At 43.0% G+C, this 72089-nt stretch overlaps 1 long non-coding RNA gene across 1 annotated transcript; it reads left to right on the forward strand.

Annotated features, from left to right (window-relative positions):
- Nucleotides 1-9397: 9397 nt before the first annotated feature.
- On the forward strand, nt 9398-45326 carry LOC120518180. Its single transcript, XR_005631192.1, has 3 exons — nt 9398-9473; nt 43025-43106; nt 45204-45326. It is a non-coding gene; the product is annotated as an uncharacterized LOC120518180 (long non-coding RNA).
- The last annotated feature ends 26763 nt before the right edge of the window (nt 45327-72089 follow it).

Below are 72089 nucleotides of genomic sequence, written 5' to 3' on the forward strand. Positions count from 1 at the left end.
ACTTCCTTTTCACTCTTGCAGGTGCTCTTCTATCACAAATCACTCCTGACACTTTTCTCTACCCAGTCCACCCTGCCAGCACTCTCTTCTCCACTCTCCTTTGCTTTGGACTGTTGAACCCAAGTATTTAAATTTGTATACCTTCACCACCTCATTTACTTGCAGTCATACCCTTCCACCACTTTCCCTCTCCTTCACACACACGGACTCCATCTTACTCCTACTGACTCTCACTCCTCTTCTCTCCAGTGCATACCTCTACCTCTTCAGGTTTGCCTCAACCTGCTTTCTAGATAGATAGATAGATAGATAGATAGATAGATAGATAGATAGATAGATAGATAGATAGATAGATAGATAGATAGATAGATAGATAGATAGATAGATAGATAGATAGATAGATAGATAGATAGATACTTTATTAATCCCCACGGGGAAATTCACATACTCTAGCAGCAGCATACTGATAAAAATAGTATTTATTAAAGAGCAATAAAAAAAAGCAGTGCAAGTTAAAAAATGCAAGGTGGAGAGTGCGAGGCAGGTATAACAGACAATAACTTTGTATAATGTTAATGTTAATGTAGGAGCCTGCTCAGCGCCCGTCGCTCTGCCACAGATGTCAAACTGTCAGGAGCCAGCTCAGTGCCTACAATAGAGCCTGCCTTCCTCACCAGTTTGTCCTCACCAGTTTGTCCAGGCGTGAGGCGTCCTTCTTCTTTATGCTGCCTACCCAGCACACCACCGCGTAGAAGAGGGCGCTCGCTGCAACCATCTGATAGAACATCTGCAGCATCTTATTGCAGATATTGAAGGACACCAACCTTCTAAGGAAGTATAGTCGGCTCTGTCCTCTCTTGCACAGAGCATCAGTATTGGCAGTTCAGTCCAATTTATCATCCAGCTGCACTCCCAGGTATTTATAGGTCTGCACCCTCTGCACACAGTCACCTCTGATGATCACGGAGTCCATGAGGGGCCTGGGCCTTCTAAAATCCACCACCCGCTCCTTGGTTTTGCTGGTATTCAGTTGTAGGTGGTTTGGCAAAGTCCTTGATTAGGTTCCTATACTCCAGCAGTATAGCAGTGTCGTCAGGGAACTTTTGCATGTGGCAGGACTCCGAGTTGTATTGGAAGTCTGATGTATATAGGCTGAACAGGACCGAAGAAAGTACAGTCCCCTGCAGCGCTCCTGTGTTGCTGACAACAATGTCAGACCTGCAGTTCCCGAGACACACATACTGAGGTCTCTCTGTAAGATAGTCCATGATCCATGCCACCAGGTATGAATCTACTCCCATCTCTGTCAGCTTGTCCCTAAGGAGCAGAGGTTGGATGGTGTTGAAGGCGCTAGAGAAGTCCAAAAACATAATTCTTACAGCACCACTGCCTCTGTCCAAGTGGGAAAGGGATCGGTGTAAAATATAGATGATGGCATCCTGCGCTCCCACCTTCTCCTGGTAAGCGAACTGCAGAGGGTTGAGGGCATGGCGGACCTGTGGCCTCAGGTGGTGAAGTAGCAGCCGTTCCAAGTTCTTCATCACATGTGATGTCAGTGCAACAGGCCTGAAGTCATTCAGCTCACCAGGACGTGATATTTTTGGGACTGGGGTGATACAAGATGTTTTCCAAAGCCTCGGGACTCTCCTCTGTTCCAGGCTCAGGTTGAAAATGCACTGTAGAGGACTCCCCAGTTCCAACACACAGGCTTTCAACAGTCGTGACAACACTCCATCTGGACCTACTGCTTTGCTGGCACGAAGTCTCCTAAGCTCTCTGCTTACCTGGGCTGCTGTAATTGTCGGTGGGGATGTCTCTCCTATGCTGGTATCAGCAGAAGGATGGGTGGAGGATGCATTACTCCGAGATGAGAATGGGTTAGGGTAGTCAAACCTGTTAAAGAAGTTATTCATCAGGTTTGCTCTCTCCACGCCTCTCTCAATGGTGGCACCCCGCTTCAAGCTGCAGCCAGTGATGATCTTCATCCCATCCCACACTTTCTTCATGCTGTTATTCTGTAACTTTTGCTTCAGCTTTCTCCTGTATTGCTCCTTCGCTGCCCTGAGCTGGACTCAGAGTTCCTTCTGCACGTGCTTGAGCTCATGCTGATCACCACCTTTAAAAGCCTTTTTCTTCTGGTTCAATAGCCCCTTGATGTCACTTGTAATCCATGACTTGTTGTTAGCATAACAGCGTACTGTTCTTACTGGAAGTACAATGTCCATACAGAAGTTGATGTAGTCAGTAGTGCAGTCAGTGACCTCCTCAATGTTCTCACTATGTCACTCCTGCAGGATATCCCAGTTCGTAGTTTCAAAGCAGTCTCTCACAGCCTGCTCTGCCTTAGGGGACCTCTTCCTGAATGAGCGTGTGATTGTAGGTAGCTCCCTCACTCTTGGTTTGTAGTGAGGCTAAAGCAGAACCAGGTTATGATCTGCTTTCCCAAGCGCAGGCAGCGGGGTGGCTCTGTATGCGCCTTTAATGTTTGCATACAGTAGGTCGATAGTCCTGTTTCCCCGAGTGTTACAATCCACATACTGGGAGAAGGCAGGTAATGTTTTGTCCAGTGTCACATGGTTAAAGTCTCCATAGATTAGTACAAGCACCTTGGGGTGCTGTGTTTGTAATTTAGCAACAGTGAAATGAATGATGTCATCCGCTATCTCCATGTCCGCCCGAGGAGGGATGTAAACAATAACAACAATGACGTGTCCAAACTCTCTGGGCAAGTAATAGGGGCGCAGACTTACGGCCAACAGTTCAATGTCCCTGCAGCAAGTGGAGATTTTAACGTTTACATGTCCAGGGTTGCACCACCTTGTGTTTACATAGACAGCGAGTCCTCCTCTTTTCCGCTCCTTTTGTCTATTCTCACTACAGATCACAATGTCATCCGCAAACATCACAGTCCATGGGGACTCCAGTCTGACCTCATCTGTCAACCTCTCCATCACCATGGTCATTCCACTATAATGACCACTGTCATTCCTATAGAACACCTCACCACATTCACACTGTCCTCATACATTTCCTTTACCACCATCACATACTTTTCTGCTACTCCCGACTTCCTCATACAGCACCATAACTCCCCTCTAGTCACCCTGTCAGACGCTTTCTTGAAGTCCACAATGCAATTCCTTCTGACCTTCTCTGTACTTCTCCATTAACACCCTGAAACCTAACATGCATGACACCATATTGCTGCTCACAGATGCTGCTTTAAAGCTTCTCAAGAACAAACTGCATGAATAAGTGATCTCTGCCAACAACGTCCATTCTTATGTAGCCCTGCTCCACTTGAACTCAAACCGAGGTTGAAGACTACAGCAGCCTCTTCTGGATATTCGGGCTGATCTGAGGTTAAGCTAGTTGAGCTGACCTGCTGAGAAGGGGGCTGTTTTGGTATGTAGATGACTAGGCCTCTATACTCTTTATTGTGTAGACCTAAGCAAAATTACAACTTCTTTATGTATAGCGTTCTTTAGTGAGCACTGTGAATAACTCGTCATTACAATGCAAGTATAGCTTGAACTAATTACTAAATACAGAACGAGTAAAATACACAATTGTTAAAACACATGGAGGCCAAAGTAGAAACTGTGTTAGAAAGTAAATTACACTACCTTTCATACCAAAGAGAACAAGGCAGAGCAATAGAACAAAGAGGAGACAGAGTTACACTTTTAAGAATGTATTATTATAGGTAATGTGCCCATATTATTAACAAGTAAACAGTAAAATGAGTATGACGAAAAATACAATTATAGCTATAATGCGTCTTACAGCCATAGGAGGCTTATCTAGCTTGGTCTTTACTACTGCATGACCTCTGAATGGCCTCATGCCAGTCTCCATATGGCTGCCAAGGCAGAGCTGTCTTCATTATGGAGAAACTGGCAAGAGAGAGTGGAGATCTTCTCCTTATGACAAGATGGCAAGAGAGAAAAAAAACGGAAAGGTGGTGTGATTACCTTATACCATTTGTGGAACCTAGGGGGCGCCCCCGAGTCACAAACACCAGACGCAACTCAGCTGAATGCAGATTTAAGATTCAATAAAGAGTTATTTATTTTACTAAATAGCCTTCAAAGGGTTAAAGCCAGTCCAGCATTGTATCCATCCATCCATTATCCAACCTGCTATATCCTAACTACAGGGTCACGGGGGTCTCCTAGAGCCAATCCCAGCCAACACAGGGCACAAGGCAGGAAACAAACCCCGGACAGGGCACCAGCCCACTCTCACTGCAGGGCACACACACACATCAAGCACATACTAGGAACAATTTAGAATCACCAATGCGCCTCATCTGCATGTCTTTGGGCGGAAACCTGAGCACCTGGACAAAACCCATGCAGACACGGGGCGAACATGCAAACTCCATGCAGGGAGGACCCAGGAAACGAACCTAGGACTCCTAACTGCAAAGCAGCAGCACTACCCACTGCGCCACCGTGCTGCCCCCCAGCATTGTATAATTTTCCAAATAGCCCCTCCATCTCCTTCAACTCCTCCTCTTGTCCAGTACCTCCCGACTCTTATGACGCAGGCAGCTTCTTTTATTCCAGACCTGGAAGTACTCCCGATATCCCAGCACTTGCATGTTGGAAGCACTTCCAGGCCAGATGGAAGCCCCCCAAAGTAGTGGTAGTGTTCCCCTGCAGCTCTCCCTGGTGGTACAGTGAGAACAAATGGAAGAAAAGATGTAGAGAAAAAGTATACACAAAACTAAGGGTCTGAACCAGGAGAACAAAAACTGTGAGACAAGAACGAGGACTAAAAGGATTGCAGAGATCAAAATCAGTAGAAGAACAAACCTGAATTAACGAATACACACACAAGAAGGGTTTTGGAATCTGGGTAGTCGGATAAGGAAATGAACCGAGAATGACTGATAGGATCACGATATCTGAAGCCACGCCCCTTACTGGACAAAAGCTGGCAGTTTAGTGCAGCTGAACCGAAAAACAAAATGGCGTCAGAAATGGGCCCAAATCAAAAATGAACTTTAAAAGAAAGCATTGAATTAAAACATTTGGATTTCTTAGTATTCAAAACCCTACCAATGATATGCAGTTCAATACTAGAGCAAGAAAACAACCTGTCAATAACTTTTTAAAAGTTCCAGGATCCTGATACCCCAACAGGTCTGCCCATCAGGACTACAACTCCCAATATCCCTGGTGGGAGTACAAATGGGAGTCCTACCAGAGGGATGCTGCCACCCTGTTTATATGGTTCCAGTCTCTCCCTCTGTCCTTCCATTATGGCCTTCCAGCTGGGAGGCATTTGCATCCAAATTCTTCCATTATGATATCCCATCCAGACAAGGAATCGTCATCTCTCCATCTATCAGAATGCCTGTCCCTCCATTATGGCATTCGCACATTCCTTGCACAACTCCTAGACCAATGGTTGCAGGCAGCTCCCTTGGTTCATCCAATCCTGTTTTGACACGACTGGACCAATGGGGTACAGAATGGCCAATCATAAATAGCTATATTTAAGTCCTCCAGACTTGCTTCATATCCAAGAGGCAGTTTATGGCCTTCCTGCATGGCTTATATGTCTGAACACAATCATCATTGCCAAACCGTGAATGCTCCTAGTCCCTTGCCATAAATTATTCTCCCTAAATTGTGAAGGGGGAGCCTACATATACTCATTCTTCTAAACTCATCCTGTCCCCCTTTCAGGCCATGTCAAAAATGGCAGCTTTGCACCCCCTGCCCCAACCCCACCACAAATGTCACAGTCCTTAACACAATCTGCTAAACACTTGGAGGGGTTGGTTAGGTAAGCATCAAAGCACAGCTCTTCTCATCAGTGAAGTAAAAGCTGCCTCCTGAAACATTGACAAATAGAAACTTAAACTTATTCTTAAACAGACACCTGCCTTATTAAAGGTGTCTTCCTGTGCACCCTTTTCTGAGTTATTCCAAAACATTATGCATCACAGACATTTTAAGTAATACAATGACTTGCGTTTGTCATTCCAACAGATGGTGCATCACAAACATTTTAAGTAGTAAAATGACTTCTGATTGTCAATCCAACAGATGGCACATCACCAAAATATTAAGTAATAAAGTGCATTGCATTTGTCATTCCAACAGATGGTGCATCACAAACATTATTCCTGCTTTTCTGAATCACTTACCAAATGGCAAATAAAATGGTGCACTGCAGATATTAGCTCTGAGGTCTACATTGATTTCTTAGGTTTGAAGCCATCTTACACAGGTGCCACAGTTAATACAATTATCCATCCATCCATTATCCAAATCGCTATATCCAAACTACAGGGTCACGGGGGTCTGCTGGAGCCAATCCCAGCCAACACAGGGCACAAGGTAGGAAACAAACCCCGGGCAGGGTGCCAGGTCAAGTCAGTAATGCAATTATAACAGTGCTAAATATCACAAATACACAAGAGTGAAAGAATATTAAAACAAGTGCACTTTGCACTGTCCTTAAATCAGTTCATTCTCCTTTATACATTTTAATTTCTGAGTGTGCCACTAATCCCTATTACAGGCACTATATCAATAATTATGTTTTGTTTTAGTGATGCCACTCTCTTTGGGTCTTCACAGGGTATGACAGATCATGTTAATGCAAGTTTCATCACAAGCTTGGCCAACGAAAAGCACAATAAGTCACCAGCTAAAAAAAAAATTAAGTATTTTGAAGCAAGAATTGTCGAGAAGGAGAAGTTTTAAAACCAACCGGTGCAGGACTGGTGGAAGTGATCCTGCTGATATAAGTGCTGAACAACATACAAAATTACAATATAAAATGGAATCGGAAAAGTCAAACACATCAAATCCATGAAGATGAACACAGATGCCTTGGGCTGTAGGGCACTAAAAGACCGCAGGGGCAACACTGAATGAATTTAAGAGCAGGCAGGACTGGACATCCCAGTCTCAATTCAGACAAGGAAAATACCTGGGAAAGGTGGAAAAATGGCACAAAACCCAAAGAGTAATACAAGATAATGAGGTGGAAGCTTAATGGTGAAATGACCAGGTAGATTACAAGCCCTACGTGCTCAACCAACCTAAACCAGTGATGCCCACCTTTCTGGTATTATGAAGCATCCTACACAAATCTTAGATGCCTATCTAACACGGGTAGTGATGCCCCACCATGGAACACTGATGTCCTTGTACCAGGTCTAAGATGATGTCCCATAATATTTATTTGGGCTCTGCTATCAAGGTGGAGTGGTGGCTCTGAGGCTAGGGATCTGCACTGGCAATCCCATAAATGGCAGAAGTGTAAATGCCAGACATGATTCCACTGTGTTGGGCCCTTGAGCAAGGCCCTTAACCTGCAATTGCTCCGTCCTGGGTATGACATTGATCTGAATCCAGCCCTGCAGGGAAAAATTCAGGGTTGGCGGCAGGATTGGCACACAAGCCACAGTAAAAAAAAAACTCACACTGTTCCACTCCATCCAAATTCAGGTTCATGAAGCACCCCACGTAGACCAGTGATGCCCTCCGAGTAGGCATTGTGAAGTGCCTCACAATAATCATTATGCCAATATAGAATATAATGTGATATTTCTGTACAGACCACTTATCATTCAGGTAACATGAAACATCATGAACCAATGACCAGGTTCAATGCCACGACAGCCACATGTGCACTTTGAGCCCTTGATATGAGACCACCACCACATCTCGTCATAATTTTTTCATGCAGCACAGATCAGTTTCACCCATTTCTAACTCATCAAGAAAGCCCCTCACAATCCAATGATGCCCATGTGCCTTGAGGAGCTAAAACAAACAATGCATTACTATCTGCGTAAACCAGGTGTGCCCATCAATAACTGAAACAATGGCCCACACAGGCTGGTCCTACCTATTTGACAGTTGTGATCAAACCCGTGCCACTAATCATCTGTGCCCATCTCTCAGGCATAATGATGCCCTGACAAACATCACTGACGTCAATCTTCTACATCTCACATACCTAGTGGTGTGCATGAAAGGGCACTAAGAGACCAGTAATGCCCATCACTCAAAAGTGACAAATGTCCTCCAACTAACCTATTGTGTCTCACCTGCTCAACATATTCAGACTTTAGACTCCAGTCTTCTGTGTAACAGACCCTTTTAAACAAAGCAGTAATGTCTACCACTCCCAAAGGTCCAGTAATGCCCATTGTTTGACCCCAAACTCAAAGACCATTAATAATCCAACCCAATACACAAGCCAGTCGTGCCCATTGAGTGTCCCTAGACAAGCCCATCAGGTACCATCACACCAGATATCCCTATCAGTTGACCAACAGCACACCTATGAAGTGCCCCGTTACACCAGTTATGCCCATTATCTTACCCAACACACAGATCCCTAACAGCCATGACCAGCACCAACAGAGGAGCAATGGCTATCAGCTAACGTCCCGAAACCCACAGATCAGTATCATCCATTAAATGTCTCCTCCCAGCAGACCCCATCCCAAACACCCAAGCCAGCAGTTCCCCTTGACCAACCCCTTCTCCAATCAAATGCAAGTCCTGGCCAAGAGATACATTCAAATAAGTACCCCAGGCATAAACATGATGCCCGCTGACGAAGTCCCCCATAATTATCATAGCATGCAGCTACCTGACTTCTGCCACCGTGTAGCTCCGGCTTTTCCATGATTCTTTCTTGCAGGAGTTGCTTCTTCGCCTTGGCCGGTGGAGAAAGAACTCCATAAGTTTTTCCAACCCAAACATTTTCTTTTTTTTGGTAAAGTAGATTTTATTATTGCAACGGCAAGGAGAGCGGAGAAGAAGCCTCGGTCTTCAGTGAGCCGAGAGGTGCATGCCTCGGGTCGGCAAAGGGCACTCGCATGCCATTGTGCAGTTTTTTGCTCAAGTATCGCATCTAGAGTGTGGCACTCTGAGGCTGTCTCTATGGGAAGAACCCGGTTGCCCTCCGTAAAACAAGTCGTGCGGCTTGAAGCTGATTCACTGCCTTCTAAATAATACCTACTTGGTAATTGTAACTTTTAAAATGCCAAATCTGTAACATAATCACAGGTGAGGCCGAACACTGATACAATAACTCATGACAATTTTCCTTTCAGCGTCCTGACTGATCATGAATATTTAATTTCCCTCCAAATAACAGTCATTAATTGTGTTTCGTGGCTCAACGCAGCGCACAAAAGAGCTCGAAATTTCCCTGCAAGAGAGATCACAGGAAATCAAGGCGAACGAACGTCCAAACAGCAGATGGGGGAGGCTGATTGGCCTTTTATTATCCGCTACTTTTACCGGAGGAAAACAACAAGAAAAAAAGTCTTGCGTTGCACTGGCATTCCCTCAATGTTTTTTTTTTTTCTTTTCTTCTATGAATACAGAATGCTATCGTGCAGCGGAAACAATTGTGGAAATAAATACTCATCCAAAGACGTTTAAATTCATGGAACTGGAGTCGATTCTAATAACGCTGGATGCGAGGTAAGAACCAGTCCAGGACTGCGACACACGCTCATGTGTGGCGCTACACTAGACGCCACTTCAAGGAACTGTAATGTGCAGCATGACGATGTGAGTCTTTAATAATTAACTAATTACATTTTTATGTAATGTCCTTGAGTACCGCAGGTTTGACTTTGTGTTGCTCATGGAGTCCTGAATGAGGCACATTACCTGCATTGTGAAGGGGGCATCAGTTATGGCACTACAGCCATGTGGCCCGAGAGTGATCAGATTCCCAGGATCCTCATTGCTGGGGACCCGAGTGGCTGAACCAGGCCAAGGGGTCGCCCACGTAACACCTGGCTGCGGCAGATAGAGGGTCATTTCCAAAGGGTTGGACTGGACCACGTGTCTGCCTGAGGGGTTGCCAAACGGGATCCCGAGTTGTTTTGTTGTGTACCAGTGCATGCTCCCCAACTTGACTTGACTTGACATTTATATAGCGCTTCTCAAAGTGGGTTTCATAAGCAAAGGGGAACCACTTCTTCCACTGCCAATGTGAAGCAACCACCTGGACGATGGCAGCCATTATTGTACCAGTAATTCACAGTTAGCCAATAAGAAATGGGACAATTAGAGTTAGGCTTAGGGTTAGGGTCAATCAGAATACACCATACTCTTTTCGAAAAGAAGCCCAAGGAACTTTAATGACCACAGAGAGTTAGGACCTCGGTTTTACGTCTCATCCGAAGGATGGCCCCATTTTTAACAGCCAAGTGACCCCTTATTACACAGCTCCCAGGTTAAGCGCCCCTGCTGGCCTCACCAACAGCAACCCAAGCTGTTCCTAGACAGTCTCCCGTCCAAGCTTTGGCCCCATTTTTAACAGCCAAGTGACCCCTTATTACACAGCTCCCAGGTTAAGCGCCCCTGCTGGCCTCACCAACAGCAACCCAAGCTGTTCCTAGACAGTCTCCCGTCCAAGCTTTGGTTGGGCCCAAGCACACTTAGCTTCAGGGGGATTGACCTGTCCTGATGGGCAGGTGACACATTTAGGGTCATATATGAAGTCAATAATGTGTGACATCTCAGCCACTGTGTGCTTGTTGCTTGCCTAGTAACCTTGTTTTTTATAGGATCTTTATAAAGTGGATGCCATTCTAAAGGTACTGAATGCTTCCACAGGTCTAGTTTACAGTAACAACAGAATGCTGTCTAGTTATGTGACTGTTGATTCATAGTTGGCACCTCAGTCTACAATGGCTACAGTGTCTGGTCGGCAAACTTTACTTCCACTGTGTTTTGTCTTGGCAGAGTAATATATTACTCTACTTTACCCTTATGTATTATTAATATGTAGCCTTTGTAAGAATGTCTCAAATCTAACAGACTTACCACTGTTTTGAAGGTGTTGTACCATATAACGTCTCCCCACCTTCCCTTCTACATTTATAACCTCAGGCAATTAGATGTAGGAAAAGACAAGCAGGAGTTAAGTTACAATTTAAATAATGTATTATTGATAAAATTCATAAATAATAAAAATATGCAAAGTTCATTTGAATATTGGCAACCATACATCCTGATAAATGCTGATGTGTAGTTTCAGGCGGCACACAGACGTGTTAGTTACTTAAGATGTCTCTAGTTAAGTCTTCATTTTTGGTCAACTTTCTTCAGAACAGGCCACATGTCTGTCTCAATATGGCTGCCGAGCTGTGCTCTTCATTGTGTTGTCCTTTTCAGTTAATGGTGTGTGAGATGTTCTTTCATTAGATGTTTGTAAGAGAGAACGGTGAAGCAAGAAAATTTATAGATCCTCTGTCCAAACCCTACAGCCAATAGGATGTCATGGTACTTAAAGGCTTCTGATACAAGTCAATTCCAGACAGCCATACTTCAGACTAATGGGGCATATAATACCTTCACACCTGCCCCAAAACCATTTGTTAAGGTGAAGCTTGCCAGCTAGGCAGTTTGGCTTTCCTGTGGGGGTTAATTGAGAGTCCTGCAGAGAAACATTTCCCCCAATCCTGTCGTAAAATTACAAAGACTCATTCCTAAAAGGGGGCAAGGGTACTTAACCATACAAATAAAAACATCCAAAATATTTATCAATTTATATGCAAAATTTCACACCACAACACACTGTAAACATTATCTCAAAATGTTATAAATGTATTCTACTACTAGTCTTGTTTGTCCCGACTGGGAAATACACCTGAGATTACATGTTTCCATCTGATGCCATCTTTGGCAACATGCTGAGCCTCACCCCAGGTGAGGTTTCACCTCCTTCAGTTCAGATGATATTCTTAGCCACCAAGTTGTTTTTGGCCGTCCTCACTTCCTTATTCCAGATAGAGTCAATCTGAGAGCCGGTTTTGGAATACGCTCTTGAACCATTTTTAACACATGCCCAATTTATCTCATTTGATCAAGTGCTCCACTCAAGCCTTTGGCCTTCTTATAGAACTCACCATCATGAGGACAGAATATCCCGCAGATCTTTTTCAGACAGCCATTTTTGGAAGACATCAAGACATCTCATGTCACTTTGAGTTACATTCCAGCATTCTGCACCATACGATCTTCACGTTCCTGTTAAGCAGTCGAGTCTTACCCTGCAGTCTGTAGGCTTTGATCTTCAGATGGACTGGAGTCTGGCAAAAGCGCTGTGAACTTTCCTTAATCCTGTCCTCATATCTTCACTGGTTGTGATACAAACATTGCATCTCAAGTGAGCAAATTCTACATTCTCATGAAGTTTACCATCTACTGTGACTGGCACCTCAGCTGCAGGTTGATGTAAACCGGCAAGATGCCAAGAGATCACAATCATTCGTATGTCTGTTAAAACGCTGTTTAACGCATTCGGATTACTGTTCCTGTCTGGATGGATGGTCTGTCTCGTGCCCGCCTGCTCATGTGTTTGTATAGATTGGATATGTCTTCATTGGGGGGAGTGTTTCCAGTCCAGTCACCTCATCCCACACCACATCAGGAAACTGGTAGGACAAACTTTACATTGCTTACAGTGAACCGTTCACAGGATTTTCCACTCTCCATCCATCGTCAACTGCCTCTGCTACATTGAACTTTGTCGTTAGTGTTTATTGTTGTTGAGCTGTGTTATAATCACCGTTGGAAATTTGGGGCGGTCCTTTTACAGACGTGTTTTTGTTATATTGCATGCTCTTTTTTTTCTTCATTTGATTAATATATTTCATTATTAATTGTCAATTTATTTGTCCAATAACTATGTCTCTGTGACTGAGTGTCTTTGCGAGCCAGGTGAAGGATAAATGCATTCCTAGTGTCATCACCATAAAATAAATAAATCACCGTCCTTCCGACAGTTTGAATCTTAGCATCACCACAACTGCTACACCGCCTGCATTTTCATTTTGATGTTTGGATTTTAAAAATTTCAACTCTAGTGTTGTGATGCTTGGTCTTTACCAATTTTTTGTGACTTGCTATTTTTTTGTTCTGAGATTTTGAAGCCTTTACACCTCAGGCAGCATGTCTCACCCAGGGCTTCTCCTTTGGCTGGGGTTCAAATTCGTGATTTATGCAGAAAAAGACAATCCAGTTAGCTACATCTTCTCTTGTCCCAGACTGATATTGCTTACCTTGGAAGAGCACAGAAGGTGACCCTCAGACATCGCATGTGTGACACAATGAATGTTCTTAGGAAAGCTTTCTAGTCTGGTAGTGCTGCCAACACCGACCCTTACTGGTAAAACACTGAATAGAATTCTCACTGTAAAGCATTTGGAGACTGCATTGGGTAAGTTTAGGGTAAAGTTGTCTAATCAGGTAGTGTTGTCCCCTATTGGTAAAACGCAGAATTATATTCTAACTGTAAAGCATTTTGAGACTACATTAGCCTTGTAAGGTTATAGTGAAGTTTTCTAGTTAGATACTGCTGCCTCCTACTGGTAAAACACTGGATTATATTCTAACTGCATAGCATTTGGAGATATCAGTAACTATGAAAGCTTATACTAAAGTTTTCTTGTCAGGTAGTGTTGCCCCCTACTGGTAAAACACTGAATTATATCCAAACTTTAAAGTATTCTTAGATAGCATTAACCCATGTAAGGTTATAGTAAACTTTTCTAATCGGGTTGTGTTGCCCCCTACTAATAAAACAGTGAATTATATCCAAACTAGCCACTCTGCGGCGTAGCATACGCCTCATAATGATTTATTGATGGGTGAACACATCCTGAAAGACACAGTTGTCCAAATGGGGTGGGTTTGAGGATACGACTGTGAGTGAATGAAAAGATGGAACTCTGGAGAGAGCAACATACAATTGTCCATGACTGAAAACTGGTTTTGGTAGATACACGCATATCTTTTTGAAAGTTTGGCCCTGTGCCTTATTAATTGTCATTGCAAAGGCTAATCTAACAGGAAATTGCGTGTAAAAGTAAAAGGCAAATTTGAATCTGATGGGGTCAGGAAATTGTCTGCGTGTAAAAATAAAAGGCAAATTTTAATCTTATGGGGTCAGGGAAATCCAGGGAATTAGGACAGTTTGTGAGGTAGCAGCTGAGATAGTTTTACACTCCAGTACATTGCGGTGAATGCTGGTAACAGTCAGGCGGACAGGCAGGCGGGCAAGCCAACTAAAACACTATGCTCTTAGTATGGTATGAATCAGGTTTTTGTAGACAAAAGTTTTCCCTGTTCCGGCAGGACCATCTAAGAAGAAGCATGTTTGTCGCGGATGGGAATCGTTGTATGCAGCGTGTTAGACTTGGCGGGTGGGCCTCTGTCGTGCATATTCCTATGCCATGGTCTCTGTCTTGTGTGCCATGGTCGACTTAGTATACAGAAAAGCAGCCAGAACCGAAAAGAACAATGAAAAGTCAATGTGGCTCAGAGGTGCATGTGGACTGTACCAGAGACGAAAGCGACTGAGGTGGTGAGGTGTTGCGTGAGGGAACATGGGCAGGCAGTGTGCATGCCTCGAGAGCGAGGGTGGACGTGGGAGGAGGGTTAGACTTGGTGGGCGGGGCTCTGTCGTGCATATCCCATGACGCGAGAGGAGGGTTAGAGTTGGCGGGCGGGGCTCTGTCTTGCATATCCCATGGTCTGTCTTGCGTGCCATGGTCGGCTGCTTAGTGAATTATATATATAGATAGTAAAGTATTTTGAGACTGCATTAACTATGAAAGATTACAGTAAAGTTTTCTAGTCAGGTACTGTTGCCCCCTGCTGGTGAAACACTAAATTGTATTCTAACTGTAAAGTATTTTGAGACTACATTGGCCATGTGAGGTTATATTAAAGTTTTCTAGTCAGGTAGTGTTGCCCCCTACTGGTACAGCACTGGACTATAAATCATAATACTGGCAGTTCAGCCTTCTCCAATGGGTTTGCTGTTACTACTCACATTGTAAAAGAAGTGATATGAACTGAGCAGTAACTAAAATCCTATGAAAGGTGCTCAGTAGGTTCAACAGCCTTGACTGGCCCAGGGAACACCTCGTAGAGACATTGAAAAATAAACTGGAAATGACTGGTAAAGTTCAATTGAAAGAAATGTGGATTATTGACACTCTGATGTATTTCCTGAACTGATTTATATTTCTTCCCGACCTGGAAAATTAAGAGCTTCAACGGAGATAAAGAAAGTCTGTAAACTTTCCCTGCCACAGAGATGTAGACAAAACAGTGGCAGGAGTGCAGCGATGCCGGCGTCTCATCTCTTTTTTTTTTTTTCAACAAGTCGGCTCCAGCAAAAGTGTGGATGTCGTAACACGAACTCCATGAAACAGAAAAGGAGGGCCATTGTTGTGTTTTCCAAGGCAGAGGTGAGCCACACTGGTATCTGTAAGCCATTAATAAATGTCTGTCTGAAATTACAAGCCGCTCGGAGACAGCAGTTATCGGTTCACATATTGGCCCCTTCATGGAGGGCTGAGGCACGGCGCTCTTCATGTTGCGACTCCCAGGGGGTTAGCCGTCACACACTGAAACCTTTTCCCGAGGTTGCCGGAATGGCGCGCAAGGAGGAGCCGAGGAAACGCTTGAAGGGCTTTTCTTTGTTAAGGACTTGATATGCCGAGCCAGGAGCAGTAAGGGAAACCCGAGAACCTCACCACTTAAACTCGGTTAAAGGCAATTAGGCACTGATTATTTCTAAATGCCATGGACTGCTTAGGAAAAAGACACTGTAGCTCATCTGTCGTAGGAAAAAAAAAATTAAATTAGTGAGTTTCATGGCAGTTTAGGGAACTCAAGGAAAAATCTGTATGTGTCATGCCAGTCAAGCTTCTTATTCTTTCACTTGATTTAACTCCCACCCCTGAACCTGGGGGTCACCGAGGCAGTCTGTCTTGGTCAGCGTCTGAAAGCTGATTGAATTACAGACTGGACTGAAAACACTGAGACCACACAAACACTCAGGGGGTACTCACAAATATTAATTCTATAGTATGTGCCACAAACAAAACCTGAAAAGTAAGAGACACCTGTCTAGCGTGAGCGGTATGAAGAGAAATACAAGGCGAACCTTCCTAGTGTCCAGTCATCCATGAGCTGACCTGGGTCCATCCAAATGAATTAAGGTGTTACTCGGGAGACAACTCTGGGTGGGATGCCACTACACTGCAAGGCAACCCTGCTCACAAAAAAAATAAAAACCCCAGCAAGCATAAGTTGGATGTATTTGAGAGGTTAGTGGAAGCCAAAGAGGACAAAAGTGGAAGGTGCCAACTCCACTCACAGTTACCTTAGCAAGATTTGGACAGAGGACCATGCAGCTAGCAGCTGTTTTAACCACTGCATCAGTCTGCCAGACTGAAACTACAGTGAGTGAATGAAAGGAAGACGGCGACATAGACTTGTGTCCCTGTAGGCCTCAGTAAGAAAATTAGCCCATTCTTCACTGGGTAATGAAGAGGGCCACATTTACTGTCCAGTCAGCCTCCACTGAAGATGAGAAAGAGATGTGCTAAACAGGAGTTGAGATAGATAGATAGATAGATAGATAGATAGATAGATAGATAGATAGATAGATAGATAGATAGATAGATAGATAGATAGATAGATAGATAGATAGATAGATAGATAGTGTGAGAAGTTCAGCCTGGACACAAACAGACTGACACCGGCAGTTCTTAAATCACACACGTTTAATAAAGACCAAGTCCCCCAAGACACAAATCCCACACACACACAGTGCTTCCCGCACCAAACACCCTTACTCAGGCCTTTCAATGTCCGTGGGCCACCTCTCTTCCATCCACTGGAGCTTCATCCTACTCCAGCACTTGACTCCAGCTCCTGACTGGAGGGAGGCAGCCCCTTTTATGTCCACCTGGATGTGTTCCAGGTGCCCTCTGACGAGTTTCCTGCGGCACTTTCTGGTGTGGTGGAAGTGCCGCACAAGCACCCAGAAGCACTCCGGGTGTCCCCAGTAATCCTTCCGCCAGCACCTCCGGGTGTGGCGGAAGTCCTGACGTCCAGGGCTGCAAAGTCTTCAGGGCACCCCCAGGCGGTGGCCATGGGCACCTATAAGGTTGAGCTTCCATGCTCAATTCCCGTGGCCCCCAGACAAACAAGGGTGGCTGCCCTCTCGTGGTCCAGGGGAGGTATAGTCCCTGTCCTGGTCCTTCTCGGTGTCCTGGCTGAGTACAGCCCCCAGTTGCCTGCCACAATAGATAGATAGATAGATAGATAGATAGATAGATAGATAGATAGATAGATAGATAGATAGATAGATAGATAGATAGATAGATAGATACTGTAGATAGATAGATAGATAGATAGAAGGGGAAATTCAGCTTTTTTATAGAAGCTGAAAAAATATTATATAAAACTCAAAATATCTGTAAGTATATCCCTCATCCTGTTGGAAGGTGAAGTGCTAGAAGAGGTGGAAAGCATCGTTGACAGACAGTATGCTATGGATGCCAATGTTAGAGCCAGTACCGGCAAAGGAAGGGCAGTTTTCCTCCCACCGAAGAATGTCTGGTGAATCTACAGAGACCTGTTCAATTCCATCAAGATCAGACTGTTCAGTTCCAAGATGAAGTTAGACCCACTCGACCGAGCTGAAACACTGCCACTACCAGAAAAAAGGTTTAGACATTTATTAACACCTGTCTGAGAAAGATCCTCCAGATTCATTCGCCTGATACCATCAACAAACAAGAATTGTGGCAGAAGCCAGTAGAAGAAGAGATCCTTCAGTGAAATTGAAGGTTGATTGGGCACATAAACCACTCTCTACCATCATAAGGCATGGAATCCCCAGTAAAAGAGGAAAAGAAACTGGTCAAGAAGCACGTGGTGATGCTATCAGGAAGCAGATGCTGAAAGGATGGGGCCACACCTGGAGACAATTGAAGAGACTTTGCGCAAGACGGAGATGCCAAGTGGGGCATCAGGCATAAGTAAGTAAGTGATAAAATGCTAAACTTATGCTTAAGTGATAATCATGGAAGTTTACTGAGGTTGATCAGCTACATTTTCACTTCCCAATTCACTTTTTCCACTTTATGTACCTTTTGGGTAATAGTAATAGTAATGACCCCTGGATTGAAACTGTTAACCACTGGAACTCTTGACTCAAAGATACTAGAGGGGCTGTAGTGCTGCCTTAGATATGAAGACATTTTAGGCTTATTACATCAGTTTGGAGATGCTTAGCTGACCCATGTAGGCGTATTCCTAGAGTCAATGGAGCAATTCATGTCCCAGCAGGCTCAGCAGCATGGCCTGGCTTCATCTCCTAGAAGTCTAAACAACATTGCCAGGAGATGAGTTAGAGAAAAGACAGATTTTTGAGGATCACTTAGCAGGCACATCAGGAATAGTGAAGGCAGATGAAATCGTGGACATTTCTCAGACAAAAATAAGTATCAAGTTCTCTAAAGAGCAGAATATCAGGTTATCACAAAAGAGTAAAAACCTGACTCTGATTTCATGTTGACTGTGTGTGCTAATTCTTTTACTCAATAGTTTGAGTATTTTACATCCTGTTGATGCCATCTCTGCCATCTGGGGTGTGACTCCTCACACTTGCAGCTGTTTACTTTTGCTCCATTATTTATGTCAGCCTCTCATGATTGGAATTATAAACTTCTGTTGAAATCTTCATGTTTTTTTTCCAAACTTTTTGATCTTAATTTTCCCATTCTGTATTATTGACCCTTGACCTCTTCTTTTCATTATTGTTCTCACCCCTAAAGAGACCTGACTTGTACCACCTTGGAAGTTTTCACATATTTAACATTATGCATTAATTGAATCACAGCAGATTTAATTTGATTTTTTTAGGCTCTGATCAATAGAAAAAGAGTTAAATGCCAATGTGAAAAGAGATCTGTGGCCTGAATTAATTAGAAATAAAAAACAAAATTGAAGCTACTCTATAGGCATTTCTTGGGTGTCCGAGATTACGGATCATTCCTTAGAGTTACAAGTAAAATTAAATCTTTTTGTTATTGACTTCCTGTAAGAACACTAGCTCTGTTTTTCAGTCTTTGAGTTTTAATAATTGGACTCATTGACGATGGCAGATCAGTTTAACATTCTGTCTTGACGTTAGCATGGCCTGATGAGTTTCATGTCCTGGTCATTTTCATTCTTTAGTAATCCAGAAGAGATGGTATATAAAGTCTCAGCAGTATCCCCATTACTGTATATCACAGGTCATACTGGCATGGAAAGATTAACATCCATCAACACATGAAAGGGCAGCTAAAGGAAAAAAGTTTTTTCCCAAAATTAGAGAGTGCGGAAAGAACGTGGAGCTTCTTAAATAGGAAATATCCATGTGTAAATTTTCACAGAGGATACCCTCGTCAGCAAATCTTCCTAACATTTTTGTACACTGTTAATCCTCTTTTAGAGTAGAGAGTACTATATTGAAGAGAATAAGAATAATACAATGTGGTCAAAAATCTTTGCCAAAAAACCAGAGTGCACTCTTACCAGACCCAAAAACGAAACCCAAAAATCTTACTCAAAAGTTGAAGCAAAAAAATAAAAAAAAAAAACAATTGCACATGAAGTTTATTAGTAAATATACACCAACTTGGATAGGAAATAAATGCTGGTGGGGATCTTTAAATTCGTCGTATTACAGATAGTGCAACCCATATGACCACATGCCCTATTGACTGGGCATCATGGCAACAGCCTCACCCATAGAGAAAATAAAACAGCAACACAAACAGTATGCAGATACAGTCATATGAAAAAGTTTGGGAACCCCTCTTAATTCTTGGGATTTTTGCTTATCATTGGCTGAGCTTTCAAAGTATCAACTTCCTTTTAATATCTGACATGCCTTATGGAGACAGTAGTATTTCAGCAGTGACACTGAGTTTATTGGATTAACAGAAAATATGCAACATGCATCATAACAAAATTAGACAGGTCAATAAATGTGGGCACCCCAACAGAGATATGACATCAATACTTAGTTGAGCCTCCTTTTGCTCCTTTGAGGCTCCAGACGTCTCCTGTAGCCTTTGATGAGTGTCTGGATTCTGGATGGAGGTATTTTGACCATTCTTCCATACAAAATCTCTCCAGTTCAGTTCAATTTGATGGCTGCTGAGCATGGACAGCCTGCTTCAAATCATCCCATAGATTTTCGATGATATTCAAGTCAGGGGACTGTGACGGCCATTCCAGAACATTGTACTTCTCCCTCTGCATGAATGCCTTTGTAGATTTCGAACTGTGTTTTGGGTCATTGTCTTGTTGGAATATCCAACCCCTGCGTAACTTCAACTTTGTGACTGATGCTTGAACATTATCCTGAAGAATTTGTTGATATTGGGTTGAATTCATCCAACCCTCGACTTTAACAAGGACCCCAGTCCCTGAACTAGCCACACAACCCCACAGCATGATGGAGCCTCCACCAAATTTGACAGTAGCTAGCAGGTGTTTTTCTTGGAATGCGGTGTTCTTCTTCTGCCATGAAAAGTTGTTTTTCTTATGACCAAATAACTCAATTTGTGTCTCATCAGTCCAAAGCACTTTGTTCCAAAATGAATCTGGCTTGTCTAAATGAGCATCTGCATACATCAAGCGACTCTGTTTGTGGCGTGAGTGCAGAAAGGGCTTCTTTCTCATCACCCTGCCATACTGATGTTGTTTGTGCAAATTGTGCTGAATTGTAGAACGATGTACAGATACACCATCTGCAGTGAGATGTTCTTGCAGGTCTTTGGAGGTGATCTGCGGGTTGTCTGTAACCATTCTCACAATCCAGCGCATATGCCGCTCCTGTATTTATCTCGGCCTGCTAGACCTGCAGGGTTTAACAGCAACTGTGCCTGTGGCCTTCCATTTCCTGATTATATTCCTTACAGTTGAAACTGACAGTTTAAACCTCTGAGGTAGCTTTTTGTAGCCTTCCCCTAAACCACGAGACTCAACAATCTTTGTTTTCAGATCTTTTTAGAGTTGCTTTGAGGATCCCATGCTGTCTGTCACTCTTCAGAGGAGAGCAGGGAAGCACAACTTGCAATTGACCACCTTAAATATCTTCTCATGATTGGACACCCCTGTCTATGAAGTTCAAGGCTTAATGAGATAATCCAACCAATTTGGTGTTACAAGTAATCAGCATTGAGCAGTGACAGGCATTCAAGTCAGCAAAATGACAAGGGGACCCACATTTGTGCACAGTTAGTTTTTCACATTTGATTTAATTTCATACGACTAAATACTACTTCACTAAAAATCTTTGTTCGGAAAACACCCCAGTGCTCAGATGTTCCTAGGAAATGAAAGACATACCACTGTTATCTTTTTTTGTTGAAAGTAGAGTACATTATTATGCAGGTTGAGAGGGGTTCCCAAACGTTTTCATATGACTGTAATTTCCAAAGCATTCAATACGTTTGTTAAAGTTTTTCCTTGGATATTTGACGTCTCCATACTCTGAAACCTCTAATTGGGTGGAAATGTGAAATTTTAAACTTGAATGTGCGGCAACAAAAAATGTAATTTTAGGCAGTAGGTACCTTAAATAAGTAGATAAGGAAAATTATTTTGCTAGCAGCAACCTGTGAATATGAGAATGGAAATTTGGCCTTAGAAGTTCCCTGTTAGACAATAATATAATTTAAACTTGTAAGGGAACTCTCTACGAGGATGTCAATGTTTATTCAAAGAGACTTCACGACTTCCTGAATGTGACAGCAATGTCATTTTAACTGCTTGATGTACAAATAACAACCTGCTTATGCAGACAAACTCTCATTCTGTTATAAAACTCTCTTTAGGAAACAAAATTATTAGTCTGGCTGGACAGCGCAGCAGTGCACTGCACAGTGGGCTTCCAGAATATTCCAATTAAAATATAAATCAGGATGGTCACTGCAACAGTTTATTGGACTGCCCACTTCCAGAATATTCTGATTAAAAGTGCAACAGTACACTGTACTGATGGCTTCCAGAATATTACGATTAAAATTTAAATTTGGCGTACTGCTGGCTTCCAGAATGTTCCGATTAAAATATAAATTTGGCTGTACACTGTATTGGCAGCTTTCCAGAATATTCCAATTAAAATGTAAATCAGGTTGGACATTTCAACAATTTATTGTACTGCCCACTTCCAGAATATTCTGTTTAAAAGTGCAACATTGCACTGTTCTGCCGGCTTCCAGAATATTCTGATTAAGATATAAATGAGGCTGGACAGTGCAACAGTTTATTGCATTTCCCGCTTCCTGAATATTTAAATTAATATATTAATCTGTCTGTACACTGTATTGTCAGCTTCCAGAATATTTCAAATAAAATATAAATCAGGTTGGACATTTCAACAGTTTATTGTATTCCCCATTTCCAGATTATTCTGATTAAAAGTGCAACAGTGCACTGTACTACTGCTTTCCAGAATATTCTGATTAAAATATAAATTTGGCTGTACACTGTACTGCCAGCATCCAGAAAATTTTGAGTAAAATATAAATCACACTGGCCAGTGCAACAGTTTATTGCATTGCCCACTTCCAGAATATTATGATTAAAATTTACATTTGATGTACTTCTGGCTTTCAGAATGTTCTGATTAAAAAATAAATTTGGCTGTACACTGTATGGCCAGATTCTAGAATATTCTAGATGAAATGTAAATCAGATTGGACAACAGTTTATAGTACTGCCTGCTTCTAGAATATTCTGATTAAAAGTGCTACAGTGCATTGTACTGCCCACTTCCAGAATATTCCAATTAAAATATAAATTTGGCTGTACATTGTACTGCCAGCCTTCAGAATGTTCTGATTAAAATATAAATTTGGCTGTACACTGTATAGCCAGATTCCAGAATATTCCAAATGAAATATAAATCAGGTTGGACATTTCAACAATTTATTGTACTGCCCTCTTCTAGAATATTCTGATTAAAAGTGCAACAGTACATTGTACTGCCAGCTTCCAGAATATTCAAATTAAAATATAAATTTGGCCGTACATTGTACTGCCAGCTTCCAGAATGTTCTGATTAAAATATAAATTTGGCTGTACACTGTATGGCCAGATTCTAGAATTTTCTAGATGAAATGTAAATCAGATTGGACAACAGTTTATAGTACTGCCTGCTTCTAGAATATTCTGATTAAAAGTGCTACAGTGCGTTGTACTGCCCACTTCCAGAATATTCCAATTAAAATATAAATTTGGCCGTACACTGTACTGCCAGCGTCCAGAATATTTTGAGTAAAATATAAATCATACTGGCCAATGCAACAGTTTATTGTATTGCCCACTTCCAGAATATTATGATTTAAATTAACATTTGATGTACTTCTGGCTTCCTGAATGTTCCGATTAAAATATAAATTTGGCTGTACACTGTATAGCCAGATTCCAGAATATTCCAAATGAAATATAAATCAGGTTGGACATTTCAACAATTTATTGGACTGCCCTCTTCTAGAATATTCTGATTAAAAGTGCAACAGTACATTGTACTGCCAGCTTCCAGATTATTCCGATTAATATATAAATCAGGCTGGAAAGTGCAACAGTGCACATTACTGCCTGCTTCCAGAATATTCCGACTAATATATAAATTAGGCTGGACAGGGTAACAGAACATTCTGTTTATTATTTGGAATGTCCATAATATTCGGTTTAAAATTTAAGTCTCGCTGGACAACGCGACAGTGCATTATACTGCCGGCTTCCAGAACATTCCGTGTAAAATATAAACTTGGAACAAGTGGATGTTGTAATCTCTTCCTTTAAAATTATCTGGAAGATCCCTGAGGATGTACTAAGGATTCTACAAATTAAATTAAAAACAACGCCACATGTACCACATCGGGGTCCTGGCTCAAGGTGGTCCGGTTGTCGGCAGTCAGCCCATCCCTTTTGGCTCCAGGCGCCCAGAGGTGTTTATTTGCCGTGGACTCTTCTCCTAATCATGTGTCGCCCAAGGATGCTTTGAGCAGATCTGCCCGGCTGGCCCGACTGGCTCCTCTCCAAGGCCTCTTTAGCTAAGATGTTGATATCATTATTTCAACTACTGCCACAACATCTTATTCCAACGCTTGTTGTCAAGGCAACCTGTGGTATGTCAGCTGCCCAACTGTGGGCTCTGGAAGAAAAAAAAAAAGGAAAAACGATAAGGCAGACAAACCGATGCTTCAAGGTTACCTGGAGTGCCAGAAATGGACAAGTGTACAGTGTGCTCTTACAAAAGGTCAGTTCCATTTCATGTGGCGTCTGTCAAAATGACCCTTCATTATAAACCTGTAGTATGGAGGTAGAGGTTGACGATCTGAGGTTGAGAGTCTGGACGATCAAAATGTCTTCTGCCACTTTGTGTTGATGGGTTGTGTTATAAGAGACAAACAGAAAGAGAAAAAGAGTGGAATAGAAAGCATCTTGACATGCAAGAGTGGGAAGGCAGGGGGTCCAGGGTGTCCACAGTGGCTGCAGGTTTTCATTCCAACCAGTTTCGTAATTAGATGCAGTAAAAGGATGCACAAGACACCACAAAAAGGTTTGAGGCAGCCACCCTGTATGCTTGGAAACTGGTTTGGCAAAAAAAGACAAACTATAAGAAATAGGACTTGGCAGACTTGAGTCCAAAACAGAAGTTAGGCAACAGAAAAACATGGCAGCCGGACAGGGGAAAACGACATCATCTGGACGGGAACTAGAAGTGATGTCATCGGGCCCAGGCGGAAATTCCTGAAAAAGAGGAAGAATCAGTGCACGCTGCCACCCCCTGGTCTGGCATGGAATTACCACTCTTTTGAGCCCTTTAGCTGCCCTGCCATGGGCACGTGGGTGACAACGCCAAGCCTAGCAGATAATGAAACTTGGTATTTAATTCTATGGCTTCTTAGCGCTTTTGTTCTTCCAAGACAAATGTTTTTCATTTCCTGATTACTTTATCCATGTGTTTTGTGGTCTTTCCCTTCTCATTTGTTTCAAAACATTTTAGTAACGCTGATACTTCGTGATGCAGGTACATAGGTTTAAATGGAAACAAGTTAACTGGAGAGCTGGTGGCTCCTTTGTCACGTGCACCTCATGCTGGCTAAGAAAACTGGCAACAACTAAAAACTTTTAAACTAAAGAAGTTTAAAACTAAAACAGGCAATTAAGGGTCCTGAATTGTAACAAAAAGGTTATGTAAAACTAAGACTAAGCCCAGAGTTTTAGGAGTAAATGAAGCAAAGCAAAATCCTGCAGCTACTGCGGGCATCCAAGGCCGGAGAGTCGAGCACCCCTGCACTAGAGGGTGGTTACACATGGTACCCCAAAAAGATCATAAGCAGGGTCCACAGTTCTAGAAGATGTGCCAGGAGACCCTCTTTTCAGCAGGGAGCAATGAAGGTTTGAGTCCTCCTAGATTAGATTAGAGAGTGGAGATCGTTACTGTCCCATTCACTGCAAGAGTGAAGGGAAGGATGTACAGGCAATAAGACAATAATATATAAATAAATAAGAATAGCAGAAAATAAATAATACAGTAAATAAGGGCGGCAAGTGCAAACTGTACAGACATACCTAGTGTTTTAAACAGTAGGAACAAAATAAACTGGAGATGGCAGTGCCCATGTAATCTACAGTACAGTGTAACGGATGGCATGCATGGGCTGGCATTCCTGTCGGGATGGTTCCCAGTGCCTTACCTGGTTAGGAGACAAGGAACTAGAAACTTCTGGGTCAGGCAGAAGCCTTGCAAAGTAGGGACCACGGATCCATGCAGCGGGCCAGAAGACAGACAGGATGTTCCTTTTCTTAACCAGGAGCTTGGAAAGAGATGCCACTGTAGATATGCTGGCATCTCAACAGGGACAAAACAATGATCCTTGCCCTGCTGCGAGGCCAATATACTATAGCGGACGATTATCCCCCTGTACACTAGATGGTAGCATCCTTGGGTTAAGATTCTTACACGGACATCTGCAGTGCATGCTGGGACCTGTAGTCACGTGGAGAAGCCCTGTTGGGTTCCGAGGGGGGCCGCCAGAAGCAGAAGGTGCTGAAAGGATCCATGATTCCTACTTTGTGGGGCTTCTACATGATAGGTAATGCCCTGGCACCGGAAGTACTCCCAGGTCATCCACTAAAGGAGCCACCCTGCCTTAGCCAGGCAATTTGGAGTCAGGGGTGGAGGGCAGACCAAGCTCACCTGGGTGGAGTGGAGGAACAACAGGGGAGAACTGTCATATTCTTGTGGCATTTATACAAGGAAGCCTTTCTAAGGTATTATAATTGTAATAAACCTTTTATTTGAACCCGGGACTTATGTCGTCAGGTGGGTAGAGTACAGGGCATGTAAGTTTAGCTTACCAAGAGTTCACTGACCTTATTAATCAGTGCCAGTGCCAAGTTATTTTACGCCCTAGGCCAAGCTTATTAGTGTACCAACTGACTGTTTGGTAGCTAACCTGTGAGGCTGGGTCCCCCCCCACCCCTTATGATCTTAAGATCTGCATCCTTAACGATGGCTTTGGCCCTGCTTATGGTCTAGGAGAAGAAGTTGTCCCTGAAACAGGTAGAGTAGGTGGTGAGGTTCTGGTAACAAAGTACAACCAAGAAAAGTGAAAAGAGGGGATGAGCTGGATGGCTGCCACCTGAGATGAAATGATCAGTTCTCCTCAGACATCTGGTAGAGCAGATGGTATGAAGCTCTGGAAGGTCATTGCCTATGATTTTAGAAGCTGTACAGACAATCCTTTTGGGGTAGTTTGAGATCCTGGTAAGTCAGGATACCAAAACAACACTGCGACCCATCCAGTCAGGATATTGTCGATCAATAGTGGTAGAAGTTCACTGGTGTTTTGGTTCCCACCTCAAAGTTCTTTAACCTCATGCAGAAAATGAGCCTTTGCAGCACCTTTTTGAGAATGAAGGTGGTGTTGTTAGACTACGAAAGACACCCAGAAATCCCTCCTTCCTCTTCATTATCCTTTCCCACTTCTACGTAGGGTCGATGAACCTGAAGCTGGTAAATAAGTGGATGGCGGAGCCGTTGATCTGGAGTGGAGTGTGATTGCCTTTGTTCTTTCTCAAGTCATCAATGACCTCCTTTGTTTTGCTGACATTCACAGAGAAATGGGCTGTTATGGCACCATATTTCCATCTGAACAAAATGAGTTTTATATTAGCCTGATGGAGCAGCAGATTGTGTGAGGCAGTTGGCCGCTGTTAAGTTCTTTCTGCTTCATCACCACAGCCATGAATGTTGCCCTCTGTGGTGCCATGTACCCAAACAATGGACAATTTCATATGACTAATAACATTAAAAGGCAATGTCTAAGGATGCCAAGAAAGAAAAAGAGAGCAATACCAGGCCTGGGTAAGCATCTTCTTGGCTGATAGTGACACCAATTAGCAGATCCAACTCTGTAAATGATACATCATTAAGGGGGAATGTTGGACAAGGGGCATCTGAAGAGTTCCTTCCTCAGATTTAAACAGGGATCATTTCAAATGCAATTGAATGAGGCACATCATCACAATCATATGCCCACATGTGCAAGAAACCAGTTACACCAAGCAGTTGGAAGGCTTTGCAAGTTGACGGCTCCTAATAATTGCTCTTTTCTCACGCCTCCAGAAGCAGTTCTGTGTTAGCTCAGACACGTGAGCTGGTCGAAAGTGGCCACCACGGGTAAACATCTGAGAGGACACAAGTCACCTTGCTGGTTCCCTACAGATGAACAATCAGCGTATCCAGCCTCTCTTGCTTGAAATCTGCTCTGCCTGTCAAGTCAGCTCCTAGAAAGTAGTTATTGGAATGTCACGGCAGAAACGAGGGCTGAGCCGCGTGCTAGAAGTTAAAAGAAAATGCTAATTGCTACGTGGCCACAAGGTCTTGTAAAAGTAGCGAGTCAGCAGGGCTCTGCTGGGGAGCACTTAGAGTTTAAAAATGCCACGAGGAACCATGCTGGCATTGACACACACACACGCACAGCTAAGACATTGAAATCTTCAGAAGAATATGTTAACAAGTGCCGGCAGGGAGCGGTTCCCAGCATGCCAAAGGTAATTTTCTCATTAAATAAACTCTCATGGAAGCCTTCAGGTATGAGAGATAGCAGGGACCCAAGGGGGTGCAAGCTGCAGTCAAGGTGGCATGGAAAGTATTCGCACCCCTTCACTTTGTTCACATTTTGATTATGGATATGAAGTCTGCTGCAAAAGTTGTGTAATGTGTTGTGGCATTTAGATGCGTAACCCTTTAGCACCCATTAGAAAACGGGTCTCCTTGTGGAAAGTCACCAAGCCTGGCAAGCTTGAAGAGTTCAAAGATGAGCCCCCTGCTTCTTCAGGCTTAGCAAAACAAAATCTCAGCCATCTGCCATCCCTGCAAGAAGGCTTAGCAGAAACGTTTACGAGAGACTGAAGATCAGTTAGTTGCAGATGAGTCAGTAAGAGACCACCGCTCGTAGCAGACAAGAAAGCAGTGCAGCTCAAGGGAAAGGCAATGTGTTAAGTAAACTGGGGTGGCACGTAGGTAAGTGCTGCAGTCTCACGGTGCCAAAGGCCTGGGTTCAAATCCAGACCCAATGTTTGCATAGATTTCCTCCCGATAATCCCAAAGATACATGTGAAATACTGGCATCCCATCCGGGGTTTGCTTCTGCCTTGTTCTCACTGCTGGCAGGAGAGACTCCTGGCTTTGTGCTGCTATTGACCTCTGCCTTAAACTTGTCCTTGTGGCCAAACCTCAGAGAACAGGTCAGCTGACCACTAAAGAGCAGCCAGGGCCACAGACCTGGATGTTGTCTGTTTTAGCCATGGCTGTTGTACTAATGGATTAAAAGTAGTGATGATTGATAAAAAATCACACTTCACTGGCATCACTGTGAAATGCAATCATTGAGAAAATTATTAAGAATACTTGTACACCTGCTTCTCTATGCAATTATCTAATCCTCCAATCATGTGACAGCAGTGCAGAAGCAGGTCAGGAGCTGCAGTTAATGTTCACATCAAGCACCAGAATGGTGAAAAAAATGTGATCTTGGCTGTGGCATGATTGGCCAGTTTGAGTATTTCTGGACCAGCTGACCTCCTGGGATTTTCACACACAACACTCTAAACAGTTTACTCAGTAAAACAAAAAACATCCTGCGAGTGACAGTTCAGCAGATGGAAACACCTTCTCAGAGGAGAATGGCCAGAGTGGTTCGAGCTCACAGAAAGGATGAGCTCATTCAGATAAGAAAAGCTTCTCAGAATGCACGACACACCAAACCTTGAGGCGGATGGGCTGCAGCAGAAGAAAACCACGTTGGGTCACTCCTGTCAGCCATGAACAGAAAACTGAGGTTGCAGTGGGCACAGGCTTGCCAAAGATGGAACCTTGTCTGATGAATCTCGATTTCTCCTGAGGTACACAGATGTTAGGGCCTGAATTTGGAGCCAACAGCATGAATCCATGCACCAGACGTGTCTTGAGTTAATAGCCCAGGCTGCTGGTGGTGCTGTAATGGTGGGATATTTTTACTTGGCACATTTTGGGTCTCACGGGTCGCGGGGGCAGCACCTTGAGAAGAGATGCCCAGACTTCCCTCTTCTTCTAGCTCTTCCGGGGGAATCCCAAGGCGTTCCCAGACCAGCCAGGAGACAAATTCCCTCCAGCGTGTCCTGGGTCTTCCCCGGAGACTCCTCCCGGTTGAACGTGCCCCGTAACACCTCACCAGGGAGGTGTCCAGGAGGTATCCTGATCAGATGCCTGAGCCACTTCATCTGACTCCTCTCGATGCAGACGAGCAGCGGCTCTACTATTAGCCACTCCTGGATGACTGAGTTCTCATCTTATCTTTAAGGGAAAGCCCAGACACCCTGCGGAGGAAACTCATTTCAGCTGCTTGTATTCGCGATCTCGTTCTTTCGGTCACTACCCATAGCTCATCACCATAGGTGAAGGTAGGAACGTAGATCGACTGGTAAATTGAGAGCTTTGCCTTATGGCTCAGCTCCTTTTTCACCACGACAGACCGATGTAGAGCCCGCATCACTGCGGACGCCGCACCGATCCGCCTATCGATCTCCCGCTCTATTCTTCCCTCACTCGTGAACAAGACCCCAAGATACTTGAACTCCACCACCTGAAGCAGGATATTGCTACCAACCCTGAGAGGGCACTCCACCCTTTTTCGGCTGAGGACCATGGTGTCGGATTTGGAGGTGCTGATTCCCATCCCAGCCACTTGACACTCAGCTGTGAACTGATCCCGAGAGAGATGAAGATCACGGCCTGATGACGCAAACAGGACAACATCATCTGCAAAAAGCACCAATCCTGAGTCCACCAAACCGGACCCCCTCAACGCCCTGGCTGCACCTAGAAATTCGGAAGAGGATGGATGGATGGATGGATGGACATTTTGGGTCTTTAAATACCAACCAATAATTGCTTGAATGCCACAGCCTACCAGAGTACTGCTGCTGACCGGGTGCATCACTTCATTGCCACAATTTACCCATCTTCGAGTGCCTGTCTCCAGCATGGCAATGCACCATGTCACAAAGCTAAAGATATCTCAAACTGGTTCAGTGGTGTTCACTTGCCTTAACGGTCTCCTGATCTGAATTTAGTAGAACACCTCTGGGATGTGGTAGAGTGGGAGCTTCGCAGCATGAAGGTGCAGCTGACAAACCTGCAGAACTTGTGTGATGTTATTCATGCCAACAGGGACCAGGAATGTGTCCAACGTGTTTTGGAATCCTTGGCATGGAAAACTGAAGCTGTTTGTAGTTCAACAGGAGACCCTGCCCAGTTTTAGTAAAGTGGTCCTAAGAATTTTCTCATTGAGTGTGGTTTTGTCAAATCTGCTGAAACCTATGCCAACAAGCACCAGGAATAAGACAAGGAACCTGCTCTGAACTGGGTGCCATTCTTTTGCCCGGACCACCTACACTCAACATAAGCTGAGGACGAGTGACCTATTAAATTAACAGAAACATCTTTAGGATGTGGGATAAACAATGGAGAACTCTTGGGGGGGATGACACACAGACACTGACAGAGCAAACATCACACACATAAGGACCCTGGGAGTGCAATTCAAATCCAAGACACTGGGTCTGAGAGGCAGCTGTGCTAATCCCTCCACCACCATACTATGACAGAGCCCAAAATGGACAGACACTCCGCTCAGGACAGATTCCTGACTTGCACCCAGTAATATCTGGATATGGTGGCTCCGGAGGGTTTGTCTGGTATGTCCAGTTATAATTTGCTCATAACTTCTCTACATAGAGCTCTTTCCAACATGTTGAACGAAGGCATGGCTTTAACAAGACTGTAGTCACTTGGTGGCACATCTTAAGAGTAAAGGTCTCCTCCTGGCACGTCTAGAACAACAGTAGAAATTAAGGGGAGAGAATTTAGGATTGAAGCCAGGTGGAGTTGAAGCAGAAGAAAACCTTCAAGAAGAATCTGTATGAAGTGCTGGGACAGCTCACCTATTAGCTGAACAAACAAGCTTGGTGGACTTAATGGTCAGCTCTCTTTGGTCAAATTGCTTACGTTCAAAGCTGTGCATGTCTTTTGTGTTAGTAACATTAGAAAAAAGTGTAAAGGAGTATTGAGAGGTCACTACGCTACAAGAAAGACATAACAGCACATGAAGCTGTACTAAGGAGAGCCACCAGGCGCATCATGAAACTTAAGGATACGTACTACTGTGACAGACTCGGAGAATTAAACCTGTTTAGTCTCGAGCAGAAGAGACAGCTTGAGGACCTAATCCAGGTCTTCAAAATCCTCAAAGGACATAGATAAAGTCGATCCAGCAGAAGAATCAACTCAAGGGTGAATCACATACTTGATGACTCCGGTGAAAATCAAGGGGAGAGCATTTAGGACTGAAGCCAGGAAGCACTTCTTTACACAAAGAGTTGGGGCAATCTGGAACAAACTACAGAGATGTGGGGTTCAAGCAGAAAAAAACCTTTAAGAAGATATTGAGAACAAGCTACTGAACTATTAGGAGAGCAACTGAGACTGGCCAACTGAATGGTCTTCTCTTGGTTGTCAAATTTCTTATTGCATGTCTGAGGGTTTTTGGTGTATCTGTTTATGTAAAGAATCCCACTAGACTCTGGAGGGTAACTGTAGTAAAAATCTTAGCAGATTTAATCATCTCAGTGAAGTTTCCTTGCCAGTCTCTGGGGGTCTCCACCAGCATTTAAGGCACGGGTTTCGAACTCTGGGCCTGGAGGGCCGCAGAGGCTGCAGGTTTTCATTCTAACCATCTTCTTCATTAGTGACCAGTTTTGGCTGCTCATTAACTTCTTTTGCCTTAATTTGAATTAACTTGACTCCGGCCCATTAGTTGTCTCTTTTTCCTTAATTAGCAGCCAAATAATAGTGAGACACAAAATGAGCCACCACGTGACCAGCTCACCTGTGCCCATCACACAATATCTGAAAATAGAGAAAAGTGAAGGTCTCAGTAAGATTGAACTCTCAGGTCACCAAAACATTTTGACGGTGTTCTTAGAACAAAAAATCAACACTTTTGGAATAGTCTGCTGTAGCAGAATGAGAGCAGCAAGAAGTCATGGAATGAAATAACGTGTTTAATTAGCACCAAGAATCGGCTTCTCATTAAGAAACTGGTTGGAGTGAAATTGGTTGGAGTCTGAAACCCCAGTTTAGCTGATCATCTCTTTGCTCGTTTCACGTCTCATTCCTGTTTGGCTGTCCTTTAATGGAGAAAAGAATCAATTCAGGGCACTGAATCCTTAAAAACAGGGCTATTAAAATGAAGGGAAAAGGAGTTAATTAGCAGTGAAAACTGGTCAGTGATTAGGAAAAGCATGAGAATGAAAATCTGCAGCCACTGTGACCCTCCAGGCCCAGAGTTCAACACCCCTGATCTAAGGTGTCAGGATCGTTTCAACGCCATCCTCATTGAATCATCTCTACCCGCTTCAGACATCCCTGTTCACCCTTCAGGTAACTCTTTAAACCTTTCAAGTCCCAGGGGTCTCTCACGTCCACCTGCCCCTTAGAGCAGACTTTAATGACTGACAACCTTTAAGAAGGGTCAGGATGAGATGATGACAAGCAAGCCTGATGGACTAAACGGTCGTCTCACTTTGGTCAGCTTTCTTATGTTTAAAGCTGCACAAGACGTTTGTGTTGATAACTTAAAGTGTAAAGAAGTATTGAGAGAGCCCCTGAGCCACAAGGCTTCACTTCCTACTTTACGCTATTTAAAATTGGACAAAGAAATCAATGAATGACATTTTGGGCTGTCAGGGCTGTAAAATGTTGTACATAACACCAAAATTAAATATAAGTTTATATTAAAAGACTAGGGGGCTTTGCCCCCTGCTCACTTCACTCGCCAAATCCCCGGCCTGCACTACGCGCCAGCCACTTCACATCTCTGCCGCTGGCGTATATGGATTTCACTTTCACCAAACAACAAATCTTTTAATTCTCACTGATAGGCCTCTTCATTGGGAACAAACACTACTTTTCGCTGATGGCAACACGAATTAAACGATCCACAAGTCTCAACTTAAAGTTTAAATCTGAACAATATACTCGATCTCTTTTCGCTGTTCTGTTATTTCACCGAGTAACAGTTTCCATTTGTTTGCACTAATGCGATCTTTACTACCATTTTTTGAGAGTTTCAAATTTTAGTACTTCCATTATCTCTAACCTGCTCTGCATGTGTTTTGTGCCAACATTTTTGAATTTTTTACGACGTTCTACTTTGTCAACTACTCTTTGTCTTTTATTTCCGGCCCCAGTTAAATCTTTTGGCACAAAGTCTCGTCTCGTGGGATCTGAAGTCGTCTTGTCTCATCCCAGGATTTTTTTTATTATAATAGAGAGATAAAAGTTTGTTATTTCTCAGCTGGAGCCAACAAACAAACAGGAAATGTAGCCCTACCTCTAGAAGACAGGACAGGACAAAGGATCTGCGATCAAATGTGTCATTCAGTTTTACTTGTATTGTCACAAGCATGCCTCAGATATGCAGAAGGCACATTTTCTTCTCATTTTTTAATATATTATTTTATTTTTGAAAACAAATATATGCCACTCAGTCAAGCATACAGTATGTAAATGACATAACAGATACCACCATTCACCTTGAAAGGAATACAAAGAAAACGAAAGAAAGAAAGAAAAAAACAAAGAAAAAACAACGCAAAATCCGACTCAAGGCACATTTTCTTAAACTGAAACTTTTGCTGCTTCAAGGTGAGAATACGCTGTAAGTTTTAAGGCTTTTCTTTTCAAGTCACATAACCTCCATTTCAACATGTGAGAATGTATAGACAACATTTGATATGGGAAGTTAATTTATACCAGCATTTCTCAACCTTTATGTATTTGCAACCCGAGTTTTCATAACAGTTTTAATCGCGCCACCCCTAAGGTTTTTTTGAAAGGAGCCCACTAATATCAATTTGTTCTTTTTTAATTAATGATATATCCATCCATTATCCAACTTGCTATATCATTAACTATAGGGTCATGGGGGGTCTGCTGGAGCCAATCCCAGCCAACACAGGGCGCAAGGCAGTAAACAAACCCTGGGCAGGGTGCCAGCCAACTGCAGGGCACACACACACCAACCACACATTAGGGACAATTTAGGATCGCCAATGCACCTAACCTGCATGTCTTTGGACTGTGGGAGGAAACCCGGGGAGAACACGCAAACTCCACGCAGGGAGGACCCAGGAAGCGAACCTAGGTCTCCTAAATGCGAGGCAGCAGCGCTACCCACTGAGCCACCGTGCCACACTTAATGATATATCATAGATGCATATTTTATTAAACCTACTTAACTTTTATCAACATTTATCTAACTCTATATTTATTTTTCTAGTATCAGAATGTAGTTTAAGTTAATTTGTTTTGGTTTCAATAGATGTATTTTTCATATTTTCAATTCTTGTTTTCTGTATTTCACATCTTCGCGTCCCCCTTTTTGTTACTTCACGCCCACCTAGGGGGCTCACCCCACAGTTTGAGAACCACTGATATATACCATGATGGTGAAACAAATAACTTTGACTTGAAAAATATCAAACTTATCCATTCATGTAAAGGCCAGTGCTGTGGAGTCGGCGTCATCCCCCTCAGTTCACAGTTCACATTACCCCTCTTCAATGTGTTTTTTATTTTTCTTCTCCAAGTACTTTGGTTTGCTCTTCTGCCCCACAGATGTGTATGTTTTGTTATTACTCCCGGTGTGGGAGTAAAGGTGACTTGGTGGCCTATTCAGCGTTGGCTCCAGATTTGTGGTCACTCATGTGGCCCTACTCTCATGTAGAAGGCTGGTTTAGAAAAAAAGAGATGCCTGCTTAGTATTTACTGTATTTCAGAATTATGACATTATTGCCTTCAACACTGAAATAAATGTTAAACTTTAGAGATGCCAGGTCATCTTATAGAGCCTTATAGAGCAGGGGGTGTCCATCTTCCTACAGTCTGGCAGCTACAGTCGGGAGAGGGAGCAGGACGAGGCTCTTGTGGAGAGAGGAAAGGCGGCCCACGGACATTCGGAAAGAGGCCCGTATTGAAGGTGGTTGGTACTGGGAAGCACTGTGTTCTGTGCAATTTAATTACAAATAAATGTGTGGTTTGTAAAGATGTGGTCTCAGTCTGATGGTGCCCAGGCATGTCTCACAATGTTAGATAGATAGATAGATAGATAGATAGATAGATAGATAGATAGATAGATAGATAGATAGATAGATAGATAGATAGATAGATAGATAGATAGATAGATAGATAGATAAGGTATTATATATGATAGATAGATAGATAGATAGATAGATAGATAGATAGATAGATAGATAGATAGATAGATAGATAGATAGATACTTTATTAATCCCAAGGGGAAATTCACATAATCCAGCAGCAGTATACTGATACAAAGAAACAATATTAAATTAAATAGTAATAAAAATGAAACAAATTTAAATAAAATTAATGTTACCATTTACTTCCCCGGGTGGAATTGAAGAGTCGCATAGTGTGGGGGAGGAACGATCTCCTCAGTCTGTCAGTGGAACAGGACAGTGACAAAAGTCTGTCACTGAAGCTACTCCTCTGCCTGAAGATATATATATATATATATATATATATATATATATATATATATATATATATATATATACTGTAGATAGATAGATAGATAGATAGATAGATAGATAGATAGATAGATAGATAGATAGATAGAAAAACAATTATATGTATACGGATCCCGGCTTTGTTATTAATTTACGTAGATAAAACGAATTGATCATTACAATCATAGAATGGGGTTTCTACATCAATGTTACAGCACCACCTACTGGACAAATGGAAACTTGTATTTGTTGCGGTGCTGCATATCACACTAACAGGACTACATTTTTATATTTTTATCTTTGTTTTTTTCTGGTGAGATAATTGTTTTACTTGTCCAAAGTACTTTATGAAAATGTGATCTAAATTTAAAGCTGCAAGGAGAGGAAGTCTCCTTCCACTCCTAGGCCACACCCTAGCCCCGGGCCGAACAACGCTGCCGCCCCTCAGTGTCCATAGCGGGTCGTAAATATTGTAGTGTCGACACCGAGCGCTGCAATGGATGAATTGTCTGCGCTTTACATGGCTTTTTGAGGTGGCTTTCTATCCTTAAAATGTTGGCTCGCATTTTGCTGCACTAGTTGGACACGCCTATGTGACTTTACGAGCATGTCTTTTATATAGGCGCCCCTGCCAGCGGTGCAATGCCCGGTCATACTTGGGTGATTCATCCCTGGCTGATGTAACTTGTCAGGTGAGCCGGTTCTAGGATTTTTGCTGCCCTAGGAAAAGTTGTAAATGGTGCACTGATACCCGCTTTGCTTTGAGAGGAATCATCACTGCCAGACCTTACATTGAGACCTGACGACAGCAATAGGAACAGCGAAGTATTGAGGACCTCGTATTCACAATATGAGAATGACGAGTTCTAGCAATATCTGTTAACAAGACTGTCTCAGAAAAAAATTAGTTCTGAGTGGTGCAATTTCAGAACACAAGTTTTAATCGGGCTGTATTAGTAGTCTGCGGTGGGCTGGCGCCCTGCTCTGGGATTTGTTCCAGCCTTGCGCCCTGTGTTAGCTGGGATTGGCTCCAGCAGACCCTCGTGACCCTGTGTTAGAATATAGAAGTCTGCATAATGACTGACTGTATTAGTAGTCTTTATTTATTACTTTTAATGCATCTCTAAACCTACTTTTTAATTTCTTTAGTTACCAATTTGAACTACAAGCTAAACGTATGCCTTTTCATGATGGCGACATTCCATATATATCATTTTTTAACTAATACATATCGTTTAAATAAATAAAATAAAATGGAAACTTAGCATAATGACAACATTTTGTGAAACTGAGAATATAATGATAAACTTTAAATAGGATCTTTACCCACAATTCCTATTAGCCGTATGCTGATATATGCAAATAACGCAATCCACCTCTCCAAAAAAAAACGCACATCTGCTTTAACGTGCTTGAGTTTCAACACAAGTTTTCATGTATGTCCATTTGGGAGACGTTCACAGTTTTAGTTAAATCAGCTTTTAGTAATTCACTCAAGAGTTACAGTCCTGTTGCCGTTTTGATCGTTGAAATTTATCTGCCAATGCTGTCTCTTCTATATTACAGTTTGAGGATTATTATTATTGGCGTCATCGTCACTGTTGTTGTTGTTCGTGTTACTGTCGACTGTGAATAGCTCGACATACGTTAAGACAGAACACCGCTACTAATCGAAAATAATATAAAACAATAGACGCTTTGAGTCCGAGTGCTCGTTGGTCTGTATTATTTAAATAAAAATGTCGCGTTGCTCAGGGCCGTTTCCGGGCAAGAGATTGTGCTGTGCCTTGTGCAGACAGTTCAGGAGCTGCTGAGACACACGATATAAACATTTCTTTGTGTTCCGCTGTGGTCCGGACAATTTTTTAAACAAAATAGAAACTGGACTCTCTACATGGGGCTGCAGTAATGCGCCCTTACCACGAGATGGCGCCTAAGGCGCTTGTCAAGACCGCCTATGCCAGAAACGTCCCTGCCGGCCAGCACCGTTTTAGTATCATTGGGAGCGCACACATCTTCAGTAACATGAACGGCGCACCTTTGTGTACATACCGCCGACTTTACACAGAGGGGCTAATTTATGTAACTAAAGGGGCACACGCTTTGGTCCCCTGGTTGTCTACTAACAATAATGTCTGCGCGCAGTCAGCCGAGGGGCACAGTTTCTGAAAGTCAAGAGGCGTGCGCGCTCCGCAAATTGCGTGATATGTACGGGGGGCGCGCGCTCCCCATAACTTTTATAAACGGTGGGCCCTGTGCCGCCCCCGACAAGATGGTGTTCTGAGCAGGTGCCCACTTCGCACATGCCTAAGTCGCAGGACACACAGCTGATTTCAGCTCACTGTGGTTTTTATTCACAGTTGATGGCAAGGTATTAGCAGGAGTGTTTTAATATTTACAAGCCACGCAATCGGTTAAAGACTAGAATCATTCAAACTATTTGCTATGTCGTGCCCTGCGTGTACCTTCAGCGCCTCTCCTCTGTATATGAGCGTGTCGAGACCTCTCTTGACAGCCTGCTTCTCAGACTCTGACTTGATTTTTCGAGCCGCCTTTCTGGTCCGATGTGTACTTTTAACACTTCGCATCTTTGAAGGCGAGCTGTTGAGCGCGTTTCCAATGACTTTTATCTGGAATTTGAAAGGTCAGCCCGACACCCCTCATTCGCTGAATGACGCCGAGCAAGTCTGACTAAAAAAATGAGGTAAAAATTAAATTCCTCTTTTGATGACGTCACCAAAGCCATACTCACCAATCAGATTGCTGTGAGAAACTGAAGAGACACACACACACAGACCTTAGTGTTTTATCAAATAGAAGTTTTTTTTATCAAATAGAAGAGCTTATTCTCGAACATTTGCTTAATCTAAATGCGTTAAACGGTTCAAAGAGTGGGTTTTGAAAACAAAAGAATAGAAAAATAGACCCATGTAATTAACATCCTTCAGCACCCTCAAAGTTTAACTGAGAAGCCTGCAAGAACTATGAAGACAGGTGTCTGCTCTTGGCACTGACATGGAGGAAGATGTGTCCGATGTTCTCACAGAACCCTTGAAACCCACCTCAGAAATGGACTGCCTCTCCGCTCTCCCGTTTATAAACCATTTAGCTTCAGACAAATACGTTGTTTGTGCAGTTCTTACACATTTGCAGAATCATAAAAAAGGGAATTTAGAGCCCCACGCGTACTGCTAACACATTTGCATCACACACCAAATAAAATGAATTGTCCATAATAGAAAGTTATAATATAAAGTAAATCTCATTCTCATTAACAAATTTAAAACTTTTAAGTTAAGAAGATGTACAAAAGTGCAGTTAACTGTATTTACTGTAAACGGCAGAACGCTTTTTTATTTGTTGTAATAATAGCATTTTTTTTTTAGCAAATTAGAGAATTTATGACTGGTGTGTGTTTGCGGATTTTGTTGTCTTAAATGTGGCACCATTTTAAATATTTAATTTCATCACAGAGACAGAGTTTGTTTGTTAATTCGATGGTCACAGTGGCCTGTGTGACATGTCATTGAGGTTTGCTCAGGCCGCGGCAGCACATTCACAACTGCCCTGCCATTTCCATAGCGTTTACCATTTCCGTGTATTTCCAATCTGGCACAGAACTCGTCTTCCCTTATCAGAGTTATTTCTGTAAATGAAAAATTTCTCCAACATCCTACTTTGCTGGACATTTTATTTTCCCATCCTCCCTGGCCATCTGACCAAAGTTTGTTTATAATCTGGGAGAGCAGACCAAGGGAAGCCTGAAAGAATGTTGGGTCACCAGCCACCCCATTTAACTGGCACAAGAAAACAACAAGAAGGGCAGTGCCCTTGACATGCCAGTTAAAGCCCATATGAAGCCCAAGGCTGGTGGCACATAACCCTTGAGTCACCATAATGGCAGGATTCTGAGAAATGGATTCATGCATTAATTTCTAGTAGGATTGACTACTGCAAAGCAGTGTTCACTGGATGTTCAAACTGTTCTTTACACAGCCTCCAGTTAATCCAAAATGCTGCTGCAAGAATTATTACAAGAACAAGAAAATACGAACACATAACTCCAGTTTTTAAACCATTACACTGGCTTGCGATTAAGTTTAGGGCAGATTTCAAAATCCTCCTTTTAACATATAAAGCCTTAAATGGCCAAGGTCCGGCTTACTTATTTGAACTTATCATGACTTACAAACCAGAGTGCACATTAAGATCTCAAGATGCCGGTCTGCTTATGAATCCAAAGATTAATAAAATAACAGAGGGAGGTCTAGCTTTTAGATACAATACCCCTAAACTGTGGAGTGGTCGGCCTGCTACTATAAGAGATGCCCCTTTGTTCTCAGCTTTCAAATCCCGGCTGAAGACTCACTACTTCAGTTTATCACACCCTGACTAGAGCTGCTGATTAACTGTCCAGACTGCATCTCTGTTGTTGGTCATTAGCACTAAAACATAAGTAATATGATAGTTATAATTTGTTACTAACCCTCACCAATTCTGTTTCTCTTCTCAGTATTCAAATGTGGCACTTGGTGCCACTGCCCACCTACCAAGTTGTTCTGCCTGCCTACAATAAAGTCATCTCTGATGGAGGATCGCAGGAATCATTGGGTAGAGGGGTACTTTCATCCGATTGGCTGGCCCAGCACTGACTCAGCTGTGGAATGGCCAATAGGGGGAGACAGCTTGATGGGCAAGGTCTCCAGGACTCTATTATGTGATATCATCTACTGTTGAATTCTGCTCTGTAGCCTACTTATATTTCTATTGCTCTATTTAATTGTATTGAGGATTACTTGTGTTCTGTTCTGTGTATTGTGTTGTATTTACATACAATATGATATTTTTCCCTGTCTTCTTAGAGAGTTAAGGCTGGGAGGCTGCCAAGAGGCAGGGCCTGTTAAAGCCCATTGCGGCACTCCTTGTGTCTCCTTATGATTCCAAGGATTAATAAAATAACAGTGGGAGGTCGAGCTTTTAGTTACAGGGACCCTGAATTTGTGGAGTGGTCTGACTGGTACTATAAGAGATGCCCCTTCGGTCTCAGCTTTTAAGTCCCAGCTGAAGACTCACTACTTCAGTTAAGGATACCTCGACTAGAGCTGCTGATTAACTGTACAGACTGCACCTCTGTTGTTGGTCATTAGCACTAAAACATAAGTAACATGATAGTTAGAATTAAATACTAACCCTCGCCTATTCTGTTTCTCTTCTCAGTACTCAAATGTGGCACTCGGTGCCACGGCACACCAGCCAAGTTGTTTTGCCAGCCTAAGGTAAAGTCATCCCTGATGGAGGATTGCAGGAATTATGGGAAAGAGGGGTCCTTTCATCGGATTAGTGCTATTTCAGCTGTGGAATGGCTAATGGGTGGAGGCAGCTTGATGAATGAGGTCTCCAGGACTCTAAACAAATCCAAATCATATTATGTGATATCATCTACTGTTACATTTTACTCCGTACTTCTAAATTTTTTATTTTAATACTGTATTGAGGATTTGTTCTGTTCTGTGTATTGTACTGTATTGTATTGACTCCTTTTTTTTTGACACCCACTACACACCCAACCTACCTGGAAAGGGGTCTCAAATTGAACTGCAACTCCCAAGGATTCTTCCATTTGTTTCCCTATAAGGTTTTTTTTTGTGTGTGAGTTGTCCCTTGTCATCTTAGAGAGTCAAGGCTGGGGGACTGTCAAGAGGCAGGGCCTGTTAAAGCCCATTGTGGCACTTCTTGTGTGATTTTGGGTTATACAAAAATAAATTGTATTGTATTGTCCATAGCATAGACAGAGGTGATCAAGGTGGAAAGATACAGAATGCACTCCACGTGAGTTACATACATGGCACCCCTTAGTGCACTTTCAACATTATCAGACTTCAAGGAGTGGGGGAAAGGGTCCTCCTTGGTGTCAATAGCAAACATAACAGTGCCACTCATTATCCCAAGGGGACACCCTCAATCTTTATTAATGATACATCTTTGGTGTTGCCACCTTGTGCCCAAAAAAGTAAAGCTGGCTTTAATCAGCTTGGCAGTCTTTCACAATAAGGTTCTGACAGCGGGCGCGTCATCATTGAAGCTTTGATCAAAATGTAGTACCACCTTCCAGGGACCACCCGTTTTAAAGGTGTCTGAGGCAGAGGGGGTGGGGCCTGATCTGGACACTGTGGGTGGGGCTAGGTATCTACACAGTGGCACCCCCTCTTGTTCCAGAGCAGTGTTGCTAACCTCAGCAGAGCCAACAAGCTGATTCCCCAGGCACACATGCGTGACACCAGATATTATGATTCTCTAGTGCAGTGGTTCTCAGCCTGTGGGGTAACAAAAAGGGGGACGCGAAGATGTGAAAAAAAGAAAACAAGAATCAAAAATATGAAAAAACATTTGTTGAAACCAAAACAAATTAACTTAAACTACATTCTGATACTAGAACAATAAATATAGAGTTAGATAAATGTCGATAAAAGTTAAGTAGGTATAATAAAATATGCATCTACATTTCAAAAAAATGTTAGGAGGGGCGCGATTAAAACTGTTATGAAAACTAGGGTCGCAAATACATAAAGGTTGAGAAACGCTGCTCTACTGTTATAAATAACAGTTCTTTAGTTGTTTTGTAATTCTGTTAAGCACTTTGATCTACTTTTTTGTATGGAATGTTTCATTTTCAAAGCTTGTTATATCCAGAGCAGGGCCAAGAGGGAGCTGAAGCCTATCCTAGAAAGGATAAGGTGCAAGGTAGGAACATCCCCTGGATGGAGCAAACACACCCAGACAACAAGTGGCAAATTCAACGTCGCCAGCCCACCTAACCAACATGTCTGTGGACTGTGGGAGAAAACTGGAGCACCTGGAGGAATCATCCATGAACACAGAGATAGCATGCAAACTCCACACACTGAGGACTAGGGGGGCTCCTTGTTGCGAGGCAGCAGCACTACCACTGTGTAATATATAAATAAATGTCATTTCATTTAAAACTTTCTGTGTCCTATAGGAACTGTGAAAAAACAACTACTAAGTAACAACATGGAAAACAAAATAGGAGGGAACCCGAAAACAGAGTAAAACAAAATCAGGTAAAGCATACACTGATACTGCTATTGGTTGCAGAATATCTTGATGCAATTCAAATCTCACCCTTGAGTGTCATTAGGATGCTTGCTGCCTTTATTGCAGGTATGGGAGGTGTTTTCTGCAAAAAAGGAAATGAAAATTAAAATCATCAAATGAAAATGCCGTCTCTCTGTTGCAATTTCATATACAAAGTCTGCGCGCAAGAATGCTGCAAAAATTAAACTTTAAATGAAAGAACTCCATTTACAATTTCATTTTCAGCCTGAACGGCAAGGAAGCTGCAAAAATGAAAATTAAAACGTAAATAAACATGGGCGCCACCTGCTGCTCATTGAATTTTCTTTTTCAAGTTTTCAACATGCAAGTAGCGCGGGTCAATGGGCGGGGCTTAGTACCTTGATTTCCCACAATTCTTTGTCCTTTGTTGCTGTAGGGTCCGTAGACATACAGTAGATAGACACCGCATTCACTGTGTTGCCCAGTCGACACGCTACGTCAGCGCGTCCGCCATATTGCAAGTGGCAAAAGTGCCATTTAAACTAATACAGGTAGACGTGGAAACCGGGTTTTCTGATGAAAAAACATAACGTTCAAAACAGTATCGTTTACATACAACAGATTTTAGCGAATCGTTTACATGCAATTATTGATATCCATTTATACACTAATAATGGCAATTATTAAATAATAATAATAATAATTATTATTAAATAATTCCTCCCATATAAGTAACATTTCTCGGACTGCCTTCTTCCATCTCTAAAACATATGTAGACTTCGTCCTGCTCTTACACAACACAGCACTGAAGTATTGGTTAATGCCCGAGTCACCATGTAGATTATTGTAATGCTATTCTATCTGGCATCCCACAAAAACGTATCCATCGCTTACAACTTCTTCAAAATACTGCTGCCAGGATAATAACCTGCTGTTCTAAATCCACTGAACATATCACACCTACTCTCTCTTAACTTCACTGGCTCCCTGTTCACTACTGAATACAATACTAAATACCGCTCTTAACATTTTAAGCTCTCCACAACCTCACTGATCTCCTACAGACCTGCACTCCTCTCACTCACTCAGATCCTCATCTGCAGCTCGACTTTCTGTACCGCACATCAGACTCAGTGCTATGGGAGCTCGAGCGTCTCTCATTGTGCTCCTCAGTTCGGGAATTCTCTTCCCTCTCATATTCATCAGCTCGATTCAATAACACATTTTAAAACAGCCCTCAAAACTTACCATTTCAAACTGGCATACCAATTGTGAATTTTGCACTGTTATTGCCAGTTATCTTTGTTTGTTTGCTAATTATTGCTTTTTGATTTATCATTCTCTTGTTTTAATTTTACTAATGTTGTTTAATTTTATTGCAAGGTGACCTTGCATGCTAAGATTATATTTTCTAATAGCCAAATATAACCAAAAAAATTTCTCAGCCTTACCTATGAAATGTAATCCCCGGGGATCTGGTTTAGAGCGTACAGCGGTTTGTACAATCCCAAGCAGCACATGCGTGAGGCATCTTTATCCATTACTTCACTCCACAGTAGTGCCACTCGCAATATGGCGGCGACGTTGACGTACGATGCTGCTGGTCATGCGGCGTCTTGTAATTATATGTCTATGGTATAGTCACTTTGATCGATAAGAAGACTTCGCACTTCGACTGTGTTCAATTCACGTGATTTTGATAATTTCACCCCCGTACTACAAGCTTCACAGCAAAACCGTCTCACAAAATTCGAAGACCACACATAATAGTTTTGAAGAAGTTAATGTGCAATTTCATTACAATATTCACCATATCAGAAAATAGCATTTATTACATTACAGTTTACGTTTATTTACACTGAAGCGGAAAAGGGACGCTGTGCATTTTTGTAGTATTATATTGGACCGTTGGCACCAAAGGACAATGAATTGTGGGAAATTGAGGTGCCCAGCCCCGTCCATTGACCCGCGCTATTTTTCATACTAGGAACTTGAAAATGAAAACTGAAAAGTGCAAATGCTTTTTACTTTCAGGCTGAAATTACAACTGGGGTTATTTCATTTTGATTTGAATTTTAATTTCTTTTTTTTTTTTTTGCAGAAAACACCTTACATATTGCAGGCGAGGGGTGAAAAAACCCAGCTGAAATGTTCAGGCTGTCGTGGATGAAAACGAAGAGGAAACGGAGTACTTTTGAGGTCGCCTAAATAAAAATAAAACTTGTTTACGGGATTTGAATAGTTCCGAAATTTAATTTTTAAAAAATGATAAATTCTCCAGCTCGGGGGACAATTGCAGAGTTCATCCCTGAAGCCCCGAGTGTAAAGAAAACTGGCAGCCCCTAAAACTGCACGCTACGTGTTCTTTAAAGGTCCCCGAGTGATTATTTGTTAACGTTCATAGATATCGTTCTGAGAACAGATAAGAAAAAAGTTTAACATTACGATAACATTCTGAGTAAGGCACCAGTGACCTTCTGATGTCGCCGTGGCGTTGTTTGTTGGGTTCGGTTGCAGTGATGGCGAGCTGGATGGTTACAACTGTGCCATTTGTCCCTTTGTATCGTACTGCCATATGAAGCGCCTATGTGATCAGTGTGAGCGGCACTTTTTAACAAGAACAAGAACTGATTGATCATTTTTGTATAAAAACTTGACGATGAGAGGTTTACGCACATTTGTAACACTAGCAGGTATTCTTTAAGGCTGCAGATCATTTAGCAGCTAAGCGAAGGGAGCTTCGTAATTTGTCGGCTGCTGCCACCTCGTTTATCATCGGGATTTTCAGGCTGAGTAAATGCTGAAAAGATGAGGTGCTTCTTCTTGTCCACTGGGGGGCGCACAAGTATCAGTGGTGAATGAACACTTAACACCGTTAAGAAGAGGAATCCGATGACAGCTGCCTTCTTATTATGACAAGCTGGAGAAACACAGCCGTAAGGAATCTTAGCTCCGCTGAAATACATTTGGGTAAACACTCCAGCCACTAGGATTTGATCCGGACGTCATTTGCTTACCGGCTAAGCTCCACTGCAGAATGTGATGGAAAGAAACCAGTAAGCCGGGCAGGACTCGACGAGTCAGAGGCACGCCGTTCAGGTATCAAGCAAAAGCATAGGTCACGTAAAACAGTAAAGGTGGCCACATAAGTCTTCGGTCTCAATTTTTAGACTGAAGAGACTGAGAGAAAGATAACAGTTTAAAAACTATGGCCTTGGAGCTAAATTTAAAATATAAATTTATGGTCATAATTTATAAAACAATCAACTAACTTTGGTTGAATATATCGACACAGCAGGCAGAGCTGTTTCTTGTAATAAGCAAGTTAAACTTTGGACTGTGGGAGGAAACCCAAGCACCCGGAGGAAACCCTTTGGGACATGGGGAGAACATGCAGACTCCATGCATGGAGCACCCAGGATGTGAACTCTGGTTTCCTTATTGTGAGGCAGTAGCACTACAACTGCTTCACACATGAAAGGCACTATATAATAGATAGATAGATAGATAGATAGATAGATAGATAGATAGATAGATAGATAGATAGATAGATAGATAGATAGATAGATAGATAGATAGATAGATAGATATGAAAGACACTATATAACAGATAGATAGACATGAAATGCACTATACAATACATAGATAGATAATAGTACCATATACAGTAAGTTATACAGTATGTGAAAGGCACTGTATAAATACTGCCAAGGTGGATGAATGGGCTTTCAGGCCATGATGGAGGGTGATTAATTGCTCTCCCAGAAAGCTGTACTGGAAGGACAGCAAGAGTGGAGGCACAACCCAGTTTTGATTCTCTGCAGTCTTAGTCCTGGTTGGGAACAAAGAATATTGGATGAACGGGGGATAGGTCAATAACAGGAGCAGTTCATTTCCCCATATGGTAGATGGCAGTGTTCCTCAGGCCTGAACCTAATTAGGACATCCACAGGGTGGCATTGATATAGGATTTTGAAAGCACAGTCCACAGTTCCACATGACCCAGAAATGATCTAGCCAACTAATGCAGTGAAAGTGGAAGCAGTATCTGATCCAGTTTAAAAGAAGCCTCACCTTGGGGTGACAGAGTCAAGAGGCAGTGGGAGACACTCAACACAGGAATGGAAAGAGAGAAAGAGTATTCACTTGTTTTGCAATTGTGGTTTTGTTGATTATATACACTTGATAAGATATTTTGGTGTAATAAAAATCAGTGGTGCCCCTTTGTGGTTACAATAAATAGATAGATAGATAGATAGATAGATAGATAGATAGATAGATAGATAGATAGATAGATAGATAGATAGATAGATAGATAGATAGATAGATAGATAGATAGATAGATAGATAGATAGATAGATGTCCCCGTGTTTTTGATGAAATCAAAGAAGCAGAAAACCAGGCTAAGATTAGCAGATTAATGGACTAAACTAATCATGGAGATATGCTGCATGTTGAAGTTCACTGCACTCTCCCTACGTGATAATAATGACCTCACAAATTGATATAAATGACCCATCCAGGATGGCGCGGTGCATCTGTGCAGGTGCGTCTTTCATGGTGAATGCCAGTCCAAAGTGGTTTTCGGTACAACATGATCCTTACAGTTGTACCATTGGCAGATTGGATGACTTTGGGTCACCGACTGGACCGAACTGGCATCCTCAGGACGTACAGTCCAGCACTTGAGCCACTAGGCTGCACTGCCTACAGCAGTAAGGGTTACAGTATGTCGGTACAGAAGACAGCGTGACATTACGAGAGCGAGCAAGGAGGCCTTGGATTGTGCCCGATTCTGTCCACGGGCCTGCCCTCACTTCAGTACTTTTCCACAATTTCATTTTTCAGTTGCACATTAGTTGCTTTATTACATGTGACAGCACAAGCTTTGGATCCAAAGAAAAGTTGGCTTAAGAGATGCAGACAGCGGTGGCGTGTGACTGCGTGCTCTTTTATGTTGAAGTGTTAATGCATGGCTGAGCGCATGCACAGGGCTTTAATGCGGATTGCTGGTTAAGCCAACAAAATGAAAGAGTCTGGCTGACATCAAACTGTCAGAAAGTGACGCTCTTGGGAGGGAAATTATACTGTTTAAGTGCAAAGACAAAGAAAAAAAGAAAAGAAAAAACCCAACTTTCTCTGAATAGCAGCTGTGTTTACAGACGGGAAGGAGTCCCAGACAGGTTCCTGAGATTAGATCTGTCATTAGGCGAGCACCCGCCTCGCACTGTCCTTGTCAGCAATAAATGAGGAGCTGTCAAGCAAACGAGCTGCACAGACACATGCCAACAATTTGGAACTCGTTCTTGTCTCCTTGCATGCCGTTCTATACATTGTGAAATAATCCTGACTGGCACAAAGGTTACTGCCATGGTCTTCCGGTCCAGGGTTCGACTTCAGACGACTACAGTGACTGACCTCACTAAAATGAGAGAATGTGAGTTGCGATAGACTGACATGAGGCTCATTCAGGATGGTTCTGGGATAGACTCCTACTCTGCAGGATGCTATAAAGCAAAAGACGGTTTATAAAATGAAGTAAGAGCTATTAGGGGGCCATGCAGTACATGTAAAAATATGTAACACTTCATTAATCCTTCACAATAAAGGAGCTCACAAGGGACCAAGCAGTCCTCCTATGGACACGCCACTGTTGATGGAGGCCTCTGCGCTCAAAGACCTTCAGACAGGAAGGACTTCTTTACAGTCATATGAGAGACCATCTAGATGAAGGACAACACAAGATGCCAAAGCAATCCCGATATATTAAAGTTGGCAAAATGAAAATAAACATAAGAAGTCTTCTTCAAGTGCGACTCAAACAGGTGACTGTTTCAACTTGGCAGATGTGGTGCTTTTCAGTGCATCCGACAGGAAGAGACAGGCTTAGCAGACCTGACTGGATGTGACATCATAGGATCGTGCCCATCTATCATTCTTTCTGCCAGACCAAAACAAGGAAAAGTGTTAGTTGACAGCGCCAACCCCTGGCTAGGAGCAGAATTATTATTAGCTAAGCCGTCCATTGCCTCAGGTGGTCAGGCACGTAGGCCCTTAACCTGCAATTGCTCCGTCCTGGGTATGACGTTAATCTGCGTCGCGCCCTGCAAGCAACTCCTCCAGCCTACAGTGAAAACTTTGGGGGTTGGTGGTAGGATTGGCACTCCAGCCAAAAACAAAAACTCCCACTGTTCCAGTGTGGTGCTGAGGTGTCACCCACTGCATTCATATGCCAACCCAGGTGGTTTGCTGTGTTGTGGGTGCAGAAATTCACTTTCAGCGCAAGCTCCCAAACTCTTTGGCATTACCAAAGCATTCAGCCCTTCCCGGGATGCAAGTGCCGATCTCTTTCTGAATGCCATGTTCTGGCAGCTCCTAATGAGTCTGGACAAATCAGTTCTCCAAAATTCTGTGGAAGTTAGTAGTCATCACTTTTTGCAAAAGGAATGGCTGGACTTCAACTATATGCTCTTTTCTATTGACACACTAATCCAGAAGACATAAAGTAACCGTTTAAGAGAATTGCACAGTAACTGTTACGCAGTACAGTATATCTACCATATATACTCACGTATAAGTCGGGTCTTGAAACCCAAAAACTCGATCATATAATCAGACCCCGACTTATACACCCGTTCAAAAATACGACACTTTAATTTTTTTTTCTATATCTTCTTGCCTCCTCCAATCTCATGTCAGTTTCTTAGACACATCGAAATTTGTTGCAGAAGCGCGGTTACCAATTTCTTTTGCCACTTCAATGACTATTAATTTAAAACCAGCTTCATATTTTCTTCTGATCGAACGCTCCATCGTAGATAAGGGATGATCTTACGATAAAGGTTGTGAACTTGAACCCGGACACAGGCAGACAGACATCTTAAATTCACCACACACTTGTTTATTTACACTATGTACAAATAGTCCCACGCGCAACTCCCCAGTGGCTCTTGCACCGATTCCCCAAGTCCAGGCCTTACAATGCCTCTCTTTTCCTCAGGCCTTGCAATGTCTCTCTCTCTTCTGGCCGCCTCCAGTCCTTCCTCTCGCTCCGTCCTCTTCCACCCGACTTCCGCTCCAGACTGAAGGGAGGCGGCCCCTTATATAGTGCTCCCGGATGAGCACCAGGTGTTCCCGGCATTCCCTCCTTGGCCACGCCCCAGCATGGCAGAAGTACCGGCTGTCCTCCCGGCAGCTCTCCGGGCGCCACAATAAGTCTTCTCCCCAGCACTTCCTGGTGTGGCGGAAGTGCTGGGCTCCAGGGTTCCTCAGGCTCCAGGGCGCCGCCTGGCGGTGGCCACGGGCCCCTACAGGGTTGGGCTTCTAAGCCCTCTACCCGTGGCCCCCTATACAACCAGGGCGATCGCCCCCTTGCGGTCTGAAGGAGGCACAAGCCCTCCTCTGGTCTTCCTGAACGTCCCAGCCGGGCTCCATCCCCGGCCAGGGACCACACGGGATAAACCGGCATCGGGGCGCCGCCTGGCGGTGACCTCAGGTCCCTACAGGGTTGGGCTTCTAAGCCCTGTACCTGAGGCCCCCAACCTAACCAGGACGGACGCCCCCTCGCGGTCTGGAGGAGGCACAAGCCCTCCTCTCGGACCACAAGGTGTATGACGGTGTGAGATACAAAAAATACAAATCAGTGCAAACATCACTTTGGAATAGTTTAGGTATTACCATGTGGTCACGTAGGCACAATACACAAGACAAAAAGGTCATGTGCGCCGTGGTTACTCTGTCAGGTAGGCGTTAGCATATCGTAATCTCTTGGACCAATAGTGGGAGTTTTCCGCATTCGACTTATAAGACCGACATTATAAAATACCGCAAATAATAAAGTAAAATCAAGACACAACTTATCCACGGGAGAACTTAAACGCGAGTATATATGGTATATTTGTAAAATGCATAACGGTTGTCTATTGTCTGTGACACAAAAACTCCTGAACCCCTGAGCCTTGAACCTTGAACTTGGTCTTAATCAGGAGTTTATGATGTTACATGCATGCAGTTTGCTAAATTAACAAAATTAATAAAATGAGTAGGACCAAATTTGTGCCACTCTGAGATTTTTGAGCCAGTTAGGACTGTATTCCTATGCTGCAATGCGATTTTAAAATTTCAGATACATTAAGTAATTCTAAATTGTCCCTGTTTAGGAATTGTGTGGGTGTGTGTGAATGTGCCCTGCCGTGGGCTGGCACCCAGCCCGGGGTTTGTTTCCTGCCTTGCGCCCTGTGTTGGCTGGGATTGGCTCCAGCAGACCCCGTGACCCTGTAGTTGGGATATAGCGGGTTGGATAATGGATGGATAGATGGATGGATTAAGGGATGCTACAAATGTCATTATGAAAACGCTTACTCTTAATGACTCAGACACCTTTGAAAATAATTAAATATCTTGTAAGTATGTGGTAACATTCATGAATAGTTGGTCACTAATGAACAATATTCCTACCCAATCTGACATTCCAGCATTGGACTTACTAGCACTCTCTGAAATTTGTGCAGGATGGATAATTTGTCAGATAAACTAGTTAAGTTTTATAAATAGATGGTGTAAAAGTGGGGTGTTTCAGGGGCCTCTGGAAATGCACTAATTTGCAGAGTTTAGCTGACAGAAAGCCGAGTGCAAGAGTCGCGTTCAGATGACTGGAGATAATAGACTGTTGAATTCCTGTATTTTATATTTATTTAATGTAAAAATCAACTGAATACAATAAACAAACAAACATGCTGTAGGTAAACCAATATGGTGGAAGAAATGTCTCTTGTAAACAGGCAACCACTTCCGATCAAGGGCATAACCTTATTAAACTTTCTTACAGATGGCATCAGGATAACAACCACTATAATTCAAGCAGGGCGGCATGGTGGCGCAGTGGGTAGTGCTGCTGCCTCGCAGTTAGGAGACGTGGGTTCGCTTCCCGGGTCCTCCCTGTGTGGAGTTTGCATGTTCTCCCCGTGTCCGCGTGGGTTTCCTCCCACAGTCCAAAGACATGCAGGTTGGGTGCATTGGCGATTCTAAATTGTCCTGTGGTGGGTTGGCACCCTGCCCTGAGTTTGTTTCCTGCCTTGTGCCCTGTGTTGACTGGGATTGGCTCCAGCAGACCCCCGTGACCCTGTAGTTAGGATATTGCAGGTTGGATCATGGATGGATGGATAATTCAAGCACCATTAAGACACCAGTAACGGCGCACTGCAAATTATACACTTGACTAATAGTTTTCATCCTCTTTCTCTGTGCGTTTACCATTCATTTGCTCAAAGGTTGATGCGCTTGCTGCTTCCTGAGCAGCTCGTTTTCTCCACTCTAGCAGCCTGCTTCTTCTCTTCATCCGTCGGCATCTTTTAGCGTTAAAACTGATTAAGTCCGTTTTTGTGTTGCAATTATTTAGTACGTTTTTCTTCATTTTTTACTTAAGTCCACAATCTGCCTCAAGAATGATTTAAGATATGAAGAGATAGGGGAAGTGACGGTGAAGGTGGTAGGGATGAGATCACACAGATGCCCTGCTGCCCGCTGCTGAGAGTGGATTCTAAAATAAAATAAAGCAAAAATGAAAAGAGAAAAAACCTTAGAGGTCGATCACCACCTCGAAAGCAGATAGTAGATGTCACATAGTATATGTGTACCAAATTTGCCAAACGGTTTGCGAGCTACAGGTGATTTAAAATCCTGGACAGACAAATGCACGGCCACAGTAACGTATTATATATAAAGAATAAATACTGATAAAAATGTTACAACCGACCCTTTCTCAGAAAAAAACAACAACTCTTATACAACCATTTCACTCCTAATCTGTAAAACACTTACGTCAACGTTCTGCCAAATGCACTTACCACCCATTCAGAAATATCACTCGTCCGTTCATGTTTTGCAGTCCTGGATTGGGCTCCTTAAATCACAAAGAGGCTTTTAAATCTTCTCTCTTTCTTAAATGGACAAAGTAGTTAATCAGTGCCAGAGGTCCCAGCAACATTTTTCTGGAAAGACTTTTGATAAAGTTGTTACAGGCCTGCTTATTTCAGTTTGCTCCCACATCAGCTCTTCATTTTCCAGTCCATTTCTTCAATTTTTGCACACTTTTTTTTTCCATAAAAACTCCCAGTCACAATGAGGAAGAGCGAGCTGTGACAATAAACCTAACATACACATTACACATTGTATATTAAACGTGTATTTTTTTGGAATACACTTATCTTAATAATAGTAGATTTACAGCGCCTTCAGACACTATTCACACCCTTTCACCTTTACACATTTTGTTATGTTGTAGCCTTGTGCTCAAGTCATTTAAATTCATTTTTTCCCTCATCAAGCAACATTCAATACCTCAGAATGGCAAAGTGAAAACAAGAATTTATGCAAATATATTAAAAAACAATAAAACTGAGACATCCCTTTGATACTTTAAGTTAAGTGTACATCACTGGTGAGCTCTGTGCTTGGACTGAATGGCCTGTTCTCGTCTAGATTGTCCTAATGTTCAGATCCCTTACTCAGTACTTACCGTATATACTCGCATTTAAAGTTCTCCCGTGGATAAGTCAGACTTGATTTTACCGCATCATTTCTGGTATTTTATAAGTCAAATGCGGAAAACTCACACTATTGGTCCAAGAGATTTCTAATGCCCACCTGAGAGAGTAACCTCGGAGCACACTGCCTTTTTTTCTCTATGTATTGTGCCTGCGCAACCACACGGTAATACCCAAACTATTCCGAAGCAACGTTTGCACTGTTTAGTGTTTTTTGTATCTTACACACTCATACACTTAAATCGTAAGAGCATTCCTTTTCTACGATGGAGCGTTCGATCAGAAGAAAATATGAAGCCGGTTTTAAATTAAAAGTCATTGAAGTAGCGAAAGAAATTGGTAACTGCACTGCTGCAACACAATTCAATGCATCTGAGAAACTGGTGCGAGATTGGAGGAGGCAAGAAGATGTTAAAAAAAAAATGAAGGGTCGCATTTTTGAACGGGCATATAAGTCAGGTCTGAATTTATGATTGATTTTTTGGGTTTCAAGACCCAACTTATATGTGAGTATATACGGTAGTTAACAACAACAACATTTATTTATATAGCACATTTTCATACAAAAAAATGTAGCTCAAGGTGCTTTACATAATGAAGAATAGGGAAATAAAAGACATAGTGAGAAATTAAAATAAGTCAACATTAAGTAACATAGAACAAGAGTAAGGTCCGATGGCCAGGGAGGACGGAAAAAACAAAAAAAACTCCAGACAGCTGGAGAAAAAAATTAAATCTGCAAGGGTCCCAGGCCATGAGACCGCCAAGTCCCCTCTGGGCATTCTACCTAACATAAATGAAACAGTCCTCTTTGTATTCAGGGTTCTCATGGAAGGACTTGATGATGATGGTCATACAGACTTCTGGCTTTTAGTCCATCAATGTTGGAGCATCATGATGCTTTGAATAGATGGTGGTGGCACAGGCTGCCACCACAAAGAAACCAGAAAAAGAAACAGAAAAGAGAGTAGGGGTCAGTATGGATTCTAGAGCCACCATGAATAGTTATTATAATGAATTGAACATACAAAGTATCAGGATTAAATTAAAGTGAAGTTATGAGAAGGCCATGTTAAAGTAATGTGTTTTCAGCAGTGTTTTAAAGTTCTCCACTGTATTTGCCTGGCGAATTCCTATTAGCAGGCTATTCCAGATTTTGGGTGCATAACAGCAGAAGGCCGTCTCACCACTTCTTTTAAGTTTAGCTCTTAGAATTCTAATCAGACACTCATTTGAAGATCTAAGGTTACGATATGGAATATAAGGTGTCAGGCATTCTGATATTTAAGATGGGGCGAGATTATTTAAGGCTTTATAAACCATAAGGAGAATTTTAAAGTCAATTCGGAATGACACAGGCAACCAGTGTAGTGACATCAAAACTGGAGAAATGTGTTCGGATTTTCTTTTCCTAGTTAGGATTCTAGCAGCTGCATTCTGCACTTGTTGCAAACGATTTAAATCCCCTTTGGCAACAATTCTGGGTCCAAAAGCAGGTGCCATCCTCTGGCATCTGGTTTTATTTAGCCCCTGACCAGAAGGGGTAGTGCCAACTTTGGGCACTGCTGCCAAGTCATTTGATCTCACACAGTGACTTCTTTAGAGCTGCAGGTGGACAAGGAGAGACAGTTAGCATGAGTGTCCCCTCTTGTCCTGGAGTGACTACGCTTACCTCAGCAGAGTCCAGAAGATGATCACTGTATGATCACTGTATGTATTACTATATTTATATATATATGTATACTGTAGTGTAGTGTCAACTGTGTATGTGTCTGTGTATATATATATATATATATATATATATATATATAGTAAAAGGCGCTATATAGCGCCCGACCCGGCACAGGCTACGCAGAGGCACGTGTAAAACAAACAAGCTTTTTATTTTTTCTTCAGCTTTGGGCGCACGTCTTCCCTGTGTCCCACAGGCCCAACACAGTCCCTAAGCACTTTCCACAGAGCTCCAACAACCCTTCCTGGCACCACCACTCCTCCCAGGCAACCTCATCCTCTTCCTCCCGATTCTGGCCTCGAATAAAGGCAGGCTGGCCCGTTTTATAGCCCACCCGGAAGTGATCCAGGTGCTTGACCAGCTGGTCCTGATTGCACCTCCGGGTGGGGCTGATGACTCGTCCATCCGGGTTGTTGGCTCTCGGCAGCACCCCCTAGCGGCCACCCCATCTCCCAACCAGGCTGTGGAGGACTCCATGACCCATGGAGCCACGTGGGAGACTGGGAAATGAACAACGGCCAGGGAGGCTGCCCCCAAGCGCCCCGGGAGGTATTGAGCTGTCCATGGTGGCTCCCCCGGAACATATGCAGCAGGGGCGTCCCGGCCGGGCGTGGGACCCGGCTGTCCGTCACAATATATATATATATAGTGGAACTGGACCCGGACACAGATAGACGGACATCGTTTGTTCATCCAACACACTCATTTATATACAGTATATTTACATTTAGTTCATGCACTACCCAGTGCCTCCAGCACCGATCCCCCAAAGTCCAGGCCTCACAGTCACCAAATGCCTTCCTTCTGGCCGCCTCCACTCCTCTCTCCTAGCTCCGTCCTCTTTCACCCGACTCTTGCTGATGAATGAAGGGAGGCGGCCCCTTAAATACCAGCCCAGTTGGGCTCCAGCTGCTTTTCCGGGAATCCCCCGCGGACACACCCAAGTGTGGCGGAAGTGCTGGCTGCGCTCCCGGAAGCCTTCCGGATGTCCCCAGTCTTCTTCCCCCCCAGCACTTCCTGGTGTGGCGGAAATGCTGAGGTCCAGGGTTCTTAAGGCACCGGGGCACTGCCTGCCGGTGGCCAAGGGCCCCTACAGGGTTGGGCTTCAACACAACCAGGGCGGTCGCCCCCTCATGGTTTGGAGGAGGCACAAGCCCTCCTCCGGTCCTCCTTGGCGTCCCGGCTGAGCTCCACCCCCAGCCGCATGCCACATATATATATATATATATATATATATTGTATATATGATTCGACAGCACCTGGGAAACCATGCCGCCAGGGAATGGTGGGGTATTAACTTTCTCCCTCTGCTTCCTCATACCGCCCTGCACCATAGGCATGGATATATATCCGCCATCTTGCCCTATATCCTTCCCATCCTCCCTTGCGGTCCTTCCCGACATTCCTATATAAAATGGCGCGACGCCAGGAGTATATGAACTGTTTAGTTTATGATTTTGACCCGTTTTTTGTGTCTGTATATATACGGGCGGAAAAACCCAACCCTTGCTACTGTCTCTCTCGGTCCTTTATATATATGTATATATATATATATATATATATATTGTAATAAAGACACAAAGTCTCATAAAGGTTTGGGGTTTCTGGCCCTATACTTTACAGATTTTCCAAAAAACAAATAATACGGTCAATGATATGACTTTCTTAATTTACAGGAGAAAGTAGGGTGAAATTACACCTTTTATTGGCTAACTAACTAGATTACAAATGCAAGCTTTCGAGGCAGCTAAGGCCCCTTCATCAGGCAAGGTGTACTATTTCTTTCATTACAACAGACATCTTGCATGTGGTGAAGGGACCATTTATGGGGTGGGACCAGAAACTGGTGAACGGAATGCTGGGAAGGAACCAAGATGTTGTATGGGAACCATGACATCATCAAGATGGGACCAGAGTAAGGAATGGAATGCAGAAATGGTAACGCATGGTTTAGGGAATTCAGGCAAAGTTACGACGGTGTTGTTTCTGTTTTTCTTTGGGAATAAAAGAAAGAAAGGTTAGCATCCCGCCTTTGTCTCCTAGCACGATATGTTACGCTGATCATCGGGTCTTTATGTGGCTCCCTATGTGCGCGTGCGTGACAAATATTTATGTATATATATATATATATACAGACAACCCCCGAAATTCATGGGTGTTACGTTCCTACAGCACCCACGAATTGTGAAAAGCCATGAATTTTGGATTTGTTCAGAAAATGTCTATAAATGCCTATTTTTATAGTTTAAACCCTAAATACGCCCTCAAAACACTTTAATTTCAACCTCAACTATCATAATACATTACCCTAAAAATAAAAGAATGTAAAGGTAAACCTGTATACTGCACAGTACTGTACTGCTATGTCTTCCACAGTGCTAGAATGTAAAATACTGAAGTTACTCCTATATGTACTGTAATTCATGCAAGCACATTTTTTTTGGTATGTGCTGTTGTTTTCTTTGGTATAAGTAGGGTAAATACGTAATAATTTAATTTAATAAAAATACAGTAAAATGTACGGATACTCACCAATAATTAATGATATTGATTGAAGATGTTGATGATGATAAATTAGCTGTGCAGTACAATGAAGATATGTAATGAAGATGATGACTACACAGCAAAGCAGAGGATTTACAGCTCCTCGGGTGGCTACTGCGGCATAACTTTTTAGTTCCTGGAGCAAATCCAGTAGTTTAATCTTCTCCTGGACTTTCTTAAACTTTTTCTGTTGCTTAGGTTCATTGCCAGAAGCCTTAGAAGATGCAGGGCTATTGGGCGGCATTTTAGGACTTTAAGAAGAACAAAACGAAAAACATGAGAACACTCAGCAAAACACTCAAGATAGCTACACGCAGTTAACTGTTATGATGTGGGAATGGTGGGCTGCATCTGCTGGAGATGCGTCACAGGGCAGCAGCCAATCAGCAGCAAGGAGAAATGAATAACATTCTTGGATTGGCCACTTTTACCATCCCAAGCTGTGTTTTCCTCTAGGGTCGCTTTGTGTTCTCTCTACAGTACAGTATTGCCATGAAAAAAGCCATAAAAAAATTGCGGAGGATATTTGCGGTTTCCGCTAACAACTATTAGTTAGGTACTAAGGAAAAATCCGCAAACGACTGAGTCCATGACCTCTGAACCACAACTCTATATATATATACTGTATATTGTCACACACGTGTACTTAGGAGACAATTTTAGGGCTCACCTAAAGGTAATTGTACTCCAAACCAAGGGTTGGCACTGTTGCTTAATACCTTTTCTCTTGGCAGAAGCAGTGATTGACAATTGCCTCCCAAATGAAGCAGCTTTGTGTCTTCCTGTCCTCTTCAGGCTCACGTCTGCAATGACGCAACATTTTGTTTTTGTTTTCAGTCCTGAAGCTTCAGATTATATGGGGATCACCATGGTGCCCCAACCCTTTATCTGTTCTTTATATTGTCATTGTTGACCACAATGGGGCACCATTGAACCCCAAACCTCACACAAAATAGTACCCAACACCGTCCCAGGTTCAAATAAAATATTTTTTTTACAAATAAACCTCCAGATGAGTGCAGAAACAACTAACCATAATTACAGTCAAGTGTCTCTTTCTCTTCTTCCGCTCCTCTCATCCAGTGTCACCTCCTGACTCTGAACTGCAGGTGAGGTGCCAGGCTCCTTTTAAGCTGAACCCAGGAATGCTTCCAGTGCCACAGTGTGTTCTCCTGGAAGCTCATATGAAAAACAGGTAGGTCCCCCACCTACAGCACCCTCTAACTGCCCCCAAGGACCACAACAGGGCTAGACCTTCTGACTTAAATTCCCATGTCACCCTGCAGGCAGGCCTGGTGCTGTTATTTTGTGCCCTAGGCCAAGCTTATTAGCGGACCAACCGTCTGTTCAGTAGCTAACCCATGCATCTGGGTCAAATATGATCTACGCCCTAAGAAAATGCGTGATTCACCTTAATGGTAGTGCCGGCCCTGCCTGTGGGTGTCCCAACTGGGATGTCTTGGGAAGACCACTGCCACCTGTGATTGCTAGTGGTCTCTGGCTTCTGCTGGTCCATCTATTATATGCCTCCAGCTGGGCAAGAAGCTGTTCCCTCGCTCCGGCAGCGCGCCCATCTGTCGTTCCTGGCATTTACAGTTGTGAGTATGTGAAACACAGATATTATTTTTGTTTTATTATTTATTTATTATTTATTGTATTACTAGGGAGCTCTGCCCACCCCCATGTTTGGTTTACCAGATATACAATTTAAAGAGGGGCGGCATGGTGGCGCAGTGGTAGCGCTGCTGCCTCGCAGTTAGGAGACCCGGGTTCGCTTCCCGGGTCCTCCCTGCGTGGAGTTTGCATGTTGTCTGCGTGGGTTTCCTCCGGGGCTCCGGTTTCCTCCCACAATCCAAAGACATGCAGGTTAGGTGGATTGGCGATTCTACATTGGCCCTAGTGTGTGTTTGTGTGTGTCCTGCGGTGGGTTGGCACCCTGCCCAGGATTGGTTCCTGCCCTGTGTTGGCTGGGATTGGCTCCAGCAGACCCCCGTGACCCTGTATTCGGATTCAGCGGGTTAGAAAATGGATGGATGGACAATTTAAAGAGATTGTTATTTTCATGGGAATTGTTACATATGCATTATTTTCACTTTTACTTTAAAAACGTTTGTAAAAACTATACTTGTCCTTTATTTCTGGCCCCGGGCGTGGTTACATCTCTTTCTCGCAGGACGTTTAACATTGTGAAGGGGGCCGGCTGAACGCACGCTAAGAAGATGCTGTCAGATCATCTGCTGTCTTTCTGCTGCTGGCGAGCTGCCTGTTCTGCTTGTCGCATGTTGTCGTTTCAAGAGCTGGGAGCACATGATGCGTGTCGGCCAAAAGCAATCCAACAACTGCTAGGTTAGATGTCTGTGGACTTGTTTTAAATGATGGCTCACTGCCTTGTCTCGCGCGATGTTGTTAAAACAATATTTCTGGCCCCGGGCGTGGTTAAATTCTCACACGACTATAACGCTGCTCACGTTGTGAAGAGGGCGCAGCTGCTGTTGCATTGCCCGTCGATCGTTTTAAAGCCTGTACAGCCACTGTCCTTTTTGCCACTTCGTGTCTCTGCTGCTCGTGTTGTGAAGAGGGGGGGTTAGGGTAGCTAAACGCACACAAGGAGAAGTGGTCGGATCATCTGCTGCCAGCTGCATGTTTTGCTTGTCGCTTGTCGTTGTTCTAAGGGCTGGGAGCAAGTTAAAGTGTCTCTCACGGGACTTCAAATTGTCTACTGAGGAGATCATGTCTCGTCTCTCTAGTCTGCCTCCCTAAGATTTTTTTTATAATAGAGACATTTATTTCTATTATTTATTTTCTTCTGTGTCTTCTACTTATTATTACTATTATTTATCCTTACTTAGCAAGTTGACTATGAGAATGTGTAAATAATGAAAGCCAGACATTTGAACACTTACGAGATTCTACTTAATGTACAGTAAGCTCATTTTGCCATTGTGCCATAATAATAACAAAGTTAATAAAGCTATCGAGTTAGTAAAGCTATTGTAATAATCAGAACCTGTATGTCTTTTTCCATACAAACAACTGAAAACCTACTTTTGCCCACCCCTGTGTATTATATAGGTGCAAATCCACTGGCCTAACTATAATCTCTTTAGAAGTTTCTTTTCATATGTGAACTTTTTGTATGCTGCTTCCACTATTATAAAATAAAATGTTCAGGGTTATTGTAAAGTATACTTCAAAATTGGAACAACACTTTGTGCTGGTGAAGATGGAGTGCGCTATATAAAAGAATGTAAACTAATAATTGATTTACAAATTAAGTAACAGTATAAAATGTAGCAAAAGGTATGTAGTAGTGATGGAACGGTGCCTCCTAACCTAAAGCAGCTTTGTTTCTGTCTGTCTGTCAGGATGATCAGTAGGCCATCTTGCCAAGTCACACTTTACTCCATACACCAAGGATATTCCATTTTTCAAAGGCCTCAGATGCTGTCTCACTCCTTTCTCCAACATCCTGAATGCTACAGCTCATCATATTTTCTAACCACTAGAATGAGTTTGGGATTTGTTCCTAATTACTCTCTTTGAATATGACCAGAACAACAGATTCTGTTTTAAATAAAAAGCAGGGAGGAAATTAAATAAGAATGGATTTTGGTTTTCAATTGTTTAATAGAAAACAAGAAAATGCAATTCTTTCCTTGCTGTTCCAACGCCGTGTTTGTTCAGCCCTGCATAGCATAAGAGCTGCCAATGCTTTATTCAAGCATCCCCTGAGGCATAAGGACTGCTGATAACACACATAGAGATCAAGGAGCTGAGTAGGGGTGGGGGGGTATACGATCATCGAGGAACTGACCCAACACATTCATGATGCAAAGAAATAGTAGACCTGGCAGGCACTTTAGCTTGATGAGGGTTTCTGCACAGTACTCCCCGCTCCAGCAACATGGCGAACCACCAACAAAGGTTTGTGTTCCTGGACATGTAAAGAGCCAGTAGTGGCTGTTACAAATGAATGGGGTCCCATCTTGCTGAAAGCAGATGACAAATAACTGTCATGGCCAATCATCATGGAGCCTTTCATATACAAGGGACTGAACAGCAGGAGACAAGGAGGCACACCAGTGTGAGTCTAAGGAGGGAATTCAAACCACATGCAGCCAACTTGTTCAGTCTTTGGAGAAGAGTAGACCATCAGGACTGGTGGTAGAAACACCGCAAAGCCCCTTGTGACATAGTATTCTACTTTAACAGAGACATTTTTGGGTTTTTGGTAAGCAGGCCACAATGTGTTAACATAAATCCTCATCGTCATCAACATTATCATCTCACGCCTGGACACACTTATTAGGAAAGTAGGCTTTATTGTAGGAGTAAAGCTGGACAGTTTAACATCTGTGGCAGAGCGACGGGGGCTAAGCAAACTCCTGTCAATCATGAAGAATCCACTGCATCCACTGAACAGGATCATCTCCAGGCAGAGGAGTAGCTTCAGTGACAGACTGAGGAGATCATTCCTCCCCCACACTATGCGACTCTTCAGTTCCACCCGGGGGAGTAAATGCTAACATTATTCAAAGTTATTGTCTGCTTTTACATGCATTTTTATTACTATTTAATTAAATATTGTTTTTTGTATCAGTATACTGCTGCTGGATTATGTGAATTTCCCCTTGGGATTAATAAAGTATCTATCTATCTATCTATCTATCTATCTATCTATCTATCTATCTATCTATCTATCTATCTATCTATCTATCTATCTATCTATCTATCTATCTATCAAGAAGAGAACTGCTAAAATGGTGAATGGACTATTAATACAGGCCTTTTTCATCTTAATTTAAGAGTCAATGGAATCCCTTGATTGACGTTTCAGTGAATACAATATTACTATGATGAATTGTGTCTCTCCATGGGATTAATAAGGTTTACCTAATCTAATCCAATCTAATCTAATCCAACACAGCAGAGAAAACTATTTGTTTCCTCTTTGTACAAAATTCTTCTCCTCAATAAAGAAATGTTTGAAACCAGTATACAAAAAGAAAATTCCAGAGACTGAAGTTTGCATTGGGGGTTTGAAAAAGTAACATGCATCCAAGAAAGACTGTTGTATTATTTAGAGGAGGTTGACAGATGAAAACCAAGATTCAGGACTTTAATGACCTCTTGGGCACGGCCATCAGCAGTGTGTCGTCCTGCTGAGAGAGTGTCGACCTTGTCGAGAGGTTTTCTTACCTTGGCAGTGACATTCATGTTTCTGGTGACTCTTCCTATGAAGTCAGTAGACGGATTGGGAGAGTATGGGGGGGTCATGAGGTCACTGGAAAGAGTTCTGTCTTGCTATATGGTTGCGAGACATGGACGCTATCCAGTGACCTGAGATGAAGACTGGACTCCTTCAGTACTGTGTCTCTTCAGAGAATCCTTGGGTACCACTGGTTTGACTTTGTGCAGAATGAACGGTTGCTCATGGACTCCCGAATGAGACACATTATCTGCATTGTGAGGGATCATCAGTTACGGCATTACAATCATGTGGTGCGATTTCCATGAGGGTGATCCTCCTTGTTGAGGACCCGAGTGGCTGGACCAGGCCAAGGGAACGCCTTCATAACACCTGGCTTCGGTATTTCCAGAAGGTGGGAGTGGACCACGTGTTTGCTTTGAGGGGTGGCCAACCAGGATCCAAGCTGTTTCGTTGTGTGGTGGATGCGACAATGCACAGTACCGGTGCAGGCACCCCAACCTGACCTGACCTGACAGACCTCTGGTGAGTAAGCGCTGTGATTCCATTATCTGAGTTGAGTAAAATTATTCCGACAGCTTGACAAAAGCCCAAATGTGAGAACAATCTGTGAATGTTATGGATCATTCAAAAAAAGGTAGCTATTGGATGACGGTCACTGGAAATTCCAATGGGTTAGGAAAAATTGAAGTGAAGAGAGTCCAAGTTAAAGAATACGACCAACAGAGACTTTTGCTTGTTGGCACATTTTGTCATTGGGGTCTTTGTAGCATCTCAAGGCATGTTTCTTTTTGTGTGCATGTCACTGCCATAAATAAATGAAGAAATAATTGAACAAATATATAATACTAGCAAAATACCCGCGCTTCGCAGCGGAGAAGTAGTGTGTTAAAGAAGTTATGAAAAAGAAAAGGAAACATTTTGAAAATAACGTAACATGATTGTCAATGTTTTTGTTTTGTCACTGTTATGAGTGTTGCTGTGATATATATATATATATATATATATATATATATATATATATACATACACACATCTACATATATATATACACATATCAACATATATATACACATACATATACACACACATATACATATATACATATACACATACTGTACATACATACAGATAAATATGCATATTGTGATGGACAGCCGGGTCCGACGCCCCTGCTGCTAATGTTCCGGGGGAGCCACCATGGACAGCTCGATACCTCCCCCAGGACGTTAGGTGGCAGCCTCCCTGGCCAATGTTCATTTCCCACTCTCCACATGGAGTCCTCCACAGCCCGGTTGGGAGATGGGGTGGCCGCTGGGGACTCAAGAACCTGGCTGGAAGAGTCATCAGCCCCACCCGGAGGTGGCAATTGGGACCAGGTGGTCAAGCACCTGGAACACTTCCGGGTGGGGTATAAAACGGGCCAGCCTCCACCACTAAAGGGCCAGAATCGGGAGGAAGAGGACGAGGTTGCCTGAGAGGAGTGGTGGTGGTACAAGGTGAAGAGTTGGGTGGGACTAAAGTGCTTTTGGGACTGTGTATTGCCTGTGGGTCACGGGGAAGTCGTGCCCAATAGTCCACAAGTCCTTTTCCTTCCGGTCAGGGTAAATCGAACCCGAAGTCTCGCTCTTCCTGTGAAACCTCCGGTCACAGGCACCGAAAAGCCTGTGTTTTCTACATGTGCCTCTCGCTGCAAGGAGGGCTCCACCTGGCGTAGTCTGTGCCAGGTCGGGCACTATATAGCGTAAGTCAATATAATTATTTATTTCGACCGCAGTCTTTCACAACTGCGGTCTGCCTTTAATATTTTTCGACATCCCGATCACTAATACATACATACATACATACAGGATGCACCGGGTTTGCTACACACATCGACAAGAGAATATATATATATATATATATATATATATATATATATATATATATATAGTCTTCGGGTTTGTTACACAGACACATATATATACAAATCTACATATATATACATATCTACATATATACACACATATATATACAGTGGTGTGAAAAACTATTTGCCCCCTTCCTGATTTCTCCCTCCTGTTCTTTTGCATGTTTGTCACACAAAATGTTTCTGATCATCAAACACATTTAACCATTAGTCAAATATAACACAAGTCAAATATAACACAAGTAAACACAAAATGCAGTTTTAAATGATGGTTTTATTATTTAGGAGAAAAATATCCAAACCTACATGGCCCTGTGTGAAAAGTAATTGCCCCTTGTTAAAAATCACCTAACTGTGGTGTATCACACCTGAGTTCAATTTCCGTAGCCACCCCAGGCCTGATTACTGCCACACCTGTTTCAATCAAGAAATCACTTAAATAGGAGCTGCCTGACACAGAGAAGTAGACCAAAAGCACCTCAAAAGCTAGACGTCATGCCAAGATCCAACGAAATTCAGTAACAAATGAGAACAGAAGTAATTGAGATCTATCAGTCTGGTAAAGGTTATAAAGCCATTTCTAAAGCTTTGGGACTCCAGCGAACCACAGTGAGAGCCATTATCCACAAATGGCAAAAACATGGAACAGTGGTGAACCTTCCCAAGAGTGGCCGGCTGACCAAAATTACCCCAAGAGCGCAGAGACAACTCATCCGAGAGGTCACAAAAGACCCCAGGACAACGTCTAAAGAACTGCAGGCCTCACTTGCCTCAATTAAGGTCAGTGTTCACGACTCCACCATAAGAAAGAGACTGGGCAAAACGGCCTGCATTGCAGATTTCCAAGACGCAAACCACTTTTAAGCAAAAAGAACATTAGGGCTCGTCTCAATTTTGCTAAGAAACATCTCAATGATTGCCAAGACTTTTGGGAAAATACCTTGTGGACTGATGAGACAAAAGTTGAACTTTTTGGAAGACAAATGTCCCGTTACATCTGGCGTAAAAGGAACACAGCATTTCAGAAAAAGAACATCATACCAACAGTAAAATATGGTGGTGGTAGTGTGATGGTCTGGGCTTGTTTTGCTGCTTCAGGACCTGGAAGGCTTGCTGTGATAGATGAAACCATAAATTCTACTGTCTACCAAAAAATCCTGAAGGAGAATGTCCGGCCAACTGTTCGTCAACTCAAGCTGAAGCGATCTTGTGTGCTGCAACAGGACAATGACCCAAAACACACCAGGAAATCCACCTCTGAATGGCTGAAGAGAAACAAAATGAAGACTTTGGAGTGGCCTAGTCAAAGTCCTGACCTGAATCCAATTGAGATGCTATGGCATGACCTTAAAAAGGCGCTTCATGCTAGAAAACCCTCAAATAAAGCTGAATTACAACAATTCTGCAAAGATGAGTGGGCCAGAATTCCTCCAGAGCGTAAAGACTCATTGCAAGTTATCGCAAACGCTTGATTGCAGTTATTGCTGCTAAGGGTGGCCCAACCAGTTATTAGGTTCAGGGGCAATTACTTTTTCACACAGGGCCATGTAGGTTTGGATTTTTTCTCCCTAAATAATAAAAACCATCATTTAAAAACTGCATTTTGTGTTTACTTGTGTTATATTTGACTAATGGTTAAATGTGTTTGATGATCAGAAACATTTTGTGTGACAAACATGCAAAAGAATAAGAAATCAGGAAGGGGGCAAATAGTTCTTCACACCACTGTATATATATACATATCCACATATATATATACACATACATATACATATCTACATATATATATACACATACATATATATATATATATATATATATATATATATTGTGGCAGTAGGGGGCGCTAGTGCTCCCTTGAACCCTCAGGGATGACTTCAAACACCATGTAAAAGTCCAAGACCTTTTATTGTTTTTCACCATGCACAAAGCACCTTCCACACTACTCATAAACTATTAAATCACTAACTCCAAAACACTAACCACTGATCCTCGCCCAGACACTTTGCTCCTCTCCCACCCAGCACAGCTCAGTGTCTGGACTGAGCCACAGTCCTTTTATAGTCCCTGACCCGGAGGTGTTCCTGTCCCAGCACTCCACAGTGCCTTATTCCTTCCGGGTCAGGGCAATCAGTCTTTTACTTTAACCTGGGAGCACGTCGTTCCTTTCTGTCACATGACCGTGACGTACCCCCGGGTCATAAGGCACAAAAGAGCCCATAAGCCCCCCCACAGCGACTCCTGGTGGCCCCCAAGGTATCCAGCAGGGCTGTGTATAAATACTACAAAGTCCATAAGGCCCTGCTGGACCTCGGGGCACGATCCTGCTGTCGGGAGGGCTCCTCCTGGTGGCCTGGGGATGAGGACCGGCATGAGAAGCCGGCAGTCCTCCACAATATACATATATATACATACATATCTACATATATATACTGTATATAGCAAAATCCTTGCGCTTTGCAGCGACAAAGTACTGCTTTTAAATTTATGTTAAGAAAAGAAAACCTTTTTAAACTGAGGGAAAATATACCAATAACTATCTGTTAAGGATCTCTTTGTATACCACGTTGTCAGTTCAGCACTCCGGTTGTAATATGACGAAGCTGTGCGCTGAGCTTACTCTTGAGAATGCAACGTACAGTTTTGTCCAGGAGGAAAGCAATGTTGCCTCAAATCGATGGCAACCTCTTGTGTCTGTCCCTGAGACTTATTACTTGTCATCGCGCAGCAGAGCCTTACTGGAAATTGGAGGCATCTGAATTGAAATGGGAGATCAGAGGGTATAAAGGGGATGCGAGGAATACATTGAGTGTAGAGAAACTCTAGAGACAGCGTGTGTATTAACTTGTGGATTTTTCTGTGAGTATTTGGTGGCAGCGTGAAGAAGTTGCTTCCGCAAGACCGCGTTAGCTGTGGAGCTCACCTCGGAGCATATTCTTTTCCTACCTTGTCAATTGTGTAATGCGTTTTTTGAACAGGTTTGATGCATGGAAGTGACCACTCGTACTGCGTTCAGTCAGTTCACGTGAGCTGCTCCCTTGTGTGATGTTGCGATGTCCACGGCTTTATTTAATGTTAGCTGAGACCCGGTACTTAAAAGTTTCTCGCTACAGCAATTTTAACTCCGTTACAAAGTGATCCAAAGTCTCGTTTATACCTCGTGTCTTCTCATTAAACTTGTACCTCGCGAATAAAGTATTCGTCGATTGCATAACAAACGTTAGCATGAGCGTGTCTATAAACTTAATTTAAACTTACTGTTTACATCGTGCTCATGTGTATGACAATAAGCAGGCTATGACATACATGTCATCTGAACATTTCTGATTACTGATGTTATTTTGTGCAGACTGTATGCTGTTTCCAGCAAAAAAGTTTTGTACAGAATTAAAAAAATGGATCGGCTAGGTAGCAGGAGTCTTGCCATTTACTTGGAGCTGGTGTAATTTGTAACTGCCTTGGTGCCCTCGGACATTGTGTGCTTTGCCAGTTCTCCCAGTAGCAGGAGCCTCACAGTAGTCTGGATCTCTCTGGAAGATATGGTAGAGTGCTTGTTGTCATGCGCCAGGCGAGAGGCCTCACCGGTGATGCGCTCAAAGATATAATTCACAGACGAGTTAATGATTCCCATTGCCTTGGAAGAAATGCCTGTATCAGGAAGGACTTGCTTCAACACCTTCAACACCAACGGCTTTCCTTCCTGGACTTTCTACATTTCTTCCCAAAACAGCTTTCTTGGAGGGCTGGTGCAGCTTTCAGTTCAGGCAGTGCGGTGTAGTAGTAAAGGCTTTGAACTTTGAGCCCTGAGTCTGTGGGTTCAACCCCCACTAGTGACACTTTGTGACCCTGAAAGTCACTTGAACCGGAAAACCAAAAGAAATGTAACTAATTATATCATAAACGTTGTACATTGCATTAGATAAAGGTGTGGGCCAAATAACTATCCATCCATCCATTTTCTAACCCGCTGAATCCGAATACAGGGTCACGGGGGTCTGCTGGAGCCAATCCCAGCCAACACAGGGCACAAGGCAGGAACCAATCCTGGGCAGGGTGCCAACCCACCGCAGGACACACACAAACACACACAAACACACCAAGCACACACTAGGGCCAATTTAGAATCTCCAATCCACCTAACCTGCATGTCTTTGGATTGTGGGAGGAAACCGGAGTGCCCGGAGGAAACCCACGCAGACACGGGGAGAACATGCAAACTCCACGCAGGGACCAAATAACTAAATGAAAATAATTTTATTATTTCAACTTGAGTTTGCACCACTACTAGTTATTATGTTCGTGTAGTAAACTGAATGCTAATGTTTCAGTGAATACGCACACATTGTGACCACCATAGCTGAATCAACTACACAGGAGGCTTTCTTCTGGGTGAGTCTGCAAGAGCTGACCAGCGTTCATTTCTAATGCCTCGATATAAACAGGACCCTAACACTTCATGTCATCAGCGTCCTAAGGTCACCTACAAAATAATAGAACGAGTCCACCTTCGACCTGTCTACTTTGTGCCTGCTAGTTTACTTCTCTCCCTATTCTTTCACTGTCATTTAACAAATTCTGCTATCTTCTTTCTCTTTCTGGTGCCAATGTACTGGCATTTACAGTATCTCTCACCCCATCACTCAGCACTCTCTGGACGTCACAAAGAGTGCTTTCCCTTGGCTCTATCCCACCCTGCTTCCCACTCTCCACAGCTCCCCATGCAGCAATAAGACATGTCAGAGATGTGACCAGGTGCCTCCTTTTGGAGCTGGTGGGTAAATTCATAGAATGCTGATAATTGATTTCTTTTTGTAAGGCTGTGAGTCACTTTTATGGTCTATTTATATAGATATGTGGTGAGTCAGTAAGGTGCTATTGTTTCTAGCATTTTTTTCCATTGTTATGTAGAGTAACTTATAAAGGTTGACCTACATTTCTTGTTTCTTTCGGAAAATTACACACACACACGTTCAGTGCCTATAAAAAGTAGTCAAGGTGGTGAATACCTTTAATAGACACAGTATACATATTGTATGGTAGACATGAGAGGCACACATTTCCCAGGTGACATTAGTACTATCAGAAAGGGAGAGGGGCTACCTGGAGAAGCTGGGCATAAAGCAGCTCCAGAGAGTGTGTGGTGGGGCGCAAGTAGAGCACTTACAGAAGACCACTTGTCTACTGCTAAAGTCCATTAGCTTGGTTACATGGCCACTGATGATCCTCACTTAGGATGCTGGCTTTGGATGTAGCTGGAGAAAGTATGGTCAATGGTGCTGTATGTGTAGTGTGCATGTGCAGGCTGAGGGTGAGGCAGGCAACTCATTGAAATGGCATTGCAGAGTAGCCAAAGTGGGACTCAATGGGTTCAACCACAAAGGCACCAACTGTACTTTTGAGGGTCAATTACCACCAACGTTGTCAAAGTGCTAGGCCCATTCCTCCATCTGTGACATCACTGAGTGCTTCAATATATGTTCTCAGCATGTCTGTATGAGTTTTCCTCCAGGTACTCTGGTGTTGTGTGGTCCAATATGACAGAGTGCGGGGTGTCTTTATGTGAGTGTGCCCTGTAATGAACTGGCACCACATTGTGGTGTTATGGGTCCACAGCTCGCTTAGTAAAGGCCATTTAAATAAATGATCACCGCGCTCGCGGTTTCGAGGGGGGGCATAGTGGTTGTAGTAAGCCCCGGGGCGATCTGCGGTGTGGGCGTTTCTCACCGAGTGCACAGGAGAGGAACTGCCCACATCCGTGATTGTTCCCGTGGCTAATGTGCTGCAGCTGTATGGCCCCTCGCTGTATAAAAGAAGCGTGAGTCGGTTGAGCAAAAAAAAAGAACAACAAAAAAAAGGAAAGAGAAGGAAACGGAGGTTGTACCAGGAAGCACGTGAGGAGAGAGAGTGCGCGCAAGTCGGTGCAGGAGAGCGAGCAAGAGAATGCTCGCAGGCAGCTGAAGGCAGCCTGGGTGTTTGGCCAACACCTGGGAGAAGTAGTGGTTGTTGTCGCTTCCACAGAGTTTGTTTTGCAGGGCAGGAGTAGGAAGGAAGGTAGCGGGAGTCGGGACTTGGGACGTGGTGTTCCCTGCGTGAGAGCCTTGGTCGCAGAGGAATTCCCAAGTCACTGTCAGGGGGAGCCGACCAGAGCCAAGGATCGGTAAGGCAACTGGCAGTAGTAGCAGAAGCAGGTATAAAGAAGGTCAGCTGTAGAGTGAGCGTCTCACTTGTTGCGGGGCCCAGATGGGTGAAGCAGGAGAGACGCTGGAGTGAAAGACACCGGGCTTGTTATCGATTTTAAATACTGTTTCCTGATGAAAGTTTTAACCTCGTTGTTTTAAGAAGATTTTCTATTTATTGTTTTTTTAACCTCCACACTTCTTTTATGGGATTATTTATTTAATGAAGAAGTTTGAAGCACTGCACTTTATTTGAACACAGTTTTGTTGACTCTTTTAAATAAAAGCACTATGCACTTTTTTGAACCATCCCCTTGCTCAAATGTTGTCTCACTGTTTAGCTCACTCGGTGACATTATCGACGGTGTTGGGTTCAACATACAAAGCTGATTTTTGCCTTGTACAAAGTGCTTCTGGAATAGGATCTCTGCAACCCTTATACAGGATTAAGCAGGATCAGAAAACGGATAGTTGGACCTTAGCCTGATATTTCTTACATTCGGATTTCAACTTCAGGTTTGTTATGTATAACACATGACATGGAATTCATATGTACAGATTCGGTCTGAATGAATGGTACTGTAGTTTTTGTGTGATGTGTCAATGTCAGGGGTCTTGGATATGAGTTGATGCCAACTGTAGTGCAGCTCTCCCCTAAAATGTACAACCTAGAAAAATGAAGGACCAGGCAGTTTGAGATCAAACAGGATTCAGAGAGGAGGCCCACATCAGATGAATTTTTATTGAGATCAACGCATGTGTGTATATATATATATACAGTGGTGTGAAAAACTATTTGCCCCCTTCCTGATTTCTTATTCTTTTGCATGTTTGTCACACAAAATGTTTCTGATCATCAAACACATTTAACCA

The sequence above is a fragment of the Polypterus senegalus genome, chromosome 17, assembly GCF_016835505.1.
Source record: "Polypterus senegalus isolate Bchr_013 chromosome 17, ASM1683550v1, whole genome shotgun sequence".
Classification (NCBI taxonomy): domain Eukaryota; kingdom Metazoa; phylum Chordata; class Cladistia; order Polypteriformes; family Polypteridae; genus Polypterus; species Polypterus senegalus.